General features: G+C 45.4%; 1 protein-coding gene across 1 annotated transcript; it reads right to left on the reverse strand.

The window, feature by feature from the left end:
* Positions 1-8,107: 8,107 nt before the first annotated feature.
* Positions 8,108-22,430, reverse strand: LOC309382295 (zinc finger protein 865-like). The gene is made up of 2 exons (XM_081971796.1): positions 22,183-22,430; positions 8,108-16,097 (listed from the first exon to the last, which is right to left on the reverse strand). The coding sequence occupies exon 2, from the start codon at positions 16,072-16,074 to the stop codon at positions 13,132-13,134; it is 2,943 nt and encodes a 980-aa protein (XP_081827922.1). The 5' UTR covers positions 16,075-16,097; positions 22,183-22,430; the 3' UTR covers positions 8,108-13,131.
* Between the last annotated feature and the right edge of the window lie 49,659 nt (positions 22,431-72,089).

Here is a 72,089-nt window from a genome sequence, read left to right on the forward strand (position 1 = left end):
CTGCCTCGATTGGTGGGGAAGATACACCCAGCATTTCATAGTAGCCTCTTAAAACCCGTGATCGGATCCACTCTGAGACCACTACCCCGGGAGACCCCGGGCCCTGTGGTCATAGGGGGCCAAACCCATTATGAGGTTCAACAAGTCCTTGATTCAAGGTGGCAAAGGAGACAACTCCAATACTTAATCAAGTGGATGGGCTACCCCTTATCAAAGGCATCTTGGGTAAAAAGTAGGAATATCCAGGCTGATCGCCTTATAGCAAAATTCCATGCAGAAAATCCAGGCAAGCCTGGGGGAGGGACACACCCCTAAATTATATACCAGTACTCAAATTGTTTTTGTTTCACAGGTCACTTTTGGGAAGTGAGGGGAGCCGAATGTCAACTTGTAAAGCGTTTCCATTACTATTATCAAGTGGACATGGGAGGGAAAATCCCATGCATACCTTCGATCAGAGTTGGAACTCAGATTTCTACAAGCCGGCATGTGGGGTGCAAAGTTCACAGCCTGCTGCAGCACCTTGTTGGTGGATATGATTTATGACACAGACTGAGGGGAGGGGAGGCACAGGGGTAAAGTGCAGAGACCATTAACTGGAAATCAGTTTTGGCTCCGCAGAAGAAAATGATCATTGGCTTACCTGAAGGGTCCTTTTCTGTACACCACGGGAGAGTCCAAGCAATGGGTTAATTCAGTCTGCTTGCCCTTAGGACTGAGGAACTTTTTTCCCTTTGGCCACACCTCCTGGTGTAGTCACTCCCCAGAATTCGATAGAGTCAGTACGTGAGGATGGAGCGAAGCGTCCAAGAAGATAATCCTGTTGACACGAAGAACCCGAATCCCGGCAAGAACATCCAGGGCGGGTTGGACTCTCCCGCGGTGTACAGAAAAGGACCCTTCAGGTAAGCCAATGGTCATTTTCCTGTACACCGCTTGGAGAGTCCAAGCAATGGGACATACCCAAGTTATTGTCCATCCGGGTGGGCAGAAGAAGGCTCCTGGGATTCGGTCGCTGACACAACCGCCTGGAGCACTCGCCTGCCAAAGGACGCCTCAGCCGAGGCGAAAACGTCCAATTTGTAATGTCGCACGAAGGGCGATGGAGAAGACCACGTAGCAGCCCTGCAGTTGTCGAGTATCGAGGCCTGAGTGGCCCAGGCTGCAGAGGTGGCCGCGCTCTGAGTGGAGTGCGCGGTGATGCCGCGCGGAACCGATCTGGACTGGCACTCATAAGCTGAGGCTATGCAGGCTCGAAGCCACCTGCCAACTGTGGATGAAGAAACCTTCTTCCCCAAGGAGCCTGGTTGAAAAGAAACGAAGAGGGCCTCCGATTTCCGGAACCCTGCAGTCCGAGCGATGTAGACCTTCAGGGCCCTCCTAACATCAAGGGTGTGCCAGGAGCGCTCCCTGGGGTGCGATGGGCGGGGACAAAAGTTCGGCAAGACGATGTCCTGCGCCCTGTGGAACCACGAGTTTATCTTTGGGGTGAAAGTCGGGTCCACTCTCAATATAACTCTGTCAGGATGGATGACACATAGGTCCTGGCGAACTGACAGAGCCGCCAGCTCAGAGATCCGACGGGCGGACGTAATGGTGACAAGGAAGGCTGTCTTGAGTGTCAGATGACAGAGGGACGCCGTGCGTAGAGGCTCAAAAGGCGGGGCGGTGAGAGCCCGCACAACGACGGACAGCTGCCATGTAGGGTAGCGATGAACAGTGGGAGGACGGAGGTTAGAGGCGCCCTTGAGGAAGAGAATCTTGGAATCTTGCTAAGAGGCAAAAGGGGGTCACCTGACCAGACGGTGGACAGGGCCGCCACCTGGCGTCGAAGCGTGTTTGGGGCCAGGCCCTTGTCGAGGCCTCCTTGTAGGAAGTCCAAAACCCGGGAGACAGGAGCGGTCGTCGGTTCGATGTGCAGCTCCTCACACCACTTTGCGAAGGCGGCCCAGGACGCATCGTAGATTCTTGTGGTAGAGGGGCTAGCCGCTTGTATGGTGCGCACCACCTCATCTGACAAGACTTTGCCCCTCAGTTGGTCCCCCTCAAGTGCCAGACGGCCAACTGAAGCCACTGAGGCTCTGGATGGACAACGGCCCCCTGGCTGAGGGAGATCTGGTCCGGCGGAATGCGCCACGGAGGAGACACCGACAGGTGGACAAGGTCGGCGAACCACGACCTGCGGGGCCAGTGGGGAGCTACGAGAAGGACTTCTGCCCCTTCCGTGATGACCTTGGTGATGAATTGTGGAAGGAGGGGCAGAGGAGGAAAGGCATACAGCAGCTCGCGGGGCCACCTGCAACGCAGGGCATCTGTTCCCTCTGCTCCCGGGGTGAAGAACCGGGTGTAGAAGCGCCCGAGTTGTGCGTTGTCCTTGGACGCAAAGAGGTCGACTGCTAGGGTGCCGAATCTGCTGGACAGCTGATGGAACAGACGAGGGTCCAGTTTCCACTCCGCGGGATCTATGGTTGTCCTGCTCAACCAGTCCGCCTGGGTGTTGTCCACACCGGAGATGTGGTCGGAGCGGACGGATTCCAGGTGAGACTCCGCCCAGCGGCCCAGGGATTCCGCCTCTCTCATCAGTGATCTGGACCTGGTGCCACCCTGGCGGTTGATGTGCGCCTTGGTGGCCACATTGTCCGTCATCAGGAGCACATGGCGTCGATGGACAGAATGGCGGAAATGACGCAGGGCCAAGCGAGCGGCCCGCAACTCCAGCAGGTTGATGCTGTAGCTCGCTTCTACTTAGGACCACTTGCCTTGTACTACCAGGTGACCCATGTGGGCCCCCCAGCCGGTGAGGCTGGCGTCTGTGGTGATGATCAGCCTCTCGGGCTCCTTGAAGAGGTGGCCCTTGAGAATCACCGGAGACACCCACCAACGGAGAGACCTCTTCACCTTTGGTGGGAAGCGGATGAGCATGGGTGAATTGCTCCTGGAGGCCCTCTGATGAGGTAACAGCAGCCACTGCAGTGCCCTGGAATGTAGGCGGGCCCACGGGACGATGGAGATGCAGGAAATCATTTTCCCCAGCAGCTGCGACAGAAGGACCACTGGAGCTTGCCTCATGTGCATCACCTTGTGGGTCATGGACTCTAGGCCTTCCAACCTGTCCTGGGAGAGGAAAACCCTGCACAAGGTGGTATCTATCACCGCCCCCAGGTGGACCAGTCTGGTGGTGGGGACGAGGTGGCTCTTTTCTATGTTTAGAGAGAAGCCATGACTCCTGAGGGACCTCATGGTGACCTGGAGATCCCGCAAGGCCTGTTGTCTGGACGATGACTGGATGAGAATGTCGTCCAGATAGCACTGCAGCCTTACGGGCCTGCGTCTTAGCTGGGCCGCCACAACCGCCAGAACTTTGGTGAACGTCCGAGGAGCGGATGAGAGGCCGAACGGAAGGGCTCTGTACTGGAAGTGGCGGCTGGCATAGAAGAAGCGCAGGAACTTCCTGTGCTGGGGACGGATGGGAATATGGAGATATGCCTCCTTTAGATCTATAGAGGTGAGAAGGTCTCCCTGACGGATCCCCGCCAGAATGGTCTGGAGGGACTGCATCTTGAACCTCCGATAGGCGATGTGCCTGTTGAGGTTTTTGAGGTCCAAGATGGCCCTCCACCCCCCCGAGCTCTTGGGTACCAGGAAGAGGATGGAGTAAAAACCCCTCCCCTCCTCGTCCTGTGGGACAGGTTCCACGGCCCTGATCTCCAGGAGGTGTCTGACCTCCTGGTCCATGCGTTCCCGTTTTTGAGGTCAGGTTGGGGTGGGGCACCGGATGAAGTTCCGGGGAGGGAGGGACAGGAATTCCAGGGAGAGGCCTTCCCTGACAATCTGGAGGACCCAGGCGTCCTCGGTGGTCTGGGCCCAATGGGAGGCAAACAGTTGGAGCCCACCTCCTATGGGTGCTGAGTTCAGGCAGTCACTTGGACTTACGGAACGGCCTGTTGGAGGCCCCACCGCGGTTATACTTGCGGAAGCCGAACTGCTGTCTGTTCCTGTCTCGGAAGGCCGGCCTGTCCTGGGATCTGTCCCCCTGCTGTCCGAAGGATCTATTGGGGGAAGAGAAGGAGGAGGCAGAAGTGGAAGGCTCGGAGGCTAGAAAGGACTGCCTCCTAGGGTAGGGCGTAGCCTTGCGGTCCTGTTTTTTGGTTAGGGAAGGAAGGACCTTCCTCTTGTCTTTGGACTCTATGTGGAGAGGGTCCAGAGCCTCACCAAATAATTTAGACCCCTTAAAGGGGGCGGAAGCCAATTTCCATTTGTTTTTCTGGTCCGCCTGCCAATGCCTGAGCCAGATTAAATGGCGAGAAGTCACATTGGACGCCAGGGCCCTAGAGGCAAATTTGGTGGTGTTGAGAGATGCGTCAGCGGCGTATTGGGAGGCCGCTATTATTTTAGACACATCTTGGTGGAGACAGACGTCCCCCGCCGGGAGCTTGGCTAGCAGCTCGAGCAGCCAGATTACAGAGGCCCTGTTGAAGAAGGACGCAGACAAAGAACCCCTAATGGCCCAGGCGGCCGCAAGATGGGTTTTGTGGCACGCCTTCTCCGCCTTCTTATCCTCCACCTTGAGGCCTTCCAGGAGGTCGGCTGGTAGGGAGGAGTTAGAGCTGAGGGCGGCTATGGGCGGGTCAACAGTTGGCAGGACCAGGAGGTCCTCCAGGACCGGCTCCATAGTGTAGAGCTTTTTGTCCACTCCGCTGGGAGAAGACTGCGTGGCTGGCTGGGCCCACTGGCGTTGGATAAGATTGAGGAACAACCCAGGGACAGGAACCAACTCTTGTTGAAGAGTGGGCACGTCAAACATGACCGTGTTAGGGTTGACCGGAGTTGAGTCCGCCGCTGGCGCGGCAGGTTTGGCCTTGATCCCCACCCTGGTGGCAGCCTTGACCTTATGGAGGACCGACTTGAAAAGGCTGGGTTTGAAAAGACCCACAAAGGCGGGTGCCTCAGGTGGGAGGTCCTCGTCCTCTGACAACCCTGGACCCTCCAGGTCAGGATCCTCCAGGGCTGAGGCCTCACTGACCACAGAAGACTGCAGGGAAGGGTGGCGAGTTCGCTTGGCTGGAGGGGGAGCGGCCTGGTCGGGCCCAGAGCCCTTTGGGGCCACTGAAGGGGGATCCTTAAACTTCATGGCCTCGGCAATGCCCTTGGCAATGGCACGTGCCATCATCGCTTGCATGCGAGGAGAGAGCTCGTCTTGATCCGAATCTGGATCTAGGGCCTCCTCTAGAGGTGGGCGAGCCTCTCCTGGCATGTCATCTAGGCTAGCATCCCCAGGGGGAGGGGCTTGTTCGCAGGCCCAGGAGGGGGCTGGGGAAGCCGGTTCCACGAGTGACCTGTTTGGGGACAGGTCCTAGGACTCCACCTCCTCGGACAGGACCATTTGGGGATCCTCCCGAGATAAGGGAAACTCGGAGTGGGATGGTTCCCTGCCTGCCTGGCGTCGGGCCTTCTCGAATTGCTTGTCAAGGGCCCGCTGGCGCCTTTCAGCATCCTTGGCCTCTGCCACTGATGGGGTCCTGGAACGATGTTTCCCAGATCCTCCCCCACCACTCTTGCCCGCACCCCCACTCCCCGAAGAGGAGGAACCCTTGCTAGGGGCCTGGGAGAGGCCTGGCCTAGTATCTTGGGAATCAGGGGGACTGGGCAGCTCCATAGTCAATGACCACACAAGAGGGTGCAAGGCTATGATAAGGCAGTGGAAGTAGAAGTGAGACTGGTCTGCTGCAAAAGGGGAAAGAGAAAAAAATCAAGGATTAGACAATGAACTGTACAGTGAATCATTCGAGTTATAAAATTATCCAACCATAAAAAAATCCCATGCATAAAGACCAGTAGGATGGCCCAGGAGTAGGATTGGGGCCTGCACCCAGGTGCAAGGCCCCGCAGGAGAGACAGGGAGGAGAATGACTATGCAAAAAACTGGTTTTGGCCTGCACCTTACAGAAGCCTCCTCCCTGAGCCGGTATGGTGACCGTTACACGGCCCAGGAACCAGCACCGCTCATAAAAAGGGGAAATGGAGGCTGGTGGGCCGGCCTGGAGACCCTTCCCAGCCCCCCCCCCCCCCAACCTCCAGCAGTCTCCTGTTGTAGCGTGGCTGAAGTGCAATGGCGGCCAGAAAAGAGAACGAAATTTTCGCGCCTAAAATGGCCGCCGCAACAGCGTGGGGGTAGAGGGAGACTGGAGAGGCGACTGCGCCTCAATAGGCGACCATCGCCCACTCCTCCCTGTGGCAGAGGTCCTCTAGCAGGCCGGGGACACGAAAAAACTGCGTCTAAAGTAAAAAACGAGGGGCCTGGGGTATCAGGGACCTCGCCGCTGCAGCCGCGTCGTTTTAAAAGACAAGCGGCAGGCCTCCGAAGCCGTCCAACTTGGATCGGCTGAGGAGCACCCCCCCCCCACCTTCCGACTTACCTCCTGGCCTTCTAGAGCGAAGAATCTGCTGGGAAATACACAGCAAGGAAGGAAAAAAACAAACACTCAATAATAGGGGAGATCTCAGGAAAAAAGAAATGAAGAAACAGAGAGTCCAAGCCAAAAAAAGGATTAATTCAGCTGGGAGCTCAAGCTAATTGCATCCGAACGGGCTGACTGAGGAAGAATTCTGGGGAGTGACTACACCAGGAGGTGTGGCCAAAGGAAAAAAAGTTCCTCAGTCCTAAGGGCAAGCAGACTGAATTAACCCATTGCTTGGACTCTCCAAGCGGTGTACAGGAAAATGCCAAAATGTTGATCCTAATAAATGACTGGATTTCTTTTGAACTTTGTCTCGAGGCTCGTAAATTAATTAGGTCATCTTTTGGAAACTTCACAAAAGCTCTATAAATGTATGATAAAATTATTTCTCAATTCTGCATTTTCTCACTGTTCTTATTTAATATAAACATTTTAAAATGTCCATGGTGGATTCTCAACTATTTTCCACATGAATTGCAAAATGACACTGGACAGTCAGTACTATTCTACCAGTCTCATGATGTAAAATATATCCAGAAATCCCATTTCAATCTGTAGCCTCAAATTTTTCTGCAACACTTCATCTCATCTCATCATTAATTTACAATAGATGAGCATGCATAAATGTTTCTAAACACGTTCTTTGCAATAAGAATCTGGTTTGTCTAAGAATAAGGTGATGTAAAAGATTTTTTTTTCTATGGTGTCTAAAGCTCCTCCCACCTGCAGAAGAGGCTTTGAGCAAATAAAAGGATGCTCTGATTTGCTGGAGAAAACAAGCCAAATCCTGGAACTGTAGAAGCCCTTTTTCTCTGCAATAGAGAACAAGAGATATTTGTACCAGGATCACCTTGATCTGGCTGAGTAAATGCAGCTTCCTTTTGTCTTTTACACAGGATAGCAATGATTCAAAAGTGTCTGCCATTGTTTGCTTTACGTTTTTTTTTTTCATTAGTTTGAGAATTATAAACCTAGCTATTCTGTGCTAATTCTAACAGTATACTCACATTGTTTGAAGGAATGTCCTCTTAACATCTGCTTGTAACACAACCTGGCTTAGCACAAACAATATCCAAATTCTTTTTTGAAATGTTTGTTTAGTCTGTGCCAGTGGTGGGATTCACTTACCTTCGCTACTGGTTCGCAAATGTCAGCACGCTCACACATGCCGCCTTCTGCGCATGCACAGGTCGTGTATTACGTTGGGGTGGGTGGGCGGAGCCACCAGCAGCCGCCGCTGCTACCAGTTCGCCTGAACTGGTAAGAACCGGCTGAATACCACCTCTGGTCTGTACATTGTAAATCAGACACTTTTAAAATGATTGCTTGACTTAAAACACACAACACACTCCCATTCCCCCACCCGACTGAGAAACACACACTGCACAGTTCCCAAGGGGTACAATGACAGAAGAAGGGACAGGTTACCATTTTAGGTCCATCAGCCATGTGGACAAGAATGGGGTCCTATACATATTTTAGTACACATCATAGGGACATAAACCTTGACATTAAAAGAACTGCACTTCCTGCATTCTGGCCAATGGGGAAAGGAGGGGAGGTTATTAAAAAGTATTTATATAGAAATGTATGTATTTATATATCTGTATTAATATAAAGTCATTAGCCAACATGATTACAATGGGTTGGGTCCTATCAGTGGCATACTCTTCATTCTGATTTTGCAATTGTCACTAGTTTGGGGATGTTCAAGTCCATCTCCCTCTACGGGATGAGAAAGGATAGTACAGGACAACAGTACCAGTCAGAGAACTATAGAATCCATGTTCCTCAAAGAACAGGAGGGTTGAAGAAGTTCTGAGGAGATGGCTGTGTATCAGGTGGCATCTCAAACAGCAAAATCAGGTCTGATGCCAGCAAAAGATGGAATATCTTCCCTGCCCTCTGCTTCATAGTTCCAGGATGAAGCAAACAAAGCCAAGTGGACGTTGGGCATCTGTAGGATATCCAGCATCCTAGTGAAGTACATTCAGAATTAACAATCCATCCAAGAACATACGCAAGGCAGAAGAGTACAGTGGAAAAGATGGTTGATCATTCTTGATTACATTCTCCAAACCAACTGGTTCTTCAAAAGAACTTGTGATGACCCGGGGTGTGGCACGAAAGCAACACAAACAGAGAACAGGTCTAACTCCCCTTTATTGCTCCAACCGTGTCCCCAAACAGTCCCACATTCAATGCAAGTCCTGGAGCAAAGCTCTCACATGCACCTTCAGAAGCCTCTGGCTGCAAGTAGTCCAATAAGCCAGGTTAGCTAAGTTCAGCGAAGTAGCCAAACTGGCAAGCCCCACAAGACAGAGTACAGCAATCTCCAGGCTTTGGCAAGTGCGCACAAGGCTCCACAGATTCAATGCTTGTTCCTGACAAATGTCCCTCCCACCGGTACCTCCTTACATCTCAGTCCCCAGGTGTGCCTTGTGAAAGGGGGCGGGGCACTCTCCTTTGTAGCTGGCAGTCTCTCTTCCTTCCCTGCTCTTGGACCAGGAGGGGGTAGTCCTTGCTCTTCTCCTGAGCTCTCCCTGTCTGCAGGCCTTATTCATTCAGAAAAGCCTTGCCTGGACTGACTCCGCCCTTCCCCAGTTTCTTCCAAGGCCAACGGAGCTGGCCTCTCCATCTCTGTCAGTTCTTGTTCCAGCTCATCTTTCCCTGCAGATTCAGGGGGCATGACAGAACTCAATTTCCCAACCACAATTAAAAGCCAGACTACTTCATCTCAACAACCCACCATTCCCTTAAAAACTCTTCCCACACAACTCTGTCCATGGAATATTGCCTTCTAGCCCCTTACTCTGAACTTGACTAGAGTCTTCATACCTTCTAGATCAGCAATTCTCAACCTTTTCTTCACCATGGACCTCCTTTAAATACCTTTTGTGGTCAAAAGGTGAGATCATAAAAATAAACATAGTTGGATGACTGTCCTGTCTTCTGACTAGGAAACAGGCCACCATTCTGCATTAAGAAGCAAGACCTAGCCAAATATGTTTGCACCAATTGTGACTGAAGCAAACATTCCATAGGCATACACATTCATACCATTTGTGTCCTATATTCTAGGCCTGCAATTTTTTAAAAATTCTTTAGAAATCCTGTGTCCTTGAGAAAAAGGCATAAATTTAGTGATTTTGGGAACACAGTATGTTCTTTGATCAACTTGTTTCTCCATTTTATATTCCATTGTCCATTTGGGAAGCTATTATGAAGCCCGTTAACAGGAATATCACCTATTAATTAATCATGGTGAACTCACCCCCCACCCCACCCCCGATGGGTGATATTAACCAATAACAGCATTTCCTGTAAGAACAAGGTCCCAGTTTGGGGAGTTGTCAAGAGGACTCAGAAATACCTAGTCCAGGAAAGCATGGACAGTACATATGAGAAGGAAAACTAATACAGGTAGACCTTGACTTACAACAGTTCATTCAGTGATTGTTCAAAATTACAACAGCACTGAAAAAAAATGATTTATGACCATTTTTCACTTACAACCATTGCAACATCCCCATGGTCGTGATCAAAATTCAGATGCTTGGCAAATGACTCATATTTATGGCAGTTACAGTGCCCCAGGATCATGGGATCACCGTTTGTGATCGCCTGCAAGCAAAGTCAACAGGGAAGCCAGATTCACTTAACAACCATGTTACTAACACCTCCAGTGATTCACTTAACTGTTTCAAGAAAGGTCATAAAATGGGGCAAAACTCACTTAACAAATGTTTCACTTAGCAACAGAAATGTTGGCCTCAATTGTCATGAGTTGAGGACTACCTCTATTAAACTCAGTCCTATTTGCAAATTATGAAGGGAGGGAAGAAAAATTCTAAACGGGGAAAACAATTTCTGTAAAAGACAGGCTGAGGTATAGCCACCACAATTCACTGAATTTCAGCGACAAATTTAGACCTTTAACAATTTAGTAAAAGATAAAACAATAAAAGCAACATCCAGTTGCAATAACTTCTGGAGATAGAAGAGGAACCCGTATGTTTCAGACAGATGCTAATCTAACTGGGCTGACTCAAAGTGGACAACATGGTTTGGCCCCCTGTGCTCAGCCAATAAGGAAATTGTCTGGAAGGCTGGAAAACATTTTAAGTCTTCTTCCCATCTCTTCTCCCATCTTTGCAGTCTTCATCATACTTCTACATTTGGCCACCGAATTCTGTGGCAATTCCTTCAAGAAAGCATTTGTAATAGTGTCTTTCACAAATACTGCCACTATCCCCTCCCTTCCCCTCCCAATGTGCTCACTGAGCATAGAGTGGGGTTAGCTATTGTAGGCCAAGACTTCTGGGGGTTTGGGGGAGGCTGCCTTAAGAAATACCTGCACTCAATAAACTCCAATTCTATTCTCTACTGCCCAAAAAAGCCTTTGGCAACTTTTCCCCTTCTAGGCACTGGACAACCAAATTTAAACAGTACATCTTTGGATCCTCATAATCACGGATTGCCACTCACCAATCTGGTAACTATGGGTGTGAGCAGGTGGGTGGTAGACCAAAAGCAACACTAAGGAGCTTTGGTGCAGCCATCTGGTAGAAAAGATGCTCTCACTTTGCTAGAGTGGAAATGCTGAAATTACTTTCTATTGTACTGTCATCTTGGGTTACAAGAGGGGAAGGAAGTGGGAATTATCTGTGTGGTGTCCACTGTACACAAGGGAGCCTGTTTTTAGAACTCTTTGGTTGCATCTAGCAAATTAGTTTCCCCTCCAGTCTATTTTAAAGGTGTGATCCAATGTCTACAATTTGCTGGAGGAGGATTCAGGAGGAAAGGTTATTGGGGGAAGTCAGAAAGTTTGCAAGACTCTTTTTATTCATGCCTGGTCAGTATTCTCCACCTCAGGTGCAGTGAGGATCCATTCATACTGGTGTCAAGTATGTATAAAAGGGTTTTTTGCATTTCTTCAGATTTGATAAGGTGCTTCGGAGTGCTTGGGGCAATGAACACACCACCTGTTGGTGACTTTTAGACATTTCAAGCAGTCACACAATCCCCGATGCTGTGTTTGTGCTTTGAAGAACCTTTTGGGAGTCAAACCTGAAGGCATTATATGAGTCTAATAACCATGGGGTTACAAGGCCAGGGCAGTTAGCTCAATGAACTATGTGGATACACCATGTCTTACTAGGAAAGGCTTATGGATCAAACCAGGGAATTCAGGAGAGCAGCCGAGCAGCCAAACCACTGCAATCCTGGTAGACCCACCAATTAAGTTTATTTTTCTCTCTCACACAGTTTCATATCCAACTTTCAGTGTTGGGCAGAAGGAAGGCTAACATTAGGGAAGGCTAACAATGTACAGTCACAGCTCTCATTCCAAACCCACATTCCATTTTAGGGCTCAAAGTGTAAGGTACTATTCACACATGAGTTCATGTATATTAAGTCCAACAGATTAAGGAGAGTGTTGAGCACAAAGGAAGAAGAGCTAACCCAAGGGGGAAGGAGCCTAGCCTACTTTTGTATTTCCCTTCTACTCCTGATGGGCCAACTTGAACATTTAGAAAAACACACAATACAATTATCCTGGGATTTTGCTTCTTCAGGGGTGCATAATGGGAACAATAACAATTCCAAATGCTTTTTAACAATCAGTGCTCCCTAAATCTGGAAAATGGCATGCCAGGGAAGCTTGGCTAGAAACCTTCTGGGCTCAACTTTTTTTTTGTAGGTAAAGTTTTTGTGAACCTCCAGTTGCATCATGAACTGGTACTGTTCTGGAGGCAGGAATATAATAGAAATGTTATGGCACAACAGCATTTAGACAACAGGTGCCACACACTAGTCCCGTGATGAACCTATGGCACACATGCCACAGGTGGCATGCAGAGCCCTCTCTGCGAGCACATGAGCCGCCACCCCAGCTCAGCTCCACTGCGCATGTGCACGCACCACCCATAGGCCAGCTGGTTTTTGTGTCTCTGCTGTGTATGGGGGTGTCGCATGTGGGAGAGATGCGCACATGCGGAGGGGAACGGGGGGTAGCGCATGCATGTGCGGGGGTTGGGGCGCACGGGGGGTGTCGCACGGACATTGCATTATGGGTGTGTGTATGCACACTGTTGCGAGTGTGCGCTTTCAGCACACGACAAAAAGATTAGCCATCACTACACTAGACAATTCAAGCAAACTCCGTTAACTGTCTACTGTCCGCAGCCATGTCTCACTACCTCCCAGGTCTTAAAAAATTGAGAACTAGCCTATTTTCTTTATACATATGAAAAAAGGACACTAATTAAAGTCTTTCTCTCAGAATGCAAGCAAGGCTTACCTAATACAGATTACCGTACATAGCTGAGTTTACACAAAAGATTGGTGGACATTCCTCAAGTGCTGTATCATGGTCCTTCCTGTCTCATTCCCAAATGAATGAATTGGGTCTAAAAATCTAAAAACTGGCTTCTTTACAATTCATTCTTGCCTCTATCTGGCTTGTCCTGCTTGTGACTTTATGATTTGATGGCTCTTCCAAATTAGTGCCCAACTGGAGCATCTCACTGCTAACAAGCACATCTTATTTTCTATACATGGAAATGCCTTGCCATCATGGCTCACAGAAACCTGCAACTAGCTTCACGTCCCATCCTACAGTACCAAGATACGGACCACCCATTTCTTTTTTGCTGCTACTATTCCAATATTAGGGCTGTTCCTTATGGGCCCCCATGGCAGCAAAGCACTCCATCTTGTGAATGTGGCGGTGCTTTTTGAGGCCGTAAGTATTGGAGAAGGCTTCTCCGCAGGTGCTGCATTTGAAAGGCCGTCCTCCCTGATGGGCCTGGAGGTGTTTGCTAAAATACTTGGGGTCTTTGAAGAGCTTGAGGCAGGCCCCACATCTTAATTCACGCTTAGCATCATGAGAGCGTTGGTGACGCAGAATGGATGACAGATAGAAGAAGCTCTTGGAGCAGTGGTCACAGCGGTAGACCTTCTCTCCCAGGTGCACCCGCTGGTGTTCCAAAAGGTTGCTACGGTAGCGGAAGGTCTTGCCACAAGTAGGGCAACGCTGAGGCCGGGCAACTATGTGAAGACGCTGGTGTTCTGCCAGACTGGATGACTGGGCAAACCGCTTGTTGCAGAGGGCACACTTGTAAGCACGCTCACCCGTGTGAACCACTTTGTGTTGACGCAGGTACCATGACCGCAGAAAACCACGCCCACAGACAGCACAGCGGTACGGGCGCTCCTCGGTGTGGCAGCGCTGGTGACGCATGAGAAGGGCAGCTTCCCAGAAGCGTTTGCCACAGACTGGGCAAGAGAAGTGCCGCTTTTGCAAGTGTGTGCGACGATGCAACAGCAAGTCATAAGCTCCAGCAAAACTCTGTCCACAGACCGAGCAGGCCAACGTGCGACGCACCAGATGCACATACTTGTGAGTCACAAGTCCCAGGAAATGCTTGAACGTCTGGCCACAGATAGAGCAGGAGAAACGTTCTCCACTTGGCAAGGTCGGATGATCTTCATAAGATGACATGTTCTCACCACTAGCTAGTCTGTTTTCTAGTGGAGTGACATCAGCTGCTGTTTCATCTGGTGGTACAAATCTCTCAGGAGCAGCTTGGTGGACAAGTTTGTGCCACATGAGATTCTCAATGAAACCAAAACATTTGCCACAGACATCACAAGGGTAGGGCTTCTCGGCCACATGGACCTCTTTGTGGCTCATGACATTAAAAAGATCAGGAAAGCGCTCTCCACAGTCAGAACAGCCATAGGTTAGTCCCTCAGGGGGTGGAGGGAGAGAAGGGCCCAAGGGGGTCAGGGAGGGCCCCATGGGTGGTAAAGAACAAGGTAGCTGTAATCGGTGAATCTGTTTGTGCCGTGTTAAGCTTTGGGGGTAACCAAACACTTTTCCACATATTTCACATTTGTACGGTCTCTCCCGAGTATGCACTACATGGTGTTTGCTGAGGTGAAAAGATTCACGGAAACGCTTCCCACACACCGCACACTGGTGAGGCTTCTCACCTGTGTGTATCCGCTCATGACGCTTTAGTGTCTCCCGTCGCCCAAAGCCACGGCCACAGATCCCACAGCAGAAATTCTTCCCTGCCGCTGTCCCAGCCAGCAAGGGGTGGGCACCCAAGAGGCCATAGGATGTTGGCTTGGTGTCTCCCTCAGAGCCTGTGACTTGTGGGTCTTGTGGAAGGAGGTAGGGCCTTGGTGGCAGATAAGACAAGGTATTAGTGCCATCCTTGGACAGCTGGGCACCTTCGTGTTGGAGCTGCCGATGGCGTAGTAGATTCTGGGGAGCCACATAGCCCTTGCCACAAATGTCACATTTGTACTCGGGGCGTGGAGGTAAAGTTCCAGGAGGAGCGTGAGTGGCTTGGTGTCTGAGGAGGTAGGAGGCAGCCCGGAATTCTTTGCCACAAACCCCACACTGCACTCGCAACAGGTCTGAATGTGTCTGCACGTGTCGTTTTAAGCTCTCACGGCGATTAAAACTTTTCTGGCAGACGGAGCAGGAGAATGGCTTTTCACCAGTGTGGATAATCTGATGCTGGTGAAGGTGACTTGGCTTTTTAAACACTTTCCAGCACAGAGAGCAGGTAAAAGGACCTTCGGCTTGAGCTATGGCAGCACAGAGGGCAGATGCGGCTGTTCCTCCAGATGGTGCAGCTACTGACTGAGGGTTGCCACTTTGGGTAGGAGACTGGGCTGCTCCCTCAGCACCAGGTGTTGCTGTTATGCTGGTGGCGGCGGTGGTGGCAGCCGCGGCAGCCACCACATTGGCAGCTGCTTCATTGGCGGCTGTGTTGGCAGTGGCTGCATTAGCGGCAGCAGCAGCATCCTCAGTGTCTTTGTGACAACGGCGATGCCGGATGAGGCTGGAGATATGGTTATAGGTACGACCGCAGGTGGTGCATTCGTACGGCCGCTCCCCTGTGTGCACCAACATGTGTTGCACAAGATGGGATGACTGCTTGAATGATTTCTGGCACACACCGCATGGGAAGCGCCGATCAATGAAATATTTCAGTCGGCGGAAATAGTTCTTATCGTCTTTGCCTGCCTGACTGTCAGGAGTTATTGTGGCTGCAGCTGATGGGGGAGCCTGCCCACGTTTCAGACTGCTGAAGAGATGCTGGTGTCCAGAAAGGTCTACTATGCCCCACTGAGGAGTGTTGTAAGCTGCAGCAGCAGCAGCTGCTGCTGCTGTACTGTCAAAGAGAGGCTGACCTGCTGTTGGTACCACGGCTGGAGTACTGTATGGCGGTTGCTGCTGCTGCTGCTGCTGCTGCGGGGGGGGTGGAGGTGGTGCAGGGGGCCCTGGTTCAGCTTTCTTGGCTTGAATGGTACCAGATGATGTGGCTGAGGAAGAAGAGGATGGGCCCTCAGCTTTGAGTTTAGGTGGGCCAATGGTGGCAGGAACGCGGTCAAAGTGAGCAGGTGGAGCAGCTGTTGGTGGCTGGGTGTATTCATAGTGTGGCTGTGGGCAAGGGAGGGCAGCAACGGCTTTGGTGTGTTCGTGGTTGTAGGCTTCCATAGGTTCAAAGCGCTGGTGGTTCAGGAACTCCAAGAAGTCAAAAGGGTAGCTCTGGAAATGCACACCCTCATCACTTGCTGCATTGGCTTCCATCTCCACCTGGGAGGGGGCACTGCCTAGAGAAAGAGGAGAAAGACTATAGCAATATGTATACAGGATACAGGTTCTCCATATCAGCAGCTGCACGGTGGCATGGTGTGTTTTCTTGTAATGTCAGAGACGCAGTGAAAGAAAATTAATAGAACTAATTTATTGTCCATCGGAAGATAATTTGGCTGACCTCATGACCAAGCCAATGGATATATAGAAAGAACAGTATCTTGTGAAACAATTTGGTTTAAATGCTGTCCAGCTATAAATTGGAGGATGTTAAGATATTTAAAAATTTAATAGCTGGAGCAGTGAAGTGTTGGACAATGAGTAAGAACACACAGTTATAGCTAATTGGTTAGAGAGCTGGCCACCACATGAGGGAATCTGGGCTATAATTGGAGTAATTGGAGTAAAGGGGGAGTTTTCTTGTTTCCCGCCTTTTTCCTCTGTGCTGTGTGTGCTCTCTATAATTTACCTCATAATATTCCTGCTGTGTTGATTTACCTGACGTTTGCCTATCTTATTTACTGTAAATATATTTATTTATATAAAACTGCAAGTCTGTGTCAGTGTCTCTGACTCCATTTGGATGCTGGCTGCACAATTCCCTGACATTTTTCTTAAGAAAATTCACTATCTATTTGTCCCATACAAATAATTGGGAATCCAAAATTATAAACATGTGCATCTATTTAAAAGTCTTTTTTATCAGGGCAACCTGGTCTACCCAAATATGGGATGGAGCATACTGCTTCCGCTTTCACCTTTTAGCCCCAATCCAGGAGCCTTCACAGGCAGTTGCATTCGCGACAAACTATTTTTGTGTTAAATTTATACTTACCAACAAAGAAATAAAGGGAGACTAGTATAGATCTATTTCAAGCTATTTAGCTCTCGTCAGCTAGCCATACACTTCTGGGATTCAAACTCTTGCTTACTCATGAAGAAGTTTAATATAAAGTAATGCACTGAACATATGATTCAAAGGCAGCCATGGAAAACTGGAAAAGATGCAGAGGGCTCATTTAGAGATTTCAGGAACCTATGTCTCCTATTTCCCATAGTTGCTGTCTACAGTATGTTCTGCAAAACAGCATCTTTGTATAAGAGGAATAATAGAACTGCAGTCCTACATATAGAGAGCCACAAATGTTGCCCTTCCATTTTAAAAAGCTGAGGTATACTGATTTTAATTGTATTTGTTTCAGGACATACTTCAAGTGGCATTCCTAAAAGATCTACCATCCCAGGTTTATTAGCAACGTATGCCTTTAAAACAAGGCCTCTTTATACCACCTATTAAATGATTTCTATGACAGCTAACAATGATCACAAATGAATACAGTCAATTATACAAAATAGTAATTTGCCTATGGATGGGACAAAAAAGCCTTGCATTTTCAAGATTTGTTCCTATTAAAGCAGCTTTGCCGAATATGGTATCATCAAATGTGCTAGGTTAGCAAATTAAAATCCAGTCCAATTTAGTGGGCATCACTGAGAAAATAGAGGACTGTTGCAACAATCCAAGACAAAGGGTTTCCATAAAGATACTACAAACTCTAGGTATGCATTGAAGACTTTAACAACTACAGGAAACACAAACTAGTTTGGTCAAATGGGCTGTACAGTACTTTGCATTTGATTTCAAAATAGTGCTCCACTGTATCTGCAACTCTTTTAAAAGCTGTCACCTCTTTTCCAGAAATCGCATGATAGCTACAGAGAGCAGCTATGCAAGTCAGGACATGTGCAGATAGGTAGGTTCTATATTCATGCATCTAAGTATTTTCTCCAAATGATTTCCAAAATGTTCCTCAATCTTAAGTGAACTTTTTCAACTGTTGTATTTGTCCATGAACTGAATGACACATGGTTATTTCTTACATTTCTGAGCTAGTATACAAATGATCCCCTTGCTTCATGGAGGGAATATATTATGTTAGTATTAATTTGGTAAGCCATTACCCATTTTCACTCATGTTTCTTAGCCTTAGGATATAAAAGAAGTCTTTTTCTTTGGGAAAAGGTTTAGGAGATGTAAATAAATATGAAACATAATAAAATAATTGCAAACAAATGCCTCATGTGTCATTTATATGGAGCAAGCACAAAAAAAGCCATGGCCTACAGTAGCATCACACATATCTGTGTTCTCCCCATTTACACATACTGGTATGCTGCATTTCTTCATATATATAGAAAACACACTTTGTATGTGTGCATGCAACAAGTGCCATGCATGGATGTTGTCACATGCAGTGATTTACGTGTGGCTTTCATGCTTCTTGGATACATGAATAGCTTGATCTGTGAGCTAGATGGAGATATCTGCTAAAAAAGAGAGACAGGCAAAGCAATAGGATAGATTACACAGCCCAATGAAAAGTTAGACTAAAAAAGTAGAAGGTCTATGAAGGTTATCTACTTTGCCTTGCTCAGTGATTCACCTTCAAATCTTTTTTCAGTTAATTTTCAGTTAATTGTACTTAAACTTTACTGTAAGCTGTGTCCAGGGCTTATGTAAATAGAAAGGAGGGCTATACATTTTAATTTAACTTAACTTTTATTTATTAAGTCTCAGAAAATTAAGGTCCCAAATTATCACTTAATTTACCCTTTTCTGCACTTAATGAAAAACAAGAGGTTGGAAAATATTGTCATAGTCTAGCTCCATCCCACTTTATCAACATAGATGAATTAATCACATTTTCCCCCTATTTTAGCAAGTGCACTGAGGTATAATGCAATCAATGAAATTTTGAGAATCAATCTCTAGAACTTTCAGATAGAATAATATGTCACAGCAAGGAGTGAGCAAAGGCCAGTTTCCTGAAAGGGAGTCTTCTACTACAAACATCTTTGCTTAATGTCAAAAAGAAGTTGTACTAAAGGCAAAAAAGCCAAGTACCTAATCTTGTGCTATACACTAATATTGATATTAGTAACAGTGTGATTCAGTGATTAAGGAATTGGATTGACATCAAGTTCAAGTTCAGTCTGAGCCAACTCTACTAGAACAGTGAGCCGAGGAGGGAATGCCATGTATAACTGGTTTTCTGTGAGGTATAAATCAAATAAATAAATTATATGATGCCTCATTAGGAAGAATTTAGGTTTATATTACATGGACCCAGTGAAGTTAGTTTGGGAACAAAATATAGGTAGTCCTCGACTTACAGCCACAATTAAGACCAAAATTTCCATTGTTAAATGAGATAGTTGTTAAGTGAATTTTGTCCCATTTATGACCTTTCTTGCCATAGTTGTTAAGTGAATCACTGCAGTTATTTAGTTAGTAATATGCTTGTTAAGTGAATCTGGCTTCCCCATTGATTTTGCTTGTTGGAGCTCACACAAGGTGATCACATGATCTCTGGACACTGCAACCATCATAAATACGTGTCACTTGCCAAGTGTCTGAATTTTGATCATGTGACCATGGGGATGCTGCAATGGTTTGTGAAAAATGGTTAAGTCACTTTTTCCAGTGCTGTTGTAACTTCAAATGGTCACTTAATGAACTGCTGTAAGTCAAGGACTACCCGTAGTAAGAAAAAAGATGCCAGGAAGGGCAAAATAAGTGCTAATAAAGTTACATTAGGGTAGTCTGAAAGTGGCTGGAGAGTCTTGCTGAATTTAAGCAGAAGATGAAAAGGGATCGGGCTCTTAAAAACAATAGATTCTGCAGCAGTAGAACATAGAGGTCAATTTAAACAGAGTGAGGGATGGGAACTCCTCAGTATTTGATTTGGGTGATTTGGGTAAAAATCAAGAATTATTAGTTCTATTTTTACTTTTCCTCTGATTGTTGGTAGTTATGTAATATATACAGATAGGCTTTCACTCACAACTATTTGTTTATTGACCATTCAGTTACAAGGTCACTGGAAAAAGTGACTTATGACTATTTTTCACACTTACAACCATGGCAGCATCCCTGTGGTCAAGTGATCAAAATTCAGATGTTTGGCAACTGGCATGTACTTATGATGGCTGCAGTGTCCCAGGGTCATGAGATCACCTTTTGCGACCTTCTGACAAGAAAAATCAATGTGGAAGCCAGATTCATTTAACAACGTTACTAATTTTACAACTGTAGTGATTCACTTAACAACTGTGACAAGAAAGGTAATAAAATGGGTCAAAACTCACTTAACAAGTGTCTTGCTTAGCAATGGAAATTTTGAGCTCAATTGTGATCGTAAGTCGAGGACCACCTATATACTTCATTGTTAGCTTCTCTTTGAATAGTTTCACTTCACTGTCTTGACTTAGCCATTAAAATCCACCCTTAAAAAGCATTGTGAGGACACACTTTTTTTTCCTATGGCAAAATATATATTTTAAAGAAAGTATTTAAATTCTTCACTATTGATCAATTCAAATTGAGCCAAAATTACTTTCAAAACAGAGACTATCTGTTTGAAGATATGAAAATATAATGTAGCTAACAAGTAAATGAAGAGTAATTTAACTAAGAATACATTCATGTGCATGCTGCATCCTGCAACAGAAAACATACACACTGAGAAGAAAATTAATGCTGTATAGAGACTCAATCAAATTTCCAGTGATGAAACCCGTACTCCTTATTGCTCCTGTTTCTTTCTACAGGTTAAAAAAAATCTGTATCGACATATTTCTTATAAACAAACCAACCAACAGGTAGCTTGGAGGTTTTCAAAGCAAAATTGCACCACCTTTTATTAAGAAATGCCTAAGGTAAAAACAACATAAATACTGTCTTCCTAAAATGCTGCAGAGCTATTCCATGTAATAGGTACATCAAAGTCTAGGAAAGTTGGCTTTAAAAGTACACATAGCCTACAGTAACACCATGCAGAAAATGGGTAAGAGGAATGTAGAGTATTTGGGTTATTTTAGCTAAACAGTAAATGAGAACATCTTGCATACAGCAATGTTAGACAGAGCCAATCTAGTTAGTAAAAAAAAAATTGCAGTGTACTTATGTACTTTCCTTACACTAGTAAGATATGTAAGAAGGAATTAAAGTCTACAATCTGTTATAAAGCAGACAGAAAGAATATGAAATACCCTTTTCAATAACAAAGATAAGATGGGCAGGAAAGTTAAGGCTAATAAATTAAGGCTAATAGCAGAATATTGCAAGGCAGTCATGTGGGCTGATTAGAAAGGGATATCTTCCTGCACCCTGTTACTTAAATATCCAAACTACTGCTCTCTTCATAACTAGGCTTGTGAAGGACACCCGCCTGAATCACTGAAGAGCCAATGCCATCGCAGAAACAGGAAATCTTAGCACTGTTGACTTGAATTATATTTAAGTGCAAATCCATTCATTCCTAGGAACCATAATATTTATGCGAGTGGCAGCCCCATACATCCAAGCATTAAGATGGAAAGAGCTGCTATAGACAAAAGTAATTTTGTTAGACCCAAGATCCATTTAGATATGAGGCACCATCCTACATTCCTAGAAATTTTTAAGAGCTGGCAGACAATTTTAAAAATGGTGGAGTTGAGATAACATTTGAGGTAAGTAGCAAAATTGCAACTTTCTGGGTGCGAAAGAGAATGTACAATTCGTTTACAGGCTGGATGAAGGTATATGGAAAATATTTATTTTATGGGAAAGAATATGGAATATGGCTATCTTTTCGAGGTCTACGGCGGACCTTACGTGACTCTGGATGGCTTAAGGAAGAAATGGGAGGACAGTAGTTTATTAAGCTTATGGGGCGGCAGAATTTCGAGGCTGATCTAGGGGCAGAAGTCCAGATAAAGGATTATATCACAACTTTCGCCGGGTCGGTGGGGAGAGACAACGACAAAGCGCGGGCTTCGGTTCGGGGGCTAACTCTTCAGATACAAGGACGGGACAAGAGGGGTACGGCGCGAAAAGGGCGTCAGTCTCGAAAACAGCATGTGCCGGAGGGGGAGGTGAGTCAGGATCGCAGAATAGCCGGGGTGGGGCTGTTCAAAGGGAGCGGAAGTTAACCAAAGCCACGCGCTGCGGTTGTTATCTGTGCGAGGGTTTTATCTCGCCTTCGGGATCCAGGTACGGAGGGAGGTGGAGGGGGGGGAGAATCGAGGGGCCAGAGTGGGCTCCATGGTGGCACTCACCGGTGTGTGGCGCTGCCCCAGCCTCCTCCGCGTCCTTGGATAGCAAGATTAGAGTGGGGGGGATGCCCCCTGGCCCTTCCCTTACCCCTAGGATACGCGGGGGGGGGGGTTCTGTTCCCTTACGGGTGGGGGCAGGGGGAGCACTGCCAGGCTGCAACTCACACAGGCCCAGCCGGAACCGGAAGTTTTCCTCCCCAAGCAAGAGCACACTTTCCTGCTTCCCCCCTCGTACCCACAAGCCTCTGCGAATTGTATTCCTCTCCCCCTCCCCCTGCGTCGCTTCCCAGAGCCCCACGCGTTTGCCCACTTACACCCCCCCACCCCGGTGGTTCTGAGTCGTCGCGAGAGGTCTTCCTGGTCGCCTTCCTTCTTGTTTTTTTGGAAAGAGGAGAGCGCGAGTCGGGGGGCGCACGTGCAGAGCAGAAAACCTTGCAGCCCGCTTAACGTTGTCACCGGGTCGGTGCAAATGTGTGCGAGCTGCTAGCCTGCCTTCTGGACTTTAAAGTAGATTGGCAGGCAGAATCCTCAATAGGTACAGCTTTTATTTGGTCGTGGTATGGAAATAAAGGAATGAGTAAATGCTAGTTCTGTAACTATCGTGATGATACCTGTCCCTAAAATTACGGGGCTGTGCATTTAATTGCTGGGAGCACACTGTTTTTGTTTGTGTCTGAGCCACTGAGAGCTGTGTTATCTTAATACCATTGTGGAAAGTTATCACCCAGCCCTCTCCCAGAAAAATGAAATATCCTAGGAAATATTGAAAAGGCAGAATATTTCTCTGGATGTGAAAAGAAAAATGTTTCAAAAAGACAAGGTAACTCTCCCTGCAGCTTCCTGCCCCCACCTTTTGTCCATGAGCCATTAAAGCCTGAGCCACTCTTTACATAATAAAAGAGTTCTCCCCTTCAGCTCCAGGGGGATGGGAATGAAGGCATGATAATATAAGCCTTTACTCAACTGACCACATGGCATCTGAGAACTCTGAGAATTCAACCAAGCCTGGACTCAGCCTAGAGAGTTGCCCCTGCATGGGCCCACGTGAGTCTGACAACCAATCAGAATACATTTCTTACACAGGAACAGGAAACAGAGGTGGGACTGAACAGGTTATAAAAAGCCTAGCAAGCCCCTTCCCTTTCCTTCGCTTCTTCTCCCCAACATTGAAGCATGTGATCACCTTTTCTGTTCAGGACTCAGGCCATGTGGTCCTGTCCACCATTAAAACCATCTTTCCAAGCAGCCTCCATGTTTCCAGTGTCTTTTTCCCCACTTGGAGCCGAACCCAGAAGGACATTTATTTCAACACCACCACCACCTTATTATATTGTAATTATTTCCTAATAACTACTGTTGGAACAGTTTACTGCCAAATAGGTATAGTAAAAGTGATTGGAAATGAATCAAAATGTTTAGAAAGCAATAGGTTGGGAAAGATTACACAGTACACAGTAGGACAGTGTTTCTTAAAGTGTGATCCTAGGGTTCCTGGAGGTCACCAAGTCCTTCTTGGGAGTCAGGCAATCAAAATTGTTTGTTGGCCTATGTTCAAAAATAATAGTAAAGGTAGAGCAGTAAATACATCATTTTTAAAAATTTTAACGTGGTAAATGTCAATAAATATAACCTGTACAAGCAAGAACTCTTTTGAGGTCCTCCATAATTTTTAAAAATGGGAAGGGGTCCTGAGAGAAAAATGATTCATAAACATTGTGGCAGAGTATAGAATATCTTGCAAATTGATAAGATATATAAAATGTATTTATCCTCAAATGTAGCACCTACTCTTCAATGTCCACATTCAAACTCTTGAGCCAATTCTTTATTTGGTAGGTTGTGTTGGAAGAAATGTCCTTCTGGATTCGGCTCCAAGTGGGGAAAAAGACACTGGAGACATGGAAGCTGCTTGGAAAGATGGTTTTAATGGTGGACAGGACCGCATGGCTTGAGTCCTGAACAGAAAAGGTGATCACATGCTTCAATGTTGGTGGAGAAGAAGAGAAGGGAAGAGCAGGGGTGAAGAAGGGCTTGCAGGGATTTTTATAATCTCTTCTGCCCCACCTATCTGTTTCCTGTTCCTGTGTAAGAAATGTATTCTGATTGGTTGCCAGACTCCCATGGGCCCGTGCAAGGGCAACCCTCTAGGCTGAGTTTGAATTCAGGTTTGATTGAGTTCAGCTGCCATGTGGTCAGTTGAGTAAAGGCTTATATTATCATGCCTTCATTGTCACTGCCAGAACTCTACACCCATCCCCCTGGAGCTGAAGGGGAGAACTCTTTATTATGTAAAGTGGACTAGCTTGGCCTTCTTAATGGCCCATTGACAAAGTGGGGATGGGCCGGAAGCTGCAGGAATTTACTTTGTGTTTAAAATGTGTTTCTCCCTTTTTCACATCCAGGAAATATAATATTCTGCCTTTTCAATATTTCCTAGGATATTTCATTTTTCTGGGAGAGGGCTAGGTGATAACTTCCTACAATCCCTCCTTTTTTTTTTCAAAACATGTGAGTGGAACGCACATGTTTTTGACAAAAGATAAAATTGGTCAGATCAGGGAAACTTAATTTTTCTGATGGAAAGGCATTGAAAGAGACAGCAGAAGGATCCCTTCAGTTGGCTCCCAGAGAGCTTTCAACCATGAAGGTCTTAGCAACCAGGGCACAATTTCTGGAAAGAAATTTACAATATCCAATTTACCATGCCAGTTATTTTCAGATGTTTGATATCACTTTCTGTGAGCTTCCAGACAGGTTACAAGCAAGCAGAAGTACCAAAATTCTTCACAGCCATGCTTTTCCTTTAAGTTATAGGCTGCCCACTTCAAAGGGATGATTCTAGAACCTGCCCTAGCTCTTATTTTAGTGAGGCCAAATTGAGTTTAGCTAGTGTGCAATACAAGCTATTTAGTATTTTTTTTAATTACACACAATGAGCCCAGGGACTCCTATCAGAGACCACCAGTGCAACATGTCCTGCTTTACTGGGCAACTGGGCAGCATCATTTTTTTTTTGAGTCACAATCGGTTTGAGTTTTGAAGATTCTTTCTGCTACTCTTCAAGTGGGGGAATTGCCTGAGGGGAACTGACCCTCCCCCATGGGATTAAAAGGGAGATATCACTGTTTAGGCTTTTGTGCAAGGGCAAAAATCAACCTAGGAAAAGCTTTGTGGAGTTAAGTCAAGGAGATAGTTTCAATCTAGTTCTGAATGGAGCCTCTCTCCCTCTCTCTCTCTCTCTTTGTGTGTGTGTGTGTATAGCTACTTCTATAATACATAAAATACAGACATTTTGGACAAAATTTCCCTCCCACTAGACAGAAATCTAAGGTGTTCAGATCTTGCTGTGCCAACCACTCTCAAATACAATTCTTACATGAGTACATTAAACTGATTACAATATAAATGAGATAAGAAAGAAAACCTTACAATGGGTTTCTGTGAAGGAGGCAAAGAAAGAAAACTTTTTTCAAACAATTTTCACCCTCCCCCGTAGTTTTACAGCTATCTTCTGGGAATTGAACAGTCTTTTGGTCTTTACTTCATCTCAGAGTCCTTTTTCATGTCTGCTGGATGGTACTAGGCTTGGCTTGCTGGTAAGAGTGGTCAGTCAGTCTTGGCAGTCTGTCCCAGGCTTGGCTAAGTTTTTTTCCTCATGTCAGGTTTTATCAGGAGGCAATCACCAGCAGCAAATTGGAGAGTTATGGTTTGAGCTAGCAGTCCTTTGTTTCTGAGGTAAAAAAAAAAGAGGCCAAGAATACAGTTCTTTACAGACATATCTTTAGTCTTATGTTGTGGAATCTCACCCATTCTGTCCAAGTGTGGAAATCCAAACATTATTTCAGGAGGCAGACGATGTAAATTTCATGGAACATGACATTCCCACTGCCTGTATGATTGAAACACTTTTGCAGTAAGATGAGTAAATTTCCAAGAGGGACAACAACTTGTGTTGCAAACAAACAAACAAACAAAATGTCATAGGGTAGAGCACCTTGACTCATAAGCATTTAAAAATGCACTCAGGTGTAAAAGAGGGAGGTAAGAAGAACAGCTTTAAAAAAAATTGCAATTAAAAAAAAGGTACTTTGAGTCAACACTCCAAAATATCAAATTCCATTCAGATGGAAGCAGATTCTCATTAAGTATGTTAAAACATTTACAAATGTAAGCAAAATATCTCAAAATCATTTCTTTTTATAGGTTTAATTAAGCATTTTAAACCTCAAAAATTTCCACAAGAAAAAAAATCAAAATTGTATTCAGAGCAAAGAAATGTAACTGCATAATTTTTATATGCAGATAAAAGATCACAATAGTGAAAGGTAAGCGGAGCAGATCACCCATTTACTCCAAATTTCTCAGAAGAGAGAGAGGGGAAAAAAAGTGGTTAAAGTGAGGAGAAAAATTTTAGCCTCCTTTAATGACCCAAAAGGAAGGAGGGAAAGAAGGAGGGGGTGGGGATGCCCAGAGGCATTCACAGGTATCACTGGGGCGTTTCATACACACACTCATGGTAAAAATGAGCAGACACTCATTCTCCCCGCCTTTCCTACTTCCCTCCAAAGAATGACCCAGAAGGAAGATTGGGGGGGGGGGGGGGATTCACACAGGCAATCACGTGGATCTCTGGATCCATTCTCTTATCACTCCCTGGGGCATGGGGGACACATACTCACATTCATAATGCAATCAGACCTTCATGCTTGCTCATGCCAAACAATCAGGTATTTCAGGAAGCTTTTTTTTCACAAGCCACCAAGCTTCATTTTCTTTTATTAGAGGATCTCACCCTCCTTTCAGGTTTGGAAATGATAACACACATGCATACACACACATACCATTAAACAACCTTGTAACACTGTTTCTTTATATGAAAGGGAATCAAACTACATTCATACCAACTTTTACCATCAACATACTCACATTTACACTGCAATCATTAATTTCACATACAAAAATCCCATTTCATTCTTTCTTCATGCAAGGCAGTTATTACAATTATTTCAGGGAGCTGTACATAAGCCAATGGGCTCCATTTTCTATTAATAAAGGATCTCAACTTCCCTCCAGGTCTGGAAATGATCACACACACATACATGCACAAATACCATGGAACAACACTTTCAGGCCTGGGGGAGGTCCTGTCCCTTTAAATCTTCATTTTTTCTTTTATTGGGGAACATGTGGCTCATTCTCCAAGCATGGGAAAACTCAGAGAGCAGTGTATAGATGCACACCTAAGAATTTCTTAACAGACATTACATCAAATTAATCAAGTCCAATTACCTAGGTCTTCCATTCAGACAGGCTTTACCTTATTACCTGCTAAATTTCTTACTTTTGCTTGAAGTTACCCCGTTGTTCTATCTCCTTAAGCACTAGATTGTTAATACCTGTCTCTGCCCTGGGGTGTTCGTTTCTAATTTGGACCTGCCAGCTGGGCTGGCTAATTTTTAAAGATCCAAATTCTATCTTGATATCCCAGCACGCGCTGGCATTTTTAAAGATCAAGATGTATAGAAACAATGTACAGAGATGTTTGTCCACACATTGTTTGCATTCAGCCAGGGTTCTAGGTTGAACCTCCCAGCACACGCTGGCATATTTTTAAAGATCCAAACCCTATCTTGATCTCCCAGCAATTTCTGGCATAGTTTTAAAGACCAAGATGTATGGAGACTTTCAGTAACACATCATTTGCATCTGGGTGGGGTTCTTGATTCCTCTGATGGTGGCCAGAAATCAGCAATTTTGTTGACAAAATCTAAATCAAAACTGTCTTCTGGAAGCCAAGTTTCTACTTTAGGACCAATAGAGTATGTTGGCCAGATAAATGTGCAGAGGCTTTTTTTTTTTACTCAGGTTGAAGGCAAACCTTTAGTAGGAATTTCCTTCATTTCATACATGCACACACAAGGCAACACTCTCCTCCTCCCCCCAAAAGGGAAAAAAAAAATCTATACTCACCTGAAGAGTACAATCTTCTAGGGCTGAAACACATGAGAACAAGGTTCCCTCCCCCACAGAAAAGGCATTGTTGGAGGATTAGAGGTAAGGGAGGGGCGTGGGGGGGTAGATAGCTTGCAGGCAGAGTTTGAAAAATAAAACCATCAGTTACTAAACAGATAAACAGATAAACATTATGGGGATATCACAGATGAGAAATGGAGTCTGGATTCACATGCTTCAGGAAAGAAATGAACAGGTAAAATCATTTAGACACACAATAAATGCAAGGATGAAACTTTTCTTGCAAACATTTCCTGGGTTGTTACTTTAAGGTATAGGCAAGGAAGGAAGGAAAAAAAATATATCTTTACTCTGTTTCTGCTGGCCAAAACAGATGCAAAGTAAAGACCCTCCCCAGCTTCAGTTAGTTTTCTAGGCCCAACAAACTGAGCTAAGGCAATTTCTGCCAGTTTACTCCTTTTTTTTTCTTTGAACACTTTAAAATTCTTGTCTTTTGGATTGGAGACATCTTAGTTACAATTACCTTGAGGGTGCACAAAGACTTAGACATACACACACAGAGACAAAGAGGGGATAACAAAACTCGGCTTCCGGTTGTGTTACGGACCTCGAGGGCAGTCTTTCTCTGAGCTTGTCGACCCACTAGACCGTAGAGGCGTTTTTTTTAAAGATCATAAACGCCTTGGAAACTCCGAAATTCTTAGGAATCTAGGAGAGAGATTAGCGCTGCTGGGTTGACCTCTTGTAGCTCCCCAGAAGGATTTATGGCCTCTGGGGTGTGGGCAAGCAGAGCCCCCCTTTGCAGACGCTTCAAGCTCCGGTCTACTGGAATCCTCTGCCAAGCGGCGGAGCAAGACGCCGTAAATAACAACGTTAACTCCGAGCAACCCAGAAGAAAACATTTGCAAGTATTTTAAGTTTGAAGTTTGAAAAACTTTGTTAAAGAACGCTATTACTGAATTTGAAAGGTGTGGGCTTAGAACAAAGGATTCAGAACAAAGGCTTCAAAATTGCGTTAATTTACAGCTGAATACCTAAAGAAAACAAAAGTTAACTGAATGGTGACAGCTAGAGGCGGCTGAAAGAATTATTAACAACTTTAAAGCTAGTTTATACAATTTGACCTACTTGGAGGAGTATTTTGTGAGAAAGTTGGGAAGAAGTGTTTTTTGTTAAGCATGGCAACGGAACAAAAGGTGGCTTCCCCAGGTGCTACAATAAATCTCCAGGATTTGAAGGACTTCATAGGTGAAGAAATTGCTTTTTTAGGTAAAGAAATCAATGAGGTTAAAGAAATGGTTCAGGATACCATTAAAAAGCACGACCAGCTCGATAAAAATTTACACGCTATAGCCGCAGGTCTGTCAGAAGTTGTTCTTAAGGTGGACAGTAAAGTTGAGAACTGGCTTTGGATTTAGAAACCAAAACGAAGGAAACGGATCTGAAATTTGTTGAAATGGAGGGGAATGTGCAAAGGATGGATAATGAGATTATTATGATGCAATTCAGATCTATGGAGTACGCTGTTAGACTGAGGGGTATTAGAGAAAACCCTAGAGAGGACTTAAGAAAAGTTTGTGCTGATGCTTTGGCCACGTTACTAAAAATGGATTCTTGTGAGATTTCTGCTAAGATTGATAAAACCTACAGAGTAAATTCACGTATAGCATTACAAAGGCAATTACCAAGAGATATTGTGATATACTTTACTGAGAGAAATTTTAGAAATGACATTTTGCAGAAGTCTTATTATTCTTGTCTTCAAATAGATGGGAACATGATTGGAGTTTTTAAAGAACTACCACCAGCGATGTTAAAGCTTAGAAGGGATTTTGGATTTTTGGTAGCGGAATTGAAGAAGAGAGAGATACAATATAGATGGGATGTTCCAATTGGTGTTATATTCAGATACGAAGGGGTGAGGTACCGTTTGAATACAATAGACAAAGCCAGAGACTTTTATTATGGAATACTCAAGAAAAATGCAACCCCCCCCCCACGTACATCTACACCAACACCAGCAGATTTGGATGTCTTAGAGCAGAGGATGTTTGAGAAAGAGACAGAAGAACAAAGAAAGCAGACACAAAAAGAGAAGGAAGCTCAGGGTGCTGTAGGTGGATCACGAGCGGACCCCTCTGGATCTTTTTTATGCTCTTTCTTGGAGGAGGAACCGTCCAAGACCCTCATCGAAATGCCATTACTTAAGCCAGTGGAACAACGCGTTACTAGATCTACGACTAGACAAATGCTAGAATCACACAAGCAGGGGAAGCCCCAAATACAATGTGCCAAGAAGGAAGATAAGAAGCAAACCGGAGCCATGGGAGGAGCAGGGCCGAAGATTAGTCTTGTGGAAAGAGATCTTCAGCAAATGCTCTCAATGCTCCAGATCAGGCCAAAAGATGTTTAAATTATTATCATGGAATGTGAATGGATTGAATTCTCCACAAAAAAGGAAAAAAATATTTTATTATTTGAAGCAATTTAATAATGACGTTGTTTGTCTTCAAGAGACTCATATTAGGTTGCAAGACCAGAAGTATTTAGTGAATTCAAAATTGGGAACATCTTATGCTGCCTCTGATTTGGTAAAGAAAAATGGCGTGGTGATATATATAAATAAAAGATTTTCAACTAAAGTTATAGAGGCGGATGACACTGGTAGATATATAGCAATTGAACTTGATACAGACTTTGGTCCTATTTTGGTGGTAGGAATATATGCACCTAACCAACAACAAGAAAGCTTTTATAAGATGCTCCATTTAAAAAATTTAGATTGGAATTTTAAGAGTATTCTAATAATGGGAGATTGGAATGGAGTGATTTCTCCAAGGATAGATAAGAGTACAAAGACTAAATTCACTACCAAATTACCAAAGGCTTTTTTTTGACTTACAAGACGACTTGAAATTAAAAGATGTTTGGAGGACACAACATCCAAATGAGATGGATTTTTCTTTCTACTCAGATAGACATAAATCCTTTTCAAGGATTGATTTCTTTTTTTAACACCGGATCTACTTCCTAAAGCTAAGAAAACCAAGATATTCTCCAGGACACTTACTGACCATAGCCCGGTGTGGTTACAAATTGAGTTAGGGAAGAGGCCAAGAAGGTCTTGGAGAGTAAATGAAAATTTATTTAGATACGAAAAAAATGTTGATGAACTTAAAAAACACATGAAGGAATTTTTCAGTTTTAACATGAATAAGGGTACTCCCATTGAAACAGTTTGGGATGCAAGTAAAGCTTACATGCGTGGGGTCCTGATAAATATGAATTTCAAACATAAACAAAGTAGACAGAAAAGGAGAATGGAATTGGAAGATGAAATAAAAAGTAAGGAACAGCTGCTTATAGCAAACCCGAAAGACGAGGTGCTCCAGATGGCGCTAAAGCTGTTGAAAGATCAATTTCAAATGCTTATAGCAGAACAAACAGCAACTAACTTACAATTTGCTAAACATAACACCTTTGCTAACGCTAATAAACCTGGTAGGTGGTTGGCTTATACTTTGAGAAGGAACACGAATGACAGAATTATTGATAGAATTGAGTATGGAGGGAAGACGGTATATCAACAAGATTTGATTAAAAAATCATTTGTGGACTATTATGCTAAGCTATATGTACAGGATAATATACAGAACAAGTCAGTAGATGATTTTTTGGAAGGAAAAAGGGTTACTAAAATTTCTGTGGTTCAAAAGGCAAATTTGGAACGTCTGATAACTGCTGATGAGATCACTTTAGCTATAAATCAACTTAAATTAGCTAAGGCTCCAGGGACTGATGGTTTGACTGCAATGTACTATAAAACTTTACAACTGGAAATGATTGAATATCTTACACAACTATTTTGTAATATACAGCAAGGAGGTAAAATACCCTCCTCATGGAAAGCGGCTTTTATCTCATTGATACCTAAAGACAAAGAGGGCCCTAAGAAACCAGAGGATTACAGGCCGATATCTCTTCTGAACACAGATTATAAAATATTTGCTAAGGTACTAGCCAACAGATTGATGCCGGTTATCCAAGAGATTATTCATCATGATCAAGCAGGATTTATTGAAGGCAGACACATGAAGGAGAATGTAAGGCAACTCATAGATTTAATTGACTATCTTGATAAGAATAAGCAGATCTCTGCAGTGCTGGTCTTCTTGGATGCAGAGAAGGCCTTCAATCGAGTGAATTGGAATTTTCTAACCAAGACTTTGGAAAAGATGGATATGGGACCACGATTTCGGCAGGCGATTGGAGCAATTTATCAGCAACAAAATGCACAACTTATTATTAATGGAAATTTGTCAACAACTTTCGAGATACAAAAAGGCACAAGACAAGGTTGCCCATTATCCCCATTGCTATTTATTTTAACTTTGGAAGTCTTGTTGAACGCAATTCGGGACTCAAAATCCTTAGATGGCATAGCTATCAGGCAAAAGGAATACAGAACTAGAGCATTTGCCAATGATCTGGTTGTTACCCTTTCACATCCTTTGATGTCAATAATCCAGATGAAAAATATCATAGTAGAATTTGGCATGGTGTCTGGGTTCAGACTAAATCAAAACAAAACGAAAATGATGGTTAAAACATGACAGAGACTCAAAGAAAGAGACTTGTAAGTTTAGCAGGCTTTGAAATAGTCTCCAAGGTCAAATATTTAGGAATACAAATTGCAGAATCAAACACAAAACTTTTCTTAAATAATTATGAAGTGTTGTGGCAAAAGATCCAGAAAGATCTTGAAGTATGGAAAAAGTTACAATTGTCTTTGCTTGGAAGGATCTCAGCAATTAAAATGAACATTCTACCTAGATTTATCTTTTTATTCCAGATGATACCGGTGCTCAAATAAGATAAAACTTTGTTAAATTGGCAAACAACATTAAATAAATTTGTTTGGAAGGAGAAAAAACCGAGAGTAAAGATGAAGATTATGCAAGATACTCGTGAAAGAGGCGGCCTTAGACTCCCAAACCTTTGATTGTACTATGAAGCTGCGGTACTAACGCATGTAGCAGATTGGTTTGGGAAAACAAAAATGGATTTGCTGAATATAGAAGGCCATGATCTTGTTCTGGGATGGTATGCATATCTTTTTTATGAAGATAGGGTGGATGAATATTAAGTCACTCGGGGGTTGTTTATATAAAGATGTGCTTATTGCTGATGGGGACGAATGGAAATTAAAAACTTTGGAACAACTGTTGGAAGAAGGAATTATTTTAAATTGGTTACATTACATACAGCTACAGAAGAGATGGGAAGAAGATCGTAGGGTCGGTTTTATGGATAAAGAAGTGGAACTGATCAAGCAGATAAAAGAGACTGGCCCAAAACAAGTTAAAAGAATATATAATGTACTGTTAGAAAGAGACTCAGAGAGTGAATTGGTTAAGGATTGTATGATTAAATGGGCTCAGAATTTTGGTGAAGTGGTTATGTTGGAAACGTGGGAAAAAATATGGGTTCAGAATGTTAAATTTACACAGTCACAGAATTTAAGGGAGAACTTTTATAAAATGTTTTACAGATGGTATTTAGATCCTAAAAAATTATCATGCATGTACCCAAATGTTCAACCAAAATGTTGGAGATGCGGGTGCCTAGATGCTACCTTTTTTCATGTATGGTGGACTTGCAACAAGGTTAAAGCTTTTTGGATAAAAATATGGTGGGTTATGCAAAATGTATTTAAGAAAAGAATACAATTCACTCTGCAAATGTTTTTATTGGGTATAGCTAAGGATTTTACTAAAGGGGAAACAAAATTGGTTTTGTATATGGTCACAGCAGCTAGGTTGTTGATCGCGCAACATTGGAAAAAAGATTTTTTACCGACAATTGATCAATGGATTCAGAAGGTGGCGGGGTTCGCCGAAATGGCAAAAATTTCAGCTTTCTTAAAAGCTCAGAAGCAGGAGAATTATACACAGGAATGGGTAAAATGGATTGATTACATACAGAATAAATACCAGACTAGGAGGTATTATGTAGCCTTTAGGTAAGAATGTTTAGACTGATAGATGATTCGAGTAAATAATACATGGGCTGCTTGGAATTGTTAGAGTGGTGTATAGCGGAAGTCAGGGGGTGGGGTTTGAGTGGGAGGTGGGGGTGGGTTAGGGTGGAGGGTGGGGTAATATATATGCATAATTAAACTAGAAGATGGGATTAATGAAATATTGTTATTTTAAGAGAAATTTATATTATGATTTATATATGTTTAATTAACTTAGAAGATGGGATTAATGGGCTATTGTTACTTTAAGAGAAACTTATATTATGTTTGTTGGGAGGTGAGGGGGTATAATATGTGAATGAGTAATCTATTTTAAGATGGGGGAGGGGAGGGGGTAAAGTATTTAGTATAATACTTGAATGAGAAAATTTGGGGGGGGGTTGGGGGGAGGGGAGGGGGCATAGCATCTGTATGAGATTTACATTGTATGCTGGGGGGGTTAAAAGGGGGAAAATTTGTTTGTATAAAACTTTTTCAATAAAAAAAAAAAACTCACGAGTTTCACAAACAAAATCATTCCCACCATGAATCTCAGTTAAATTGGGGAAGGCACAAATCTTAACAAACAAAAACCACGTGGTTGCATAGAAGACAAAGAAAGAGACAAACAGACAAGAGAAAAAAAGAAACATTTGAACATTTTCCCTTTTCGTTTAAGTACCTTTATGTAGCCAAATTAGTTTTCCTGTGTCATCTTTCAGCAAAGCCCATTTCTCACACAATTTCCTTGCTCTCAGCCAAAATCTTGGCATCTAAGGAAATCTCCGAGGGCACTTCTGGCCACCCACGAGCTAACGCTTCCCATGACCCTTTACATGCAGGGCTCACTTTGGCCTATCCGGGTGCCACCCACCGTAAGTTTTCAGAAAAAAAAAAGATTCTGGGAAGGACTTCGATTACCCACGAAGTATTCGGCCCCTTCTCTCAGGGAATCACCTGGGTTTTGAGGATCAAAAAAGTAATCCTTGAGGACCTCTGCCCCTCTGCAGTTAGTATACGCACCTCTACTCTTTTCCATACACCATGGGCCTTTGCCTTTTTTTTTGCTTTCACAGGACAAAAACAACAAAAAATATTCATTCACTTTTCCATCCATTTTTACACACTCTCTCCTTTCCCTAACAGAAGGTCCGTGCTCTGGCCTGACCCTAATACTTTCCAGGCTCTCTTGGTAAAACACACAGAGGAACCAGGATCCAGCTGTGATTGGGAGAAAGATTTCATCACTCACACACATGCAGGCATACACACATTTCCCATGCTTTGCCATGCTTTAAAATTAAATTTAGAGAATTAAAATTTAGAGGTACTCACCTTCTTTCCAGGCAGCCTTTGAGCTCAAACTCAAAACCCCTTTAAAACCTAGATCCAAATGGCTAAGGCCAAGATAAAATCCACCCACAGACTCAATGGGGTCTGTGCCGGCATGGGAGGCTTACCTTGGCCATATCCATTTGTTAGGCTAGCTTGGAGTCCCATCTGTGGGTCGCCAATTGTTGGAAGAAATGTCCTTCTGGGTTCGGCTCCAAGTGGGGAAAAAGACACTGGAGACATGGAGGCTGCTTGGAAAGATGGTTTTAATGGTGGACAGGACTGCATGGCTTGAGTTCTGAACAGAAAAGGTGATCACATGCTTCAATGTTGGTGGAGAAGAAGAGAAGGGAAGAGCAGGGGTGAAGAAGGGCTTGCAGGGATTTTTATAATCTGTTCTGCCCCACCTATCTGTTTCCTGTTCCTGTGTAAGAAATGTATTCTGATTGGTTGCCAGACTCCTATGGGCCCGTGCAAGGGCAACCCTCTAGGCTGAGTTTGAATTCAGGTTTGATTGAGTTCAGCTGCCATGTGGTCAGTTGAGTAAAGGCTTATATTATCATGCCTTCATTGTCACTGCCAGAACTCTACACCCATCCCCCTGGAGCTGAAGGGGAGAACTCTTTATTATGTAAAGTGGACTAGCTTGGCCTTCTTAATGGCCCATTGACAAAGTGGGGATGGGCTGGAAGCTGCAGGAATTTACTTTGTGTTTAAAATGTGTTTCTCCCTTTTTCACATCCAGGAAATATAATATTCTGCCTTTTCAATATTTCCTAGGATATTTCATTTTTCTGGGAGAGGGCTAGGTGATAACTTCCTACAGTTGGGCAGAGAAGTTATCATTCCAAAGTATCAACTTCCACCTACTGGATGAGCATCACTTTTACAAACATATCTGATGCTGGCTATGTGCTTTAAGTACAGGTTATCCTTAAATTAAAACCATTTGTTTAGTGACTGTTCAAAGTCATGGCAATGAAAGAAGTGACTTATCACTGTTCCTCACACTTATAATCATCGCAGCATCCCCATTGCCATATGATCAAAATTTGGGCACTTGGCAACCAGCATGTATTTACAATGGTTGCAGCATCCCAGGCTCATGTAATTATGATTTGTATCCTTCCCAGACTGCTTCCAACAAGCCAAATCAGTGGGAGAAACTGGTTTCTCTTTAACAACCATGTGATTCTCTTAACGGCAGTGATTTGCTTAACAACTGTGGCAAAAAAAAGGATATAAAAGGGGTGTTGGTCTTACCTGATACGCTCCTCCTTCTCGGTGTGCTGAGAGAGAATCCAAGGAATGGGTTAACTCTGCCTTTCTGCTTGGAGACTGAGTTTATACAATACAATAGTAGAGTTGGAAGGGACCTTGGAGGTCCTCCAGTCCAACCCCCTGCCCAGGCAGGAAACCCTATACCGTTCCAGACAAATGGCTATCCAACATCTTCTTAAAGACTTTCAGTGTTGGGGCATTCACAACTTCTGGAGGCAAGCTGTTCCACTGATTAATTGTTCTAACTGTCAGGAAGTTTCTCCTCAGTTCTAAGTTGCTTCTCTCCTTGATTAGTTTCCACCCATTGCTTCTTGTTCTGTCCACAGGTGCCTTGGAGAATAGCTTGACTCCCTCTTCTTTGTGGCAACCCCTGAGATATTGGAACACTGCTATCATGTCTCCCCTAGTCCTTCTTTCTCTTAAGCTAGACATACCTAGTTCCTGCAACCGTTCTTCATATGTTTTAGTCTCCAGTCCCCTAATCATCTTTGTTGCTCTTCTCTGCACTCTTTCTAGACTCTCCACATCTTTTTTACATCGTGGCGACCAGAACTGAATGCAGTATTCCAAGTGTGGCCTTACCAAGGCATTATAAAGTGGTATTAACACTTCACGTGATCTTGATTCTATCCCTCTGTTGATGCAGCCTAGAACTGTGTTGGCTTGTTTGGCAGCTGCTGCACACTGCTGGCTCATATTTAAATGGTTGTCCACTAGAACTCCAAGATCCCTCTCACAGTTACTACTATTGAGCACGGTACCACCTATAATGTACCTGTGCATTCCGTTTTTGTTGCCTAAATGTAGAACCTTACTCTTTTCACCATTGAATTTCATTTTATTAGATAGTGCCCAATGTTCAAGTTTGTCAAGATCCTTCTGTATCTTAAGCCTATCTTCTGGAGTGTTGGCTATTCCTGCCAGCTTGGTGTCATCTGCAAATTTGATGAGTTCCCCATTTATTCCCTCATCCAAATCATTGATGAAGATGTTGAAGAGTACTGGGCCTAAAACAGAGCCTTGGGGTACTCCACTGCATACTTCCCTCCATGTAGATGCAGTTCCATTGAGGACTACACGTTGAGTGCGGTTGGTCAGCCAGTTACGAATCCATCTGGTGGTGATGCTGTCTAACCCACATTCTTCTACTTTATCTAGTAGTAGGTTATGGTCTACCTTATCAAAAGCCTTACTGAAGTCCAAGTAAACTATATCAACGGCATTCTTCTGGTCCACTAATTTTGTCACATTATCAAAGAATGCAATAAGATTAGTCTGGCATGATCTGTTTTTGACAAATCCATGTTGACTTTTGGCTATTACTTTGTTTGCTTCTAGGTGTTCGCAAATTCGTTGCTTGATTATTTTTTCCAGAATCTTTCCTGGTATTGAGGTCAGGCTGATAGGTCTGTAGTTTCCTGGATCTATTTTTTTCCCTTTTTTGAAGATGGGAACAACATCAGCTCTTTTCCAGTCCTCTGGTAGTTCCCCGGTGTTCCAGGATCTCTGAAAGATATAATTCAGTGGTTCTGAGATCTCGTCTGCTAGTTCCTTCAGAACCCTGGGGTGTAATCCATCCGGTCCTGGTGATTTGAACTCATCTAGGGTAGACAGGTGCTCACTTACCATTTTCTTCCCTATTTCAATTTGTGTTCCTAATCTGATTTTTGTGGTGCTGCTTTTGACAGGTTGGACTGTTTTATCCCTTTGTGTAAAGACAGATGCAAAACATGAGTTAAATAGTTCTGCTTTCTCCCTGTTGCTTGTCACCTTCTTGCCACTTTCTCCTAGCAATGGACCAATTGTTTCCTTAACTTTTTTCTTGTTTTTAACATGTTGGAAGAAGCTTTTTTTGTTAATTTTTACTTTTGTGGCAAATCTTTCTTCATTGTGAGCCTTAGCTTTCCTCACTTCATCTTTACATGCTCGGGCTGTTTGCTGATATTCTGCCTTAGTTATGTCCCCCTCCTTCCACTTTTTATACTTAACTTTTTTGTCTTTCAGTTTATCAAACTTCTGACCACGCCTCCTTTGCCTGTGCGTATCCCCAGTCTCGATGAAGGCATAGTGATAGACTTGACACGTTTCTGTCTAGATTTTGGTCACTCCTGTACTTGGGACCAGACGGTAGCCAGGGTGGGGTTGGATTCTCTCTCAGCACACTGAGAAGGAACATATCAGGTAAGACCAATGCCCCTTTTCCAGTGTGCTGAGTAGAGAATCCAAGGAATGGGACATACCAAAGCCGGCTGTGCTAAGGGAGGGTAGCAGTCTGGTCCTGGGTCCCCAAGTCTATATGTACTCTCTGGAGTACCCATCTGCCAAAGGCCACTTCAGCTGAGGCTAATGCATCCAGCTTGTAGTGTCTTATGAATGGGGATGGAGAGGACCATGTTGCTGCTCTACAGATTTCCTTGATAGAGGCCTGTGTCGCCCACGCAGCTGTCGTGGCTGTGCTTCTGGTGGAATGGGCTGTCACCCATCTAGGTAATGGGAGAGCCTGAAGCTCGTAGGCTTTGGCGATGCATGCCCGTATCCATTGGCCTATGGTCGATGCTGTAATCTTGTTGCCCAGCGAAGAGGGCCGGAAGGAAACAAACAGGGACTCTGTTTTTCTAAGAGAGGTCATTGTCTTTTTTTTTAATAAAGAAATTTTTTTATTTTTTATTTTCAAAACAAACACAACACATAAAATCTTCTTTTTTTGCATACTGTAGAAAGTGTATCAGTTTCCTGCATCTCTTCCACAGTCATCAAACATAATTCATATTAACTCAAGTATTTTAACTCAAAAATTTATACATATTTCCATCATCATACCTCCATTTACATTTGACTATAATTGTTTAAACGTCCTTCATCATAAAATATACCAATATTTAATACATAACCACATACTAGCATTTTATTTACTATTTCTAAGATCCTCCAATAACACTGAATCTTTATGTCCTATTCTAGTTAAACATTCATAATATTCAATAACAAAATTTTCTAATCCTTCTTTCCAAATCATTATTTGCAATTTACATCCAATTTCTTTATGTTGTACCCATGCCTATATATACCTTATTATCATTATCCCTCCTTTTTTTAACTATATCCTGTATCATAACATTTTCCCCCTAATATTCAAAACTTAACTATATCTAACTTAGTTCTTTTTTTTTATTAATCTTTATATAAAATCCAAGAAGGTTTCTAATCTTCCTTTCATGGGTACCATTCAATATTTATATCCCATTATTGCTTATCATGACACTACACATTGTATACATTATTATCATTATCAATTATTTGTTTAACTATATCTATTATCACTAAATTTCACTAAGTTTAGCTATTTTTAAGTTATACTCTTCCATCTAGCAACCTGTATCTTTCCAGTAACAAAACAGTCTCATATCTTCTGCTGTTTGTGGTATCAGTCCTCTTATCTTCTCTTTAATCAATTTTGTATGGACTCCTCTTAGCAACTCTTTGCTTATAAAATATCTCATATAGTTTCGATGCCCTTCTTCTGTTTCCTTAATCCGCTTATATTTAATTGTCAGTGGTGTTATCAATGATATTGCTAATAAAGATTCTCTCTTTAAATCCATAAATTCTTCTATTTTTTTCTTCTTCTGTATCTTGCCATCTGAAGTAAGTTTCCCCTCCATTTAATTCCTCTTTCAATATTCCACTCTTTCCATTTTCAGAGACAAACCAATCACCATAAATATCAGGAGTTTTAGTTTCTTTATATTCATTTTCCTCTTCGGTTTTTTTAATTTTAACTGCCACTTTATCCATTTGATAAGCCTCTTAAACTTCTCCGTCATATTTTGCTGTTAATTGTACTAAATCATCCAACTTCTTCTCAATCCTCTCACGTGTATTTGATAATTTCTGTATTTCTGAGAATATCTTTTGCAGACTTAAAGCCTCTTTTCTCCTGTTGAGATTGCGCCATTGTTTTCAATTAATAAACACTGCTATTTAAGAACATCTGTGTGCTTTTCTTCTTATCACTCTCTATAAACAAGCAATAAGACCTTGAAATGCCAGCCGAGATAATCAGTGAGAGAAAGTAGTGTTTCATTTCCAATACACAAAGTTTCTAAGCAGTGCTGTTGCTACAATGTTGCAAAGTTTTTTTAATGTCTTTTTTGTATTTCAAATTGAAAAGAAAGTCCAATTCTTAAATGAGCTAGAAAAACACCCACAGTAATGAAATAGGAGGATTTTGAACCATAGGTTACAGAGAGTAGTGGAAAAAAAAAAGAAAATAGAAGAAGGTCCATTCGTTTTAAAGGTCTTACATAAATTCCGTCCGTGAAGATAACATTCAAAAGAAAAAAAGATAACCCCCTGTCAAAAACCATTCCAAATTCAATTCCGCCGATTATTTCTTCTGTTCTCCAATTTGAATTTATTTTAAGTTTTTTATAGGCAGTCACTCTTAAAACAGTAAAATTTCCTCACCAGCTGGAAACACTTTCTCTTTCCATATCCTTCCGTTTTGGAGTCGCCCCGACTTCATCAGCCTCTGGCTGGATTTTTTGTCACCAGCTTGAAGACTTTCTCTTGGATCGATCAGGGACTTTGCGATGTCCTTGAGATCAGCAAGACGTATTCTTCCTGTTCACTGTCTCTACGGGACAGTTTAGGTCCATTTGGACCACCCAGTGGCAAAAGTGTCGACTGCGATCTCAGAGCATTGAGATTGCACGTCGTATCGTTGCGACTTCGACTCCTCCTTCAGAGAGGTCATTCTCTTGATGTAGGTGCAGAGGGCCCTCCTAACATCCAGGGTGTGCCACTTTTTCTCCAGGGCGTGGGTCAGGTCCAGACAGAAGTCCGGCAGGATTATTTCCTGTGCCCTATGGAACAAGGAATTCACCTTGGGAAGGAAGGAGGGATCCAACCGCAGCAGCACCCTGTTTGAATGGAATATCCATAGGTCCTCTCACAGCGAGGGCCGCTAGTTCTGATATTCGCCTGGCCGAGGTGATGGCCACGAGGGAGGCTACCTTAAGGGTAAGGAAGCGTAGGCTGGCTGACCGTAATGGCTCAAACGGGGCTGAGGTGAGAGCTTGCAGGACCTTGGGCAGGTCCCAGGTGGGATACCTGTGAATCACCAGTGGCTTTAAATTAGTTGCGCCTCTAATAAAACTGCGCACAATATGGTGTTGAGCGAGGGACTCCAGATCCCTGCATGATAACACCGAGGACAGGGTTGCCACTTGTCTACGTATGGTATTGAGGGACAGGCCCTTGTCCAGTTCTTCCTGAAAGAATTCCAGAATCTGGGCCACCGATAGGGAGATGGAATCAATGTGGCTCTTGGTGCACCAGCCACAGAAAGCTTTCCAAGTTGCGTCATAGATTCTGTTAGTGGATGGCCTTCTAGAGGCCTGGATCATCCGTATGATCCTGTTGGAAAAGTTGTCCTGTCTCAGAGCTCTCTGCTCAAGTTCCAGATGGTCAGTTGGAGCCATTGCGGCTCCAGATGAACTATGGCCCCCTGGCTGAGAGAGATTCTGTACTGCAGAATCCTCCAGGGCCTGGACACCAACAAGTTTATTAGGTCGGCGAACCATGGTCGTTTGGGCCAGTGCGGAGCCAGAAGGAGGACCTCTGCTCTCTCCGCCAGCACTTTCCTGATTACCCCTGGAATGAGGGGAAGAGTAGGGATGGCACATAGTAGCCCTTGGGGCCACGGACTGCAGAGTGCATTGATCCCTTCCAGCCCCTGTGTTGTGAATCTGGAGAAAAACCTGGGCAACTGGCTGTTCGACGGGGTGGCGAACAGGTCCAGGATTGGGGAGCCGAACCACTCTGAGATTTCCCTGAATAGGGTCGGATGTAGGCACTACTCTGAGTGATCGACTGTGGTTCTGCTGAGCCAGTCCGCCTGCACATACTTCACTTCTGAGATGTGTTCTGCCCTGAGGGACAGAATATGTTTTTCTGCCCAGAGGCCCAATTGTTCAGCGTCTTGCATGAGGGACCTGGAATGGGTACCCCCTTGGCGGTTGATATATGCTTTGGTGGCCACATTGTCTGTCAGGATGAGCACATGGTGGCCACATACCTTGTCCTGTAACCTGTTGAGGGCCAGGTACGCTGTCCTGAGCTCCAGCCAATTAATGTTGTGTTCCAGGTCTGCTGGAGTCCATTGACCACTGATCAGGGACTGGAGGTGGGCACCCCAGCCAAAGAGGCTGGCATCTGTGGTGATGTTTAGGCGACTGGGCTCCCTGAAAGAGCATCCCCTGGCGATCGCCTGGGATATCCACCACTGGAAGGACAGGAGTACCTTCTGTTGAACCCATACCCTGGCAGATGAGTTGCTCCTGCTGGACCTTTGATAAGGTAGGAGAAACCATTGCAAGGATCTGGCATGCAGTCATGCCCATGGGACGATGGAGATACAGGACACCATCTTTCCCAGCAGTTGCGATAGAAGGGCCAAAGGCACTGCTTGTTTTGTTAGGATCCGGTTCGCCAGGGCCTGTAAGCTTATCTGGCGTTCCTGCGACAGGGAGACCTCACACAACGTGGTGTCTATGACCACCCCCAGGTGTTGCAATCTGTTGATCGGAGCCAGGTGGCTCTTCTCGAAGTTGATGGAGAACCCGTGATCCTGAAGGAACTGGATTGTGACTTGCAGATCCTCTGTCGCCCGGAGGGGAAAAGCGGACTGTATCAATATATCGTCCAGGTAACATTGGACACACGCTGTAATCGTCCTGAGGTGTGCCGCCAGTGCCGCAAGCAATTTCCTGGGCACTGAGGATAGGCCAAATGGTAGGGCCTTGTACTGATAATGTCGGCCCGCATAGTGGAACCATAGGAACCGCCAGTGGGATGGCAGGATAGGCACGTGGAGGTATGCCCCCATCAGATCTACAGATGTTAGGAAGTTGCCTTCTCAGATGCTCTCCAATATTGACTGGAGAGACTGCTTCTTGAATCTCCTGTAAATTAGATATCTGTTCGGTCTTTTCAGGTCCAGAATTGCTCTCCACCCTCCACCCCCCACCCCCAACTTGTTAAGGTCCTAGTTGGAGTGGAAGTCACCAGGTGGAACCCTCACTTGCATCTGGCGAAGCCAGAGCAAGGAGGCTCTATTGAAGAATGAGGCAGCTGTTGCTGTTTTGACCACTTAGGCAGCCACCTGATGCACCTTGCAGAGGGTCAGCTCCGCCTTTCTATCTTCTGTCTTCAGGGCGTCCTCTGTGTCATTAGACAGAATGGTGGAGAATGTTAAGACCACCACTGGGGCATCTATTGTTGGTGGCTGCAGTGCCTCAGAGAGGTCCGGGGCCACATTATAAAATCTCTTGTCATTCCCACTTGGGGGAGGGCAAACCCCTGGTTGGGTCCATTGTCTTTGAATTACGTCCCGGAATAGCTTAGGTGAGGGGATTTCCTCACTCTGCAGTTGGCTCTGAAAAGAGCAACTCACTCAGGTCCTCTAGGTCTAATGCTGACTCCGTTGTAGCTGGGTCAGCTCCCAAGTGTGCTGTGGCTTTGGCCTTGTATAGTAAGGATTTAAAGAGGGCCGGGCAAAACAGCCCTGCAAATGCTGGGGTGTCTGGAGCCATCCCCCCATCCTCTGAAAGCTCCATCTCTTTTTGTTCCTCATTGCCTGAGAGCGATACCCCGCTCTGCATGGAGGAAGGGAGTGAGCGAGGCCCTTAGAATGCCAAATCTCTGATGCTGGGATGCCGGATATTGTTCTTGATATATGGGAGCTTCAGATGCCACAGGAGCAGACTGACATCTCTGTTGTAGGCCTGCAGTGATGACCTGCGCTATGGCCTCTGATATCAGCATTTTCATCTGGTCAACAATTTCAGGCCCCTGACTTTCTCTTGGGTGAAGTCCTGCTGCTGTGGGTATAAAGGTGGCCTCTGTTGCAGCCTTTATCCTCTTTAGAGGTGGCTCCCACTGTCTATCTGCTGGCAGCAGATTCGAGAGAGTAGTAAAAAAATTCTCATTGCCTTCAGATATAAAAGGTGGCTGAGAGGATTGTTCTCTGGCGACATCTGGCAACCCGACTTGAAAGCACAGTGGAGTCTGCTGGCATTCCTGGAGTTACACGATCCACCATTTTTGGTTTATTCCCCTTCTGGGAAATGCAAGCTTGTTCTTAAAAGGAACGTTGCTGCTGCGGCTTTTTCCTCCTAGCCGCTTTTGAGTATGCACCAGGATTTAGCTGGGAGTGACTCCAGTCCCCTCCGCTGCTCAGATTTCACTGGTTCTGGGACTGCCTCTTTGCCTCAGCCTGCCAAACAAGTGTCTCTTCGAACTGGAGAAGGCCATGCTGCGTCTTTAGCCTCCAAGCTGAATGATCAGAGGTCAAGGTTTCCCAGCTGTTAATGTCCATTCCCAAGGCCTTTAAATCCCTCTTGCAGATATCCTTGTATCGCAGCTGTGGTCTCCCTCTGGGGCGCTTTCCCTGCACTAATTCTCCATATAGGAGATCTTTCGGAATCTGACCATCAGCCATTCTCACTACACGCCCAAGCCAGTGTAGACGTCGCTGTTTCAATAGTGTATACATGCTAGAAATTCCAGCACGTTCCAAGGCTGCGCTATTTGGAACTTTGTCATGCCCGGTGATGCCAAGAATACGTCGGAGACAGCGCATATGAAAGGTGTTCAACTTTCTCTCCTGCAATGTGTAAAGGGTCCAGGACTCACTGCAATACAGGAGTGTTCTCAGGACGCAGGCTCTATAGACCTGGATCCTTGTATGTTCCATCAGCTTCTTATTAAGCCATACTGTCTTTGTTAGTCTGGAGAATGTGGTGGCCGCTTTACCAATACGTTTATTCAGCTCAGTATCTAAAGAGAGAGTGTCGGCGATAGTTGAGCCGAGATACACAAAGTCATGGATGACCTGCAGTTCTTGTGCAGAGATTGTAATACAGGGAGGTGAATCCATGTCCTGGCCTATGACTTGTGTTTTTTTCAGGCTGATTGTTAGTCCAAAGTCTTGGCAGGCCTTGCTAAAACAGTCCATAAGTTGTTGAAGGTCTTTGGCAGAGTGAGCAGTAACGGCAGCATCGTCAACGAAGAGGAAATCCCGTGTCATAGGAAAATTCCAATAGAAAACAAAGGCAACAACACAAGCAATAATTCTTACTTTAAGATCAGAGGTTTATTGTTTCTAATAATTTGGAACGTTAGAAATGAATAGATATAAAAGATATAATAGCAGTAATACACTGCATTAACATATTAATGCAGTGGGCCAATGAGCTATAGCAAGTCCTACAAGGTCTGATATAAATCAAAGAGCTTTGAGCTGATCTTGAACCCTATCTTTTATACTGTTCTAACCACATACATGATTCACAACTTCACTAACTGTCACTATCCGTGAACACCTGTGTACATTACTTTCAATTCTTCATTTCCAACAGTTTCATTCTTCCTGTTTTAAACAAATCCATACAAGTGCATATTTTTCAAAAGAAACTATTTCACAGTTAGCAATGGTTCAGCAGGATTACAAATATTTCTGGTAAATTTTGAAATCAGCTGAAAACTTTGGTTCATATCTCTTTCTTCTGGTGCCTTCTATCATCCATAGGACTTATTGAATCTAATACATCAAGTGCCTATATTTCTTGATTCTCACACCCGTAAGCATTTCAGCTGCACTTTAGACTTTGCTCTCAATCTAGAGAGCTTAAAGAGTTTTCCATCTGATCTGGTCCGGAGATAAATTCCCTCTGTTGCAGTTCCAAAAGCATGTTTCAGCATGACAGCAAAAAGATCTCGAATAGAGTTGGCACAAGGACACAGCTCTGCTTTGCTCCACTTCGAATGTCAAAAGAATCTGATGTTAAGCCATCACAAACTACAGTGCCCTTCATTTCCTCATGAAAGGACCTGATGATATTGAGGAGCTGAGGTGGACAGCCAATCTTGGGGAGAATTTTATAAAGGCTGTCCCTACTAACCAAGTCAAAAGCCTTTGTAAGATCTATGAAGGCTACGAAAAGTGGCTGTCTTTGTTCCCTGCATTTCTCCTGCAGCTGTCTAAGGGAAAATACCATGTCAGTAGTGAACCTGTTGGCTTGGAATCCACACTGTGATTCTGGATAGACTCTCTCTGCAAGCACCTAGAGCCTCTTCAGTAGGACACGGCAAGGAGTTTCCCTACAACACTAAGAAGAGAGATGCCTTGGTAGTTGTTACAGTCACCCCTGTTGCCTTTGTTCTTATACAGTGTGATATTTACATCCTTCATGTCCTGCGGTACTCCAACTTCCCTCCAACAAAGACAGAAAACTTCATGCATTTCAGTGGGGATGTTCTCTTTGCAGCACTTCAGAACTTTGGCAGGGATGTTATCTTTCCCAGGTGTCTTGCCTGAGGCAAGGGAATCCAGGGCCACATTTAGTTCTTCTAAGGTTGGTTCACTGTCAGGCTCCTCCAAGACAGGCAAGCACTCAATGTTATTTAATGCTTCTTCAGTTACCACATTTTCTCTCGAATATATCTCAGAGTAGTGCTGCACCCAGCGTGCCATCTGCTGTGCTCAGTCCTGGATAACCTTGCCTGTAGCAGACTTCAGAGGGGCAGATTTCTTCTGTGTTGGACCTAAGGCCTGCTTGATGCCATCATACATCCCCTTGATGTTGCCTGTGTCAGCTGCTGTCTGGATCTGAGAGCAAAGCTGCAGCCAATAATCGTTAGCACATCTCCTGGTGGCCTGTTGGACGTTGCTACGAGCAGCTCGCAGAACCTGTAGATTGCGCTCACTGGAACAGGCTTTATATGCAGTTAGAGCTCTCCTTTTTTCCTCGATGGCTGGCGTCAGCTCCTCCAAATGGGCTTCAAACCAATCTACTGTCTTTCTGATTTCCTTACCAAATACTGACAAGGCGGTGTTATAAAATATTCCCAACTTTCAGATGCATTGGCTTCAGCTGGGCCGGGGAGAGTTTCCTCAAGTGCTTGTGCAAATTCCTCCACTTTGCCCTGATTGCTGGTCTTGCTGATGTCGATTTGTGGTCTTTCTTCCTTCTTTGAGTGATGCAGTCTCTTTGTTTGCAGTGTTATTCTGCTGCACACCAAGAAGTGGTTTGTATCACAGTCAGCACCCTGATAGTTGTGAGTGATTGTAATACTGGGAAGGTTAGAGCGCCTGGTAAGAATCAAGTCGAGCTGGTGCCAATGCTTCCATCATGGATGTCTCCAAGAGACTCTGTGTTGAGGCTTTGTTTTAAAGAATGTATTGCTAATGCAAAAACCGTAGTAGCAGCAAAACTCCAGCAGGCGTTGGCCATTGTCGTTCATCTTCCAGACCCCAAACTGACCTAAACAAGTAGACCAAGAACTGTAATCAGCTCCAACTCTGGCATTAAAATCACCAAGGATAAACAGTGGTTCTTTCTCAGGAATTTTGTAGATAGTAGCAGCCAAATCGTCTTAGAATTTGTCTTTAGAGTCTACTGAAGATGATAATGTTGGTGCATATGCGCTAATAAGAGTAACCAGCCCTGCTGATGAGAGGAGCTGCAAGGACAGAATTCTTTCACTTCCTGCAGCAGGTGGAGTAATGAGTCCTAGTAGGGTGTTTCTGACCGCAAAGCCAACCCCATATTCACTAGTCTCATTTGATGGTTTTCCCTGCCAGAAGAATGAAAAGTTTCTCTCCTTAACAGATCCTGAGTCTGACAGCCTTGTCTCTTGAAGGGCAGCGATGTCCATCTGCAGTCTACTCAGCTCCATGTCAATGACAGCTGTCTTACATACGTCATCTATTTCTTGCAGATCGTCAGAAAGGCTGGGGGTCATTGTCCGAACATTCCAAGTGCCCAACTTTAGGGCCAAAGTTTTCTTATGGTTGCATGGTGCAAAGTTATCGATCTGCTTGTAGGCTTTGACCCTAAACCCCACGCACCCTGTGAGGTTAGTAGACCATGGCGGGGCAGCACCTTACTGGCTGGGGGCTGCCCAGCTTAAGGCAGGCGTTGGCTGCCCAATGAGGTACAGTGACCTCTCCCACCATCGAAAGTGGCCCCTGGCGTCACGTTCTATGCCAATCAAGCAAAGACTTATAGCCGGTAACTGCCCCTTTCCGTGTTGTTTCAATGCTGTATGCAAAGCTGGAGTGTCCTCTCCAGAGCACGAGGCCTGGGTAGATTAATATGAAAGATAGACTGTTACCCAAGCATCTGATCCCCGCTCTCCATGTCGCTGAAATAGTCCAGTGGAATGGCAGAGCCGATATGATTGGTTCCAGCTGCGTCACAGGAGTTACCAGAACGTGGTTGTGCACAGTCACAAACTGCTTCCGGGACTCCGGCTCCAGATTTTGCCTCGAGGTTGACTCCTGAAGCCTTTTCCAGTAGTGGAAATAGCCACAGGCAGTGGAGGTTTGTAATCAGAGTTTCCCTTCTAGAAGATGGTTCTGCCGCTTTATCTGCTGTTGGGGTGTAGAGCCCTCTTCCACCTTCAATACCGTTGATCGTCTTCTCCTGTAACCCTGGAAAGGGGCCCTTACAAGGTGCTACCAGCCGGGCCAGCTGGACTAAGGTTTTTTTTAGGGAGCTATTACTCCTCCAGTAATATATGAGAGATATATGTGTTCTTTATTATACCAAAAGGCCCAATGTACTTTAAAGGAATCTCTATTAGAGGAAATAAAATACTATGTTTAAAATTTATGAAACAAGCATATGCATGTTCTGTATTTTAGCATTTGTTTTTTTCTTTTTGCAGGAGATACATACACATATGGTTTCTCTGCATATATTAATGTTTTAGGCATATTTGAAATTTAATAATAATAATAATAAGCTTTTATTTCTAGACCGCACCCTTTCCTAAGCAGGACTCGGGGCGGTGTACAGTCATTATTAAAACCATATACAAATACATGGACATAGACATAGACGTAGACGGAGGAGGTAGAAAATATACTGTACAATATTTAGTTAAAATACAAATAAAATTAAAATTCCCTTAAAAAATTCCCAATAAAATGTTTGCCAGGAGGTGGAAGATGGAGCTATAAATCGGCTAAGCCAGCTAATTGGAACAGGTGGGTCTTGAGCTTCTGTCGGAAGGAGCGGAGGTCGTTAGTAGTTCTAATGTCAGGGGGGAGGTCATTCCAGAGGGTCGGGCCCATCACAGAGAAGGCTCTACTCCTAGGCGCCACCTGCTGGCACTGCTTGGCGGATGGCACCTGTAGGAGTCCCTCCCTGTGAGAGCGGATAGGTCGTAGAGATGTGTGAGGTGAGATGCGGTCCCGCAGGTAACTAGGTCCCATGCCATGGAGCGCTTTGAAGATAGTAACCAACACCTTGAAACGCACCCGAAAAACCACAGGCAGCCAGTGCAGCTCGCGCAGGAATGGTGTTATATGGGAGTATCTTGTTTCTCCCATGATAACCCGCGCGGCCGCATTCTGAACTAGCTGTAGTCTTCGGGTGCATCTCAAGGGGAGCCCCATGTAGAGAGCATTGCAGTAGTCCAGGCGAGACGTCACCAGCGCATGAGTGACTGTGCGTAGGGTGTCCCGATCCAATAGGGGGCGCAATTGGCGCACCAGGCGAACCTGGTGGAACGCCCCCCTCGCCACGGCTGTCAGATGGTCATCCATCGACAGCCGGGCATCAAGGAGGACGCCCAGATTGCGCGCCCGTTCCACGGGGGGCAGTAATTCGCCCCCTATGGCCAGCGATGGCGTCCACTGGTTAAATCGGGGCGCCGGTAGCCACAGCCACTCAGTCTTGGAAGGGTTGAGTTTAAGTCTGTTGTCCCCCATCCAGACCCGGACGGCTTCCAAACACCGGGACAACATTTTGACGGCCTCGTTGGGGTGGTTTGGGGTGGAAATGTACAACTGTGTATCATCAGCGTACAGATGGTATCCAACCCCAAAACCACGGATGATCTCACCCAGCGGCTTCATGTATGTGTTGAACAGGAGGGGCGAGAGGACCGAACCCTGCGGCACCCCACAAGTGAGTGGCCTCAGGGTCGACCTCTGCTCCCCTGCCAACACACACTGCGTCCGGTCGGAGAGGTAGGAGCGGAACCACCGCAAAACGGTGCCCCCTACGCCCACCTCTTCCAGCCGGCGCAATAAGATACCATGGTCGATGGTATCGAAAGCCGCTGATAGATCTAATAGGACCAGGATAGAGGAACAACCCCTATCTCTGGCCCTCCATAGATCATCTACCAACGCGACCAAGGCCGTCTCCGTGCTGTGACCGGGTCGAAAGCCGGACTGGCGCGGGTCTAGATAGTCTGCTTCCTCCAGGTGACGTGGGAACTGTTGCGCCACCACACTCTCTACAACCTTCGCTAAAAAGGGAAGGTTGGAGACAGGACGGTAATTAGCTAGTTCCTCCGGATCCAGGGAAGGCCCCTTGAGCAGGGGCCTCACCACCGCCTCTTTCAAGGCGGCCGGCAGGGACCCCTCCTCCAGTGAAGCGTTCACCAGACCCAGGAGCCAGCCTCGTGTAACCTCCCAGGATGCCAGTACAAGCCAGGAGGGACACGGGTCCAGTAAACATGAGGTGGCTCGCAGTCGCCCACGTAACCTGTCCAAGTCCTCGGGGGCAACAGAGTCAAACCCCTCCCAGCGTGGTGTCTCAAGACTTGCTTCCGACGTCTCCCCTGGTCCACTGAAGGGGGCCCATCCACTCCGGATCTGATTGATTTTGTCCTGCAGATATTCCCCAAACTCCTCTGCTCTACCCTGCAAAGGGCCTTCCCGCGACCTCTGTAATAAGAGAGAGCGGGTCACCCGAAACAGGGCGGCAGGGCGGTTATCCGCGGACGCAATAAGAGCGGCACAGTGTCTACGTTTGGCCACTCTCAGAGCCACAAGGTAGGTCCGTAAATAGGCTCTTACCTGTGTTCGGTCAGATTCGGAGCGTGAGGACCTCCACCTGCTTTCTAGGCGTCTCTTGTGGCGTTTCATCACCCTCAGCTCCTCGGTGAACCAAGGAGCCAGGGTGGTTCATTGCCGCAGGAGAGGCCGCAAAGGCGCTACCCGGTCCAAGGCCCCCACAGCCGCCTTATTCCAAGCGGCCACTAGGTCCTCCGTCCGGGAGCGGGTCAGGGCTACAGGAAGTGGCCCAAGCTCCGTCTGGAACCTATCTGGTTCCATCAGTCGCCTGGGGCGGAACCATCTGGGACAATCAGCTTCCGCCTCCCCGCGGTGGGGGGTAGCGCCGGGGAAGTCGAGCCGGAGAGAAGAGTGGTCTGACCATGACAGGGGTGTGATAACTAGATCCCCTATTCCCAGATCGCTCGTCCACTGTCCAGATACAAAAACAAGGTCCAGTGTGTGCCCACCCTCGTGTGTGGGGCCCTGAATTAATTGGGACAGGTCCATGGCTGTCATGGAAGCCATGAACTCCCGAGCCACCTCGGATGCTTCGCCCGTCGACGGCAAGTTGAAATCCCCCATAACCACAAGTTTGGGGGGTATCAACTGCCGTCTCCGCGATCAGCTCGAGGAGCTCAGGCAGGGCCGCTGATGCATAGCGAGGAGCCAAGTATACAATCAGCAAGCCCAACTGCCTCCCTGGGCCCCATTTCACACCAAGGGACTCACACCCGGAGATCTGTGGCACAGTGAACTCCCTCGGTTCCAGACTCTCCTGTATAATTACCGCCACCCCGCCACCCTTACCCAGGGCCCGCGGCTGATGAAATGCACGGTAACCTGGCGGGCACATCTCCACGAGGGGCAAACCACCCTCGTGGCCCAGCCAGGTCTCCGTTATCCCTGCAAGGTCCGGCTCCCCCTCTGAGATCAACTCATTAATGAGGGGGGCCTTGTTAACAACGGACCTTGCATTGCAAAGCATCAGCCTCAGGCCCTGGCTCTGTAGGTCCTGGCCACCTAGGCTGCGGGGGTTGGTACGAGCGACCGGGCGTGTCCAACAGCCACGGTCTCCCAACCGACTATGGGATTTTGTTTGGTCCTCGCATCCACCCCTCCCCACGACTGTTGGAATAAAACAACCCTCTGTAGGAATGTCATTTCCCCTCCCCCTCCCCACTCCGCTCACTTCCTCCTTGACCTCACCTGTTCGCCTGGCTAAAGTCCTCCTCCTGGCCTGATCCCTCCCACCCACCCTGGAACCCCCTAAAAAGGATAAAAAGCGTCTAGTTAAAAAACCCCTGAGTCTTCGCTTCCTCCACCTCTCGGGGTTAACAAACCCGTCATTAAGGTGGGCCCTTGAGAGGGCGAAGGGCCATATCTGCGAGAGGGGGGACTCCCGCAGCTGGAGCAAATCCGACCTCGAATATATGCTGGAAGCGATGCAACCAGGGCCAGGGTGCCATGGATGTTAAAATGAGTCAGTGGGCCAGGTTCCACATCAGATGATAAATAAAGGGATGATGAGAAGACAGTAGGAAGATGGTAAAAAGATGGAGGCCGGGAGGCAATCTATGGTGTAGGTAGGCAGACGATTTAAATGGATATTTGATGGATTTTTTTGCTAGTGGGCTGGTGGAAAATGGTGGGGGTAGTCACGCAGGTGCACACAGTAGTTGGCTCAGGAGCAGTTGTAAATAGTCACAATGACAAGTGGGCAGGTAGTTGTAAAAAGATGTTGATGATTAACGAGGGACACCTGGGCACAGTCTTGGCAGGCAGATGGCAGATGGCAGGGGTTGATGGCAGGGGTTGATAAATCCTCTGCCTCCCAGCTCTATGTCCCCTGCCCCTGGTGCCACAGGTCTCCTCCCTCTGCCAGGCTCCAGGCTCTAGGCTCCAGACTCCATAGATCATTAAAGGCTGGACTTGTCGTGGCCTGCCCACCCCCTATTTCAGCGACCCCCAGCTGTTGGACCAAGCCCCAGCGCTGCTCCGGCCGGCCTGCGGCTCTCCTGCAGGCCTTCTTCGGCCTCCAGCGTCACGGGCCTCGTTCCGCCCCCCCGAACGGCCTTCCGGCGGTCCTCACCCTTCCATTCAGCCCTGCTGGCATCACCGATACCGCCGTCTGGCCGCCCAGGCTGCTGGGAGCCGTCGCCGCCACTCTTTTCACTCTGCCTCGCTGTGCCTCGCTCCTCGCCGCCATCGCTGCCCTCCAGCTGGAGCTCCGACCATAGCTCCGCCCCCAACTCCCATCTCGGCTCCAGCTGGGACAAGCTTCTTCTCCTCCTGGCTATTTGACCACCCTGGAAAGCCAAATTAGGCTCTATGGAAAGCCAGGGTGGTCGCTGCTCTTAATCCTCGGCCCTCCAGGTGGAAAGAGGGCCGGGGGCACCCCCCCCTGCATCAGCGAGCTCCGTAGTCGTATGGAGCTCAGAGGCCGGCAGCCATTCCCCTGGAAGCTCCTCCTTTTGTTTCATACATTGTAAACATGTAACTTCGCCTTTTTTTCATGCCCCTGAAATACAGATATATGAACTGAGTGCCTCAACACCATCGGATAAAACCTGGTAGACATTTTGGAACACACAGTGAACAGAAAATCTGGCAAACTTCGGAAACTTCCTACAAAAGAAACTCATATTGTTCGCCCCAAAGCCACAAGATGACAACTCCAACTCGTGGATCAGAAAATCTATCCAGCAGACCTCTGTCAGACGACGAAAAGGTTGTCCTCACACAGGACCTCAATTTCAACCACAAGGATGTGGACCCAGTACGTTTCCTAGCCAACTTCAAATCCATACTGAAAACAAACAACCTCAGTCATGCGACACAAGAGGACATCAGGCAGAGAATCATCCCCAACATCCAACAAAGCATACACAATGAAACATTGAACCAGAAGGAGAGGAAGGCATTAAAGAAACTGCAACAAGATGAAAACAGGTTGGACTAGAAGACCTTCCAAGGTCCCTTCCAACTCTACTATTGTATTGTATTGTATTGTATTGTATTGTATTGTATTGTATTGTATTGTATTGAATCCCAGAGCCGTCGATGAGGTACCCTAGGAATTCTACCCTTGGCACATTAATTTGACATTTTTCTTTTTTGAGACGGAGGCCTTTGTCTCTAATTCTGGTCAAAACAGTTCTCAAATGTTTGAATAGTTGCGCCTTATTTGCAGCCAATACCAAGATGTCATCAAAATAGGGGACGACTCCAGGAATCCCCTGCAAAAGCTGTTCCATGACACTTGGGAATAGTCCAGGGGCGATACTAACTCCAAATTGCAGGCGGTTACATTTGAATGCACCACTGTGCGTCACAATGGTTTGGGCTTCCGCCGTGGTGCCATCTACAGGGAATTGTTGGTATGCCTGTGCCATATCTAATTTAGCAAATACTTTGCCGGGGCCTAAAGAATGTAGTAAATGCTGTACAATGGGTACAGGATAAGCACTTTGTTGTTGTAACATTGTCATCCTCCTACTGGCAGACAAAGGCAGACTGACTGTGATAATGGACAAAACCGATTATATCAACAAAGCTGAAGATCTGCTGAATGACACCAATAATCAACATCCAGATAATCAACAACAACATAGGATGTAAAGTCTAAGGACCACTTGGTGGCATGGAAGCCTACAGCAGAACCTCTAGAGGCCGATGTGGGCCAAGCCCATGCAGGGGATTGGTGTCTGGGCTTGCCAGCAGCTCCGGACCACAGAGGCTTACCACCCCATGCTCCCCAGCTCACCTCTTTTGGAACCCATTTTGCCCAATGGCGTGAAAGGCGCAGCTCAGATGACGATTGGAGTTACACCACCGCGGTGGACAGCCCAACTCTACAGATGCTGCAGGAAAGGTTTGGGGTAGTGGGCTTCCGAGATAATGGATGTGGAGGTGGTTGGAGAGGATCCCTGGAACATGGATCCCAACAGGCAGGGGGAGTCGTTGGACAGTCTGGCATAACCAGTCCAGAACAGTATGCTGCCCAAGGGGCCACAAGAGTAGGAGATCAGCAGCCTGGGCTAGGTTTACCCCAATCTGCCTGGGACACCTGTGGGAGATGAGCGGCGCGAGAGAGCTATGCACCTCACCCTCTCCTTACCCAGAGGGGGTCTCCAGCTGGTTATGGGCCCGGAGTGATGGGATACTAGGACCCACCGGCAATACAGGCTACGTTTGACGGTAGCCCAGGACGAGTGGCCCTCTTCTAAGGCCAGGTGTTAAATCACATTGATTGTTATGGCCATATGTGTTAGGGTTCTAAATACCATGCAGAAATAAATCATTGTCCAAGGCAAAACATCCTTAAAGGTGCAATTTATTCCGCAGGCATGTTAGCATGGCTATGGAAAATTCCAACTCTGAATTACATCCTGTAAGTTCACCCAGTTGAAAGTTCATGATCTCTCCCCACACCCACAAATCCATCACATGTTCCAATCATATTCTTCCACGCTGGCATGTACACCCATCTTCTTCCGGCCAGGTGTCGAGATGCGAAGACAAAAGATGACCTTGGCTTCTACAAAAGAATGTCAACAATCCATTCTACAATCCTACTCCTTTCTATTCCCCCCTCCCAACTACTACACTATTGAAACAGCATAGAAAATTATGAGAAAGTGTGGCAGGCCAAAGATCCTAAAAAGAACATAACTACAGGCCTGACAGGTGGCCTCTCCTCAAAAGAAAAACGTTTCCTGCAAAGAGAATAACATAAAAGTTAATATAACAAAATTAACCACCTTTTCTCCACCCAGGGGAACCCCTTGACTTCTCGGGAAACTTCCCATTGAATTGCTTTACTAACTTCTCCACTTTTAGGTTCCCACTGTTTACCCAATTAACTTCAGACCAAGGGTAACCCTTCCAATGCACTAAGTACTGTAAGCAACCCCTATTCAGCCTGAAATCTACAATTTTTTCCACCTCAGATTGTGTTTCCCCTTCTATCACTACAGGAGGAAATTGAGCTTGGGTGGATGCTCTTCTGTTAGACCCAATTACTGGTTTCAACAAGCTACAATGAAATTCTGGGTCAATTTCCCCTAGACTTCTGGGTAGACTGAGTTGAACTGTAACTGGGTTAACTATCTTCACTATTGGGAATGGACCTAGAAATTTTGGACCCAATTCCTTGCTAAGCATTTCTAATCTCATGTATTTGGTAGATACAAAAACATTGTCCCCCACATGGTAGGGGTTTTGGAGCGAGCGATGTTGATCATCTTGCTTCTGGTAGGCTTCTGCCGCAACTGCTAGAGCCTTCTTCGTATTCTCCCATCCTTTCTTTAGCATGTCCATCCATTCACTCAAAGACATGAAAGAAGGAGGTTCTCTAGGCAACTCAGGCATGGCAACAACTTCCATGCCACTGGTAATCTGGAAACCCACTAATCCTCTGCTGCTGTGGACCGCATCGTTGTACGCCACTTTGGCGAAGGGTAGCAAGTCCGACCAGTTGTCTCGCTGATAGTCCACAAAACACCGGATGTATTGTTCCACCACCGCATTGGCTCCCTCTGCTGCGCCGTTCATGCTGGGATGAACCTCTGAGCTCAGTTCTTGTGTGGACCCAATGGATCTCAGGACCTCTCTCCAGAACTTGGCTGTGAACTGGACTCCGCGGTCTGAAATGATCCTCTTGGGTACTCCGTGCAGGCGATAAATGTGTTTCACAAACATTTTCGCTAATTCGTTTGCGGATGGCAATCCTGAGCAAGCAATGAAGTGTGCCTGCTTAGAAAACAAATCAATAACAGTCCAAATTACTTTATGCCCACTGCTGTCTGGGAGTTCCATGATGAAGTCCATTGCGACCTCTTCCCATGGCCGTTTCGGGCTCTCTGCTGCAGGTGCTGTAGGTTCTGGGCTCTTGGATCCAATCATCCACGGCTGGCCTTGTTCCTCCTCCGAGGCCTCCCCCTTGGTAGGACTCTTGGTCACCTGAAGTTGGGGGTCCTCTTCCAGAGGTCGGTTGGCCCAGATGACTTTTCTGTGCGGGCATCTGGGGCCCTTTCTTAACCACCGTGGCAATTGGTACACACGTTTGTTCTTCGGCAATTCCCTCCTCCGAGGCCTCCCCCTTGGTAGGACTCTTCGTCACCTTAAGCTGGGGATCCTCTTCCAGAGGTCGTTTGCCCAGATGACTTTTCTGTGCTGGCATCTGGGGCCCTCTCTTTGCCACCATGGCGACTGGTACACACATTTGTTCTTCGGCAATTCCCTCCTCCGAGGCCTCCCCCTTGGTAGGACTCTTCGTCACCATAAGTTGGGGATCCTCTTCCAGAGGTCGTTTAGGCTTTTCCCCCTCCGAGGCCTCCCCCTTAGTTGGACTCTTTGTCACCTTAAGTTGGGGATCCTCCTCCGGAGAATATCTGCCCTTTTCCTCTTCCGAGGCCTCCCCCTTGGTAGGACACTTCCTCACCTTAAGTTGGGGATCCTCTTCCAGAGGTTGTTGGCCCAGATGACTCTTCTGTGGTGGCATCTGGGACCCTCTCTTTACCGCCGTGGTGGTTGGTGCACACGTTTGTGGCATTGGGGCTGGAGCCAAGCACTCTGACGCTCTGTGGCCAAGTTGACAACAATGGTGGCCTTTAATTGGGCCCCACGAGGAATGGAACCTAGTTACATCTCTAAACTCAGGAACCGTTTCATCACACTGCCTTGCTCTCCAACTTGCAGCTGCCCCCTTGGTAAACCCTTCTTCCATGGTGGAGATTGCTTCTCTGTAGGAAGGAGGAGTAAGAACCTTTTGGGGCATTGCAGATGCACCTTGTCCCGCTTCCCATCTTGCAGGCCTGGCTTTGGTAATCCCTTCTTCCATGTTGGTGATTGCTACTCTGTAGGAAGGTGGGGTAAGAACCACTTGGGGCCTTGCAGGCGCACATTTTCCCGCCATCCACAATGCAGGCCTCTGTTTGGTAATCCCTTCTTCCATGGAGATTTCTTCTCTGTAGGAAGGTCTGGTAAGAACCTTTTTGGGCCTTGCAGGGGAGACTGGAACAGGTGGGGAGGTCAATCCCTCGGTTGGACACTGCCCAGCTTTCTGCCATGGTGCCATCTGCTGAGGGAGGGCAGGTGCCCACTGGTATCCCTCCCATCCATGACCTGGGGTTAAGACCCATCCCGGGGTTGCCTGCTTCACAGGTTGCAGCTCAACCAATGATGGCTGGCTAGGGGGTTTTACGTGCCAAGGACCCTCCTGCTGGCTTGGAGGAGTTATGGGCCAAGTAGGTGCCCTTTGCTGGCTTGGATGAGTTATGGGCCAAGTAGGTGCCCTCTGCTGGCTTGGAGCATTTCCCCATGCTGATGGCAAAGGAGTTGGTAAGTAGCATCTCTTCCATCCAAGTCCTGGGAGGAAAGCCCAATTTACTGCCCAGTTTGTTTCATTTACTGGTTGCAGCCCCATTTGTGGTGGCTTGCAAGTGACAGATGCTGGAAAAATCCCTTCTTCCTGCCTCCTTTGAAATTCCCATTTTGAAAGGGAATCTTTCTCCCAGCTAGTTGCAGGGTGATAAGCCATTTCATTTATTGCCGTCTGGAAGGAGCCCAAACCTCTGTTCTACGGTGTTTTTTTTTCCAAGCCTTGCTTCCAAGCTGGGGGGAAGGAGGGGGAGCATGCACTCACAATTTTCCTGAAGAAGTACGTCTGCGACCTTCCTTCGTCTTGTCGTGTCTCCTCCTGCATTCCTCCTGATGCAATTAAACTGGAAGCAGCATTCCATTGCCTTTGAAGTTCCGCACTCAGCTTCTTATCACCAAAAGCTTCTCATTTATTCTTCGCTGATATTTACGCTGTCCCGGTCAGCATTGGGAATGCCGAGACCCCATCACCAGATCTTCCATCACCAGCCCTTCCCCCTTGAGAGGGGGAGGGTGCTAGTGAATTATTTTGAAGTAGAGAGTTGGAATAATGTTAGGGTTCTAAATACCATGCAGAAATAAATCATTGTCCAAGGCAAAACATCCTTAAAGGTGCAATTTATTCCGCAGGCATGTTAGCACGGCTATGGAAAATTCCAACTCTGAATTACATCCTGTAAGTTCACCCAGTTGAAAGTTCATGATCTCTCCCCACACCCACAAATCCATCACATGTTCCAATCATATTCTTCCACGCTGGCATGTACACCCATCTTCTTCCGGCCAGGTGTCGAGATGCGAAGACAAAAGATGACCTTGGCTTCTACAAAAGAATGTCAACAATCCATTCTACAATCCTACTCCTTTCTATTCCCCCCTCCCAACTACTACACTATTGAAACAGCATAGAAAATTATAAGAAAGTGTGGCAGGCCAAAGATCCTAAAAAGAACATAACTACAGGCCTGACAATATGTATACGTCGCAGTGGGACATGGTGATGGTCGTGATGGCAGTGATGGATGGAGAGGCTGCTGACTGGGTGGCTGATCTGTATTGGGATCATGCTGTGGAACTCACAGACATTGGTCTGTTCCTGATGGAACGCGGGAGAGGTTTGAAGATACCACCAGGATCCAGCGGGCGGAAGCGGAATTGCGGACTACAAGACAACAAGGGAAGCCAGTAGCTGAATACATCAGAGTTCTGGCATCTGGCCAGCAAAGTGAGGATGTGACCAGAGAGGTTGGTGGTGCATTCCTTTAAGGCCAGTCTTGACCAAACACTATGCCGGGCCTGCGTCTACAGAGGGTTGCCACCTAGACTGACTGCATGGTTCCAGGCCGCCATGGAATTAGCTATAGAATTCAACGAGGATAAGCCAGGATGGGAGAGGGGTAGGCGAGGACAAAGACTGCAACAGATGCGTCGTATCAGAGTTGCCCCGAAAACCTTGCAACCCACAGCGGTTTCCATGGGGCAACCTCCATCCCCGATGGCAGCTGGACTGAAAATGCCCATCCGGCCACCCATAACATGTTTTTGATGCAGGAGGCCGTGGCATAGACCGGCAGTCTGCCATGAGACCGGTCCTACAGCGTCCTACAGCGCACCAAGGAAAAAAAGGGGGTGGCCAGGAATACCGTGAGGGGCAGCCAGGAGAAGTCACAGGGGGCGAGTCAACCAGTTCCTATACCAGTTGACTCCAGCCCATCAGGTGATATGCTCAATACTGGTGAAAGTGACTAGGGGAAGGGTTCCGACTCAATGATGACTAAGCCTATCAAACCATTTGTGATACAGGTAGTGGTGGAAGCGGCCGATCCGTTTCAAACAGATGGATGGGTCAGTATTGGGGGGGGGCAACCAGCCACGCATGTAACTGATCAGGTGGTATTGCAGATAGGGCCCCATCGGGAGGTCTTGCGGTTTCTAGTGGTTCCCAGCATTACGGAGGAGATTGTTCTAGGCCTGGTATGGTTGGACAAATGGGGAACCACGATATGGTGGGGTGGTGGTACTAGGCATCTCAGAGTAGGCCTCGGTCCTGCCCCCCCTCCTCATGAGGTGCAAACCAGGGCCCAGTGGGATTACGAGCTACAGTGCCGTCGACACATACAGCTGGGGAGGAGCGATTCCCTCAGGTATATGCAGACTTACGAGATGTATGCAGCGAACAGGAATGTGATACTTTGCCCCCTCACCGTCCCACAGATTGTGCCGTGGAACTGCTCCCCGGGGCTAAACTGCCAAAGCCCTGGATGTATTCTATGACCCCACAGGAGCTAACAGAGATGAGGGCATATATAGAAAAGAACTTAAAAAGGGGCTCTATTCAGCCAGCTAGATTAAGGGTAGCCGCCCCTGTTCTGTTTCGGGAGAAAATGGATGGCGGATTACACCTCTGTGTCAACTTCCGAGGCCTTAATGCCGTCTGTGTGGAACATCTATACCCTCTTCCTTTAATGAAGGATGTGCTGGCTAGGTTAGCGGAGGGACGAATATTCACAAAATTAGATCTCAGGAAGGCGTACTATAGGGTATGCATTAAGGCTGGTGACGAATGGAAGACAGCCTTCAATTGTCCTCTGGGCAGTTACCAGTTCCAGGTTATGCCCTTTGGACTGCAAGGAGCCCCAGCGGTGTTCATGCAGCTAATTAACGAGGTTCTGCATGAGCATCTGTATCAAGGGGTACTTGTCTATTTAGACGATATCCTTATATATACCAAGACTACAGAGGAACATCTAGTTCTTGTACGTCAAGTGCTTAAAAAGCTGCTGGACGCACATTTATACATTAAATTGTCTAAATGTGAATTCCACAGCATGCAATTGGATTACCTTGGTTTCCGTATTTCACCTAAAGGGGTGGAGATGGACCCTGTGAAGGTAAAGGTGGTGTTGGACTGGCAGGCTCCTAAAATCCGCAAGCAGTTACAGAGTTTTTTAGGGTTTGCCAATTTCTATCACCAGTTCATCCCGTTCTTTGCACAAGTGGCCCTTTTACTAACCAACCTCTTACGCACCAAACATCTCATTACAAACCCTCAACCAGGAAGCCCAGTTGTGTGGACAACAGCGTGTCAGCAAGCATTTGAGTGTCTGAAGTCCTTGTTTGCACAAGACCTGGTATTGAAACATCCAGAGCCCACTAAGCCATTTGTGGTTCAGGCAGATGCCAGTAATGTGGCGGTGGCTGCAGTCCTCTTACAAAAGAACAATTAAGGAGTCCTACAGCCGTGTGCCTACACTTCGAGGAAGTTGACAGGGACCAAACGCAATTGGCCCGTTTGGAAGAAGGCGTTTGTGGTCCAGTTGGCTCTGTTGACGTGGCGGCATTTACTAGAAGGGGGAGGGATACCTTTCGAGGTCTGGACGGACCACAAGAATTTGGAGGCCCTCCAGAACCCATGAAGATTGTCGCCAAAACAAGTTAGATGGGCCTTGTATTTTTGGCAATTCAACTTCCAATTAAAATATATACCAGGGGGCAAGAACTTCTTAGCTGATGCCCTCTTCCACAAACCACAGTATCATAATAAAAGGGAGGATCTAGTATAGGCTATCATCCTGACCTCACAGCCTAGGGTGTTAGTCACTCAACATTCCCCATCGGCACCAAACCTGTATGCCCAGGGGGAGGACCTCTCCAGAGCAATCAAAGCAGCATTCCCAATGGACAAGTGGTTTCAAGAAAATCAAACTTTATTAACACAGCAAGAGGGCTTTGCCTGGAAGGGGTCAAAGTTATATGTACCAAGTGTGGTATGGGTGGCCGTGCTGTGGCGCTGCCACGACATTCGTTCGGCTGGACATTTTGGGTTCCTCAAGACTCTGCATTTAGTAAACCACCAGTTCTGGTGGCCCCACATGAAGAGGGACATAGAGGAATATATAAGGAGTTGTGTTGTTTGCACTACCATGAAGGGCCGGCCTCACCGGCCTCCTGGACTTTTACAGCAGGTGGCAGATCCAATTCGGCCATGGGAACAGATAGTCATGAACTTCATTGTGGATTTACCGGGATTACAAATATTTTCCATCATTTCCAAAAAAGATATTCTTTCAAAATCTGCTGGGTTTTTGATATAATAAATAATATACTTTTTCTCATGCCAGTCTTTTTTCCTACCTGTTCTAAAATACATAAAAATCTGTGATATCAAGAAATCTGGCATCTCAAATTGAAACATGCATTAACTGGCACTGTATCTTTTCCACAGAGAAAATCTGTGAGGAATATTATGTTAATATTTAGGTATTTACAGCAATTAACTGTTAAATTCTCAAATTAGACTCTCAAGGCAGCATACGCAAATAATGTGATAAATAGTGTTAAGTAATTAAGCTCCCCGTTAGAAGAGCGAGTATGCAGAGAAGCGTAATGAGAGTGATATGGTAGAACACGCACAAACCAGCATACAGAGACACTGAATAGTATAAAATATAGTAGTTTACTATGTAGAAATATAGAGGTATTCAGAGTTCAGTTTACAGTCCAAGTCATACACGGTTCAGTCAGTCAGTTATCAATATTTTCAGTTTAACACACAAAGTAGCTAACAGTAGCAAGACTCAGTAACTCACAAGCAGTATCAACAGTATCCACGATCAGCATCTAACAAAAACAGAGAGATCTAACAGCCATTCTGGCTCCCTCTTATAGCTGCTTGAGGTAACAAACCAATTACAACTCTCTAACATTTAAAGTAACAGTAAAGTAATCATAGCTTATATACATTGCCAAGCCAAGCTCAGGGTTACATCCCTAACAAATACAAATAAAAGTATTGTAAAAATGACAATCTAAAGCTTTCTAAAACATATCTCATTGCTATATTGTCAGGCCTGCAGCCATGTTCCTTTTGTATCATTGGCCTGCCACACTTCTATCTACTATGCTGTTTCTGTAGTGGGGGAATGGGAGGGGGATAGTAAGGAGTAGAATGTGATGTAACCAAAATAAAATTCCTTTTAGATTGCCAAGGTCATCCTTTGTCTTGGCACTTCTGCACCTGACCGGAACTGGATGCATGGAACTGCCAGCATGGCAGTGGAAGATTGGACCATGTGATGGACTTGTGGGTGTGGGGGAAAGATCATGAACTTTAACTTTGGGGGGGGGGGGATGGGACAGAATAAGCTTCAGATTTGGGTTTTCCCCCAGATGTGCCAGCATGGCTCTCTTAATAAATTGGAACTTTGAGCAGCACGTTGCCTTGGACTCTAATTTAATTTTGGATGCTATCTGGAACGCTGACATATATTTTTCTTTGTGTTTTGTGGGATGCTAAGAAAGGGATTATAGAAGACTAAATGCAGCTGTCACTAGATTTAGGACATCTCTATCTCAGTTCCTTTGGTAAAGAGTTGGGCAATTGTGTGGTAACCAATAATCACATACCGGTATATGTATTTGGGAGGAGTCTGTGTGGGAACAAGGTCGCCATGGTATATGTGCAGATCAGTTTTCCTGATTGGAACACATATGGAGTTTGGGACTGGAATAAATTGAGTAGTGAATGCGGGTTGAGCTGGATGCCCACTGGGAGGGCCCAATTTAGAAAGCTGTGCTTGCAAAGACAATAGCAATGCTTAGATCTTAACAGGGACTTTCCAGACTGAGGAAGTTACTAGCAGCATAGGAAACACGTGGTTAAAGCCGTTAAGATGCTCATATATGAAAACACCGCTTAAGCAGGTATAGCTAAATATAACCATATTTAGGCAGAAATGCTTTATGTAACCAATGATATATTAGAATGCTTTTATTTCCTTATACGCTGTCAATAAAAGAGGGGGTCAGATCACGCTCCTGGCTGACTCTCACCTTGAGGAAATGCATGTGTGTTGTCTTCATTATGATTAGCCCACTCTTTGCGGGAAGGCTAACCCGCAAGTCTGAGAATATAAAAAGAACATAGCCACCTCAAAGAACTTGGTTGTAGAAACAATTAGGGTTTTGCTCTTTTTAATTGGTGACATACCTATTTTACGCCTTGTATTACTGTTTTTATCTTTCTTAATCCAAAATTGCAGAAAGCTGGTGTAGATTTCAGCAATTGTAGTTTGTGGAGGCTGCAAGGACCACAAAAATGGGACTGCGCACGCCGGCCACCTGGTCTTCAGGTTTCCGGTGCTCTGGCACGTGTGAAGACCAGCTGGCCAACGCGCATGCCAGAAACCAGAAGAGCAGCTGGCGACAGCGCGTGTGCCCACAGAGAGGGCTCTGCGTGTCACCTCTGGCATACATACCATAGGTTCGCCATCACGGCCCTATACTTATACCATTTCTGGCAAGTGGCTGTCCAGGTCATCTTAATAGTGATAGAGCACCTACAACTTCTTAAGGCAAGCCGTTCCACTGATTAATTGTTCTCATTGTCAGGAATTTTTTCCTTATTTCTACATTGGTTCTCTCCTTGCTTAGTTTCCATCCATTGTTTCTGGTCTTGCTTTCTGGTGCTTTGGAAAATAGGTTGACCCCCTCTTCTTTGCGGCAGTCTCAAATATTGCAAGACTGCTATCATGTCACTTCTAGTCCTTCTTTTCACTAGACTACACATACCCAATTCCTGCAACAGTTCTTCATATGTTTTAGCCTCCAGGCCCTTAATCATCTTTAAAGCTTAGTCTCTTTTTTATTTAAGTAGGTCTCTTCTGGTATCAGAGGAAAGACCTGCAAGGATGCTTTTTCTTCTACTTTTTTTTTAAAGGATACATTGACTATCTCACATCAAAATTCAAAAAGAGCAGGATTCCACTTCCGGTTTCTGGGGACGACAGACATGCTGTCTGCCGTTCGCCGTCTTGGTGGGCTCCCCCTGATTTTGGGGGGGCACAGGGTGCCTTGTAGGGGCGTCCTGCCGGAGGGGCTGCTTGCTGGAGCCCCCTGGAGCGGCAGCGGCCGCAGGGAGGCTGCCAGCATTGCCCTAGGCACCGGGAGGCATAGGGGGTGCGCAATGCCACGTGCGCCTTCGTCCTGAGGAGATCGGAAGAAACGCTATACATGAAGGCAACAGCTGAAATGCGGTGAGAGGGGAGTTCCCCCGGGGTCTCCTTTTTTCTTTTCTGAATAAACTTGTAAATAAGGATAAGCAGTTTTCCTAACACTCTTCGATCCTGGAAAAGTGTTAAGATTGGAGAGGGGGGATTTCTCCCCCCCTCTCGGAAAAGCGGCTTTATAAGATCTCACTCTCGGAGGAGAGAGAGAGAATTGGAAAAAAACTCTTTTGATACTCACTTCTTTCAAGCAATGGGGCAAGGACTTTCTAGAACAATTGTGAAAGAAAGAATCTGAGCTGACTTTATAAACTATATATGGAAACTTTCTGAACTGTTGCTCTCTGATCCTCTGGGAGGGCTGAGCCAAAATGGCGTTTCTTCCCCCTTTCTCACTGCCTTTACAAATGAACTGTCTCTTCTGAAAAATCTTCTGGGTTGGAATTACTATACCCCAGTGAATCCTAGAGGCATCTCTTCGGATAATCTTCCCTGGACTGGAAAAATTGATTTTAACTGGCGGGGAGCTGTATTGAAAGACTAATATCCCACATTGGACTTTGCCTGCCTGTGGATCTCGCCTGACGGTGCACTTCTACAGACACCATATTTTTGTCTAGACTTATAACTTTCTCCGAGTTTCGCAATGCCTGCGAAGAAGCCCCCCCCCTTAAATCGGCGTCGGCTCCAACATCCTGTTTCAAGCCCTGTTCCCCAACAAACACAATTAACTTCTTTTTTACAACCTAAAACTTCTGAGGGGGAACAGCTGTCTCAAGAAACGTTTCAACAAATGTTCCAGATGCTTATAAAGGGACAGGACGAAATTAAAAAGCAGCTGGCGGATTTAAAGGAACAACTCAGAGAAAATCAACAACAAACTTCACAAAATAGACAGAAAATAGACATCCTGGAGGAGGGTGCTGTGGGGATGAGAGAAGAGGTGAAGGCACTACAAAAACAAAACGCTGGAACTGAAAACTATATGGAAAAAATGGACTTTGAAAGGATGTCTTTCTTTCTTAGATTTCAAAATATACCTGAAGCGGAGGGTGAAGATTTGAGGGAGACTATGACAACAATGTTAGCAGACTATATTAAAAGAGATAAACAACAGCTAGGGTGGGATATTGACTTGATATATAGAATTAATTCAGCATATGCTAGAACACATAATGTTCCACGGGAAGTTCACGTTAAATTTTTTAGAAAGACTACAAGAGATGAGATTCTAAGGGTTCAAAGGGGGGAACCATTAAGATATAAGGATAAAGAAATAACCATTTTAAAACAGATACCAAAAAAATAAGAGATAAGAGGAAGAAATTTTACTCTTTAACCAAAACATTGTATGAAAAAAATATCTGGTTTAGATGGCTAATTCCAGAAGGGTTGTTAATTTTCTGGGAGGGAGGTAGAGTGAGAATTAATACAGTGGTGGAGGCGGAAGCCTTCATGGAAAAACACAAAACTCTTCTAGACAGAACAGGAGACAGTGCGCAAGATATGAAAGAGGGAGGGGCCATGGCTCTGCCAACAGACAGGGGAGAGGAGGCAGCAATGAGGCTCAGGTCACAGAAATGAATTAAAAGTACATTGCAATTGTTAATACAATGAAATGGTTAGAAGTGATGTAATAAATGATTGAAGATGTTAAAGAATTTGAAATCTAAACTGCTAATGTGTATGTAATAATGATATTTTGATATGTATAAAATAAGAGAGAGATGTAAGATCCCAGGGACGCACCACCTTCCTTATGATGTAGCTGTCAAAATTTTTCTCCATACTTATGTACCCTTTTCCCCAAAATATTTGTAAAAACCAATAAAAAAAAATATATCAAAAAGAGCGCAAATAGAGAATTATCCTTAAGGACTTTGTATGGATTGGATCAGCTGCTGAATGTCTTGGGCCATTTTTGCGAGAAACAGCTAGCGTGAATGAAACCATTTGCAGTGTGTTGCACTAAGATGAGTGCAGAATCCTGCATCCATTATTTTATTTCTCTGCTTTTTGACTGAACATATTGCTGCAGCTAAGAGAAAAAAAGCCAGAAGTGAGATAGTATTTTTTAAAATCCTCCTGCAGCCTTCACAACACCCAAGGCCTTGAGGCCCTTCTTAACAAAGATTCTGCTTGGAACGCATCAACTCTGTGCTCAAGGTGGTCTCCATGGCAACAAAGATAACTTGGCAACAAGTCTGGGCAACAAGAGAGTCCTGGAGGTAGTTCAACGCAAAGCTGGACTCCATTCCTCCCACTCAGATGCTGTGTGTGTGTGTGTAGCAGAGTTGGAGCTTATTTGATGAAAAAAGCACCAATAATGTTGGATGGAAATGTTGCAAGGTAGATAGTGTGCCCTCAATGAGGTGTTGAGTGTTGTGGGCTATTCAGGCTTCAGAATTTGACTTATTTTAATCTCTGGTGGTACTAGCCCCCCAAAACAATCAAAGAATTGAGCTTTTATATGCTCACTGCTGGAAAATGTGACAAATTTATGTGCCTTACTTACTGGTTGCAGAGTAAGGTGCCAGTCCCAAATACAACTCCTTGTGGTAGTGTAGGAAGTTATCGCCCAGCCCTCTCCCAGAAAAATGAAATATCCTAGGAAATATTGAAAAGGCAGAATATTATATTTTCCTGGATGTGAAAAAGGGAGAAACACATTTTAAACACAAAGTAAATTCCTGCAGCTTCCTGCCCATCCCCACTTTGTCAATGGGCCATTAAGAAGGCCAAGATAGTCCCTTTACATAATAAAGAGTTCTCCCCTTCAGCTCCAGGGGGATGGGAATGAAGGCATGATAATATAAACCTTTACTCAACTGACCACATGGCATCTGAGAACTCTGAGAATTCAACCAAAACTGGACTCAGCCTAGAGAGCTGCCCCTGCATGGGCCCATGTGAGTCTGACAACCAATCAGAATACATTTCTTACACAGGAACAGGAAACAGAGGTGGGACTGAACAGGTTATAAAAAGCCTAGCAAGCCCCTCCATCGCCCCTTCTCTTCTTCTCCACCAACATTGAAGCATGTGATCACCTTTTCTGTTGAGGGCTCAAGCCATGCGGTCCTGTCCACCATTAAAACCATCTTTCCAAGCAGCCTCCATGTCTCCAGTGTCTTTTTCCCCACTTGGAGCCGAACCCAGAAGGACATTTCTTTCATCAATTGGCGACCCACAGATGGGACTCCAAGCTAGCCTAACAAATGGATATGGCCCAGGTAAGCCTCCCATGCCGGCACAGACCCCATTGAGTCTGTGGGTGGACTTTATCTTGGCCTTAGCCATTTGGATCTAGGTTTTAAAGGGGTTTTGAGTTTGAGCTCAAAGGCTGCCTGGAAAGAAGGTGAGTACCTCTAAATTTTAATTCTCTAAAATTTAATGTTAAAGCATGGCAAAGCGTGGAAATGTGTGTATGCCTGCATGTGTGTGAGTGAAATCTTTCTCCCAATCACAGCTGGATCCTGATTCCTCTGTGTGTTTTACCAAGAGAGCCTGGAAAGTATTAGGATCAGGCCAGAGCACAGGACCTTCTGTTAGGGAAAGGAGAGTGTTTGTGAAAATGGATGGAAAAGTGAATGAAATTTTTTTTTGTTGTTGTTGCTTTTGGAGGTGCTGGAACTAACTGCAGAGGGGCAGAGGTCCTCCCCAGATCACCTTTTTGGAACTGGAAAACCTTAGCAGAATTCCCTACGAGGAAAGGGGCCGAATACTTCATTGAGGGAATCGAAGTCCTTCCCGGAATTTTTTTCTTCCGAAAACTTACGGTGGGTGGCACCCGGCTAGGCCAAAGTGAGCCCTGCATGTAAAGGGTCATGGGAAGCGTTAGCTCGTGGGTGGCCAGAAGTGCCCTCGGAGAGTTCCTTAGATGCCAAGATTTTGGCTGAGAGCAAGGAAATTGTGTGAGAAATGGGCTTTGCTGAAAGATGACACAGGAAAACTAATTTAGCTACATAAAGGTACTTAAAAGAAAAGGGAAAATGTTGAAATGTTTCTTTTTTCTCTTGTCTGTTTGTCTCTTTCTCTGTCTTCTATGCAACCACGTGGTTTTGTTTGTTAAGATTTGTGCCTTCCCTAATTTAACAGATTTGTGCTGGGAATGACTAGGATGCGTAAACCTTAGAGTTCTCTTCCCCCCTCTTATTTTCTCCCTGTCCTTGTGTAAATGTGTGTCTAAATCTTTGTGCACCCTCAAGGTAATTGTAACTAAGATGTCTCCAATCCAAAAGACAAGAATTTTAAATTGTTCAAAGAAAGAAAGGAGTAAACTGGCAGAAATTGCCTTCGCTCAGTTTGTTGGGCCCAGAAAACTAAGTGAAGGTGGGGGGGAGTCTTTACTTTGCGTCTATTTGGCCAGCAGAAACAGAGTACAGAGAAGTTTTTTTTCCTTCCTTCCTTCCCTATACCTTAAAGTAACAACCCAGGAAATGTTTTAAGTTCATTTGCAAGAAAAGTTTCATCCTTGCATTTATTGTGTGTCTAAATGATTTTACCTGTTCATTTCTTTCCTGAAGCATGTGAATCCAGACCCCATTTCTCATCTGTGATATCCCCATAATGTTTATCTGTTTATCTGTTTAGTAACTGATGGTTTTATTTTTCAAACTCTGCCTGCAAGCTATGTACCCCCCCCCCACGCCCCTTTACCTCTAATCCTCCAACAATGCCTTTTCTGTGGGGGAGGGAACCTTGTTCTCATGTCTTTCAGCCCTAGAAGATTGTACTCTTCAGGTGAGTATAGATTTTTTTTCCCCTTTGGGGGGAGGAGGAGTGTGTTGCCTTGTGTGTGCATGTATGAAATAAAGGAAATTCCTACTAAAGGTTTGCCTTCAACCTGAGTAAAAAAACCCTCTGCACATTTATCTGGCCAACCTACTCTATTGGTCCTAAAGTAGAAACCTGGCTTCCAGAAGGCAGTTTTGATTTAGATTTTGTCAACAAAATTGCTGATTTCTGGCCACCATCCGATGAATCAAGAACCCCACCCAGATGCAAACGATGTGTTAATGAAAGTCTCCATACAGCTGGACCTTTAAAAATATGCCAGCGCGTGCTGGGAGGTTCAAACTAGAACCCTGGCCGAATGCAAACAATGTGTGGACAAACATCTCTATACATTGTCTCTATACACCTTGATCTTTAAAAATATGCCCGCGCTTGCTGGGAGATCAAAATAGAAGAATTTGGATCTTTAAAAATTAGCCAGCGCCGCTGGCAGATCCAAATTAGAAATGAACACCCCAGGGCAGAGACAGGTATTAACAATCTAGTGCTTAAGGAGATAGAACAACGGAGTAACTTCAAGCAAAAGTAAGAAATTTAGCAGGTAACAAAAAGGTAAAGCCTGTCTGAATGGGAAGACCTAGGTAATTGGACTTAATTTGATGTAATGTCTGTTAAAAAAATTCTTAGGTGTGCATCTATACCAGTGGTAGGCAACCTTTTTCTACCTACCGCCCACTAATGGATCTTTCTTGATGGAAAAATTTCCTTACCGCCCACCAGTTTTTGCGCAAGTGCGGAATATTTTTTAGAAAGGAGGGTGTTTTTTAAAAAAAGAAATGTACATACATTTATCTTTTTATTTCTACTTTATGCATGTTTATAATGTTTTTAACTTTATAAAGTTTAATTAGAAAACAATAAAGTAAATTGAAATTAGCTTTACTAGTGATTAATGAGATCTTTGAGGCTGATGCTGCGAGACTAAATATTTGATATCTGGTTCGATTTTCGTAAGGAACAAACGAAGGTCTCCTCTTTCGGTGATATTCAGACGGTTTCTCTGTTTGCTCATAATATGATTAACAGCACTAAAGCCTGATTCTACAAGATATGTGGTAGGGAAAGGTATCAATAAATTGAACATCATTTTCCACATATTTGGATATAACGCAGGCATTTTTTAATTTTGCCAGAGTTTTTGGTATCCACCACTGCCAAAATTGCATTTACTCTCTTTGTCATATTTAAGTTCTAATAGTTCTTCTTGGTAAGTTATATCAACCTCAGCAACATTTGCTGTAAAAGGATTTATCATCCAGTCATG

This window comes from Natrix helvetica (assembly GCF_964273705.1).
Source record: "Natrix helvetica genome assembly, contig: HAP1_SCAFFOLD_115, whole genome shotgun sequence".
Classification (NCBI taxonomy): domain Eukaryota; kingdom Metazoa; phylum Chordata; class Lepidosauria; order Squamata; family Natricidae; genus Natrix; species Natrix helvetica.

Coding starts and splice junctions, on each gene's coding strand:
- LOC309382295 (XM_081971796.1), bottom strand. CDS start 16,074: ATGGAAGCCAATGCAGCAAGTGATGAGGGTGTGCATTTCCAGAGCTAC.